The following is a 72,089-nucleotide window of genomic DNA, read 5'->3' on the forward strand; positions in this document are numbered from 1 at the left end:
AATACCACATATTGAAGTGTGGTGTTATTTAACAGTATAATTTTCTAAGATAGTATTTTAGTCCTGCAAAAATGTGGCCTCTTGCTGTGTAAACTGTGCTACACACAGTGAAAACAGTTACTGGCCAATTATTTGTATAACTTTTGGAATAAACCTTTTGCCCCCCCAATACCACAGATTGAAGCGGGGTGTTATCTGAGAATACTTTTACAAGTGTATTTGTGTCCTGCAGCAATATTGCCTCTTTTGCTGAGTTAAGTCTGGTACACACAGTGCTGAACTCACTGGCCAACTTTTTGAACTGGTGTGATAGACCAATGGCCCCCCAATACCACATATTGAAGTGGGGTGTTATCTGAGTAAACTTTTACAAGTGTATTTGTGTCCTGCAACAATATTGCCTCTTTTGCTGAGTAAAGTCTGGTACACACAGTGCCAAACTCACTGGCCAATTTTTTGAACTGGTGTTATAGACCAGTGGCCCTCCAATACCACATATTGAAGTGGGGTGTTATCTGAGTAAACTTTTACAATTGTATTTGTGTCCTGCAACAATATTGCCTCTTTTGCTGTGTTAAGTCTGATACACACACTGCCAAACTCACTGGCCAATTTTTTGAACAACTGGTGTGATAGACCAATGGCGCCTCAATACCACACATTGAAGTGGGGTGTTATCTGAGTAAACTTTTACAAGTGTATTTGTGTCCTGCAACAATATTGCCTCTTTTGCTGTGTTAAGTCTGGTACACACATTGCCAAACTCACTGGCCAATTTTTTGAACAACTGGTGTGATAGACCAGTGGCACCCCAATACCACATATTGAAGTGGGGTGTTATTTAATAGTATAATTTTCTAAGATTGTATTTCAGTCCTGCAAAAATGTGGCCTCTTTTGCTGTGTTAACTGTGCTACACACAGTGACAACAGTTCCTGGCCAATTATTTGTAGAACTGCTTTGATAAACCTGTTGCCCCCCAATACCACAGATTGAAGTGAGGTGTTATTTAACAGTATACTTTTATAAGATTGTATTTTAGTCCTGCAAAAATTTGGCCTCTTTTGCTGTGTTAACTGTGCTACACACAGTGACAACAGTTACTGGCCAATTATTTGTAGAACTGGCAGACTGACGGACCGACAGATAGGGAGGAGAGGCAGGCAGAACTTGCATTGCACAAGAGGTACAAAGCAGACTGCAAATGTATCAGGAGCGAGCCATCAACCATGTACAGTCACATCTGGCGCTCCCAGGAGACGCCGTCACATGGCTCCGCAGTGTGGGCTTTTTTTTAATGTGTCCGTTGCTGACAACAGTGTAGCCATCTGCAGCCTTTGCAGTCAATGCATAAGTCGCGGTAAGCCCAACACTCACCTAGGGACCACCACCTTAAGAAGGCACCTGAAATCCCATCACTGAGCCCAGTGGGAGCAACACCGTCAGAACCCACAAAGCCACACTCCAGGCTCTAACCATCCAGCCTCTTCTCCTTCTCCTGTCTCCTCACCGGTGTCCCCCACTCCACCTTCCACCATCACATTGTTCTGGAAAAAGGCAGGCTTCTGTGGCTCAAATGTTGGAGCGTATAAAAAGTTGTCTGACAGGTGTCAGACTACATCTGGTTACCGGCCGATGGGGACGCTCTGAGGAGTGATGAACCCCTGGACTACTGGGTGGGCAGGCTTGACCTCTGGCCAGAGCTTGCACAATTTGCAATGGAACTGTTGGCTTGCCCCCTGTCCGGTGTCCTGTCTGATAGGACGTTCAGCGCAGCAGGGGGGATCGTGACTGATAAGCGCACTAGCCTAGCTCATGACAGTGTAGACTACCTCATATTTATAAAAATGAATGAGGCATGGATCTCTGAGGAATTCAACACATGTGACCAGTAGACCATGTCTCTTTGAAATTCCTCATCACAGGACACAAATATCTGCCAGACCGCCATCCACCCACAACAATTCCTGGTCCTTGTTTTCGCTAAATACAGTGGCATAAAAGGCATTTCATGTCCATTGAATGGCTGATTTTTGGGGCCTATACAGGCCGACACTTACTTCTGTATACTGTGAATGCCTAATGTACCTCCAGCCATCAAATACACTACATTCTTTGCTGTCAGTTAAATCCATGTGAGCTAATTTTTGTAGCATATACATGCCCACACTTACTTCTGTATCCTGTGAATGCCTAATGTACCTCTAGCCATCAAATACACTACGTTCTTTGCTGTCAGTTAAACCCATGTGAGCTCATTTTTGCAGCCTATATAGGCTGACACTTACTTCTGTATACTGCGTGAATGCCTAATGTACCTCTAGCCATCAAATACAACGTTCTTTGCTGTCAGTTAAACCCATGTGAGCTCATTTTTGGGGCCTATACAGGCCGACACTTACTTTTGTATCCTGTGTGAATGCCTAATGTACCTCTAGCCATCAAATACACTACGTTCTTTGCTGTCAGTTAAACCCATGTGGGCTTATTTTTGGGGCCTATACAAGCCGACACTTACTTCTGTATCCTGTGAATGCCTAATGTACCTCTAGCCATCAAATACACTATGTTCTTTGCTGTCAGTTAAACCCATGTGAGCTAATTTTGCTGCCTATATAGGCTGACACTTACTTCTGTATACTGTGTGAATGCCTAATGTACCTCTAGCCATCAAATACTACATTCTTTGCTGTCAGTTAAACCCATGTGGGCTAATTTTTGGGGCCTATACAAGCCGACACTTACTTCTGTATCCTGTTAATGCCTAATGTACCTCTAGCCATCAAATACACTACGTTCTTTGCTGTCAGTTAAACCCATGTGGGCTAATTTTTGGGGCCTATACAGGTCGACACTTACTTCTGTATACTGTGAATGCCTAATGTACCTCCAGCCATCAAATACATTACGTTCTTAGCGGTCAGTTAAACCCATGTGAGCTAATTTTTGCAGCCTATACAGGCTGACACTTACTTCTGTATACTGTGTGAATGCCTAATGTACCTCTAGCCATCAAATACTACATTCTTTGCTGTCAGTTAAACCCATGTGGGCTAATTTTTGGGGCCTATACAAGCCGACACTTACTTCTGTATCCTGTTAATGCCTAATGTACCTCTAGCCATCAAATACACTACGTTCTTTGCTGTCAGTTAAACCCATGTGGGCTAATTTTTGGGGCCTATACAGGTCGACACTTACTTCTGTATACTGTGAATGCCTAATGTACCTCCAGCCATCAAATACATTACGTTCTTAGCGGTCAGTTAAACCCATGTGAGCTAATTTTTGCAGCCTATACAGGCTGACACTTACTTCTGTATACTGTGTGAATGCCTAATGTACCTCTAGCCATCAAATACACTATGTTCTTAGCTGTCAAGCTGTCAGGTAAACCCATGTGGGCTATTTTTGGGGCCAATACTGGCTGACACTTACTTCTGTATCCTGTGAATGCCTAATGTACCTTCAGCCACAGAATACTACGTTCTTAGCTGTCAGGTAAATGCATGTGGGCTAATTTTTGGGGCCTGGAATGGCCGACACTTACATCTTTATCCTGCGAATGCCTAATATTTCAGACTGGAATTGAAAATCAATGGGTCTGTAAAGGTTCCGCCAAATTGTGGAATGGATGCGGACCCATTTTACGGATGTGTGAATGGACCCTATATGTATTAGACATGTATTTACCGGCTGCTGTCAGTTCTGGCTGATTTATGAAAAAAAAAATAATAATATTTTTTGCTGTAAAAAAAAAATTTAGGGCAACTTTTTTAATTGCAATACTTCTGTTATGACATTGTCTGTGTGCTGGGACTATTTGTGCACAGCTAATACGTCTTTTGCTGCTGCAAATATGACCTAAAGGTTTTTAAAGTTTGCCTCCCATTAAAGTCAATGGGGCCCGCCACGAACTCACGGTTCGCGGACTTTTGAGAAAATTTGCGACTGACGTTTGCGCCCCGGCCGATGTTCATCCATCACTAATCAGGAGCTCATGGGCCCTTCTGATATGGAACGCCCTGTGAGTGGCCTTGGTCAACCACATGATTCTGATCAGCGGATTTCCATCTGATCAGCCCCAACTGGACCTTTTCTTTATGCTTTATTGGGTCTGGGCTGACCTCAGTCATTTTCCACTCCTCTTAGCATGCCTCTTTCCCTTTGTCTTGTGGTCTTCTTCGGGACCCCACCTCTATTTTTTTATTCTTTCCGTGTCTCTCTCCCCTAGTTTCTTTTCTTCTTCTTTCTATTACTTATGGGTGAATTATTTTGTCCTTTCAACATATGTAAACTGTTTCTATGTAAGACAGAGTGGGTTTTGACTTTATTGGGCCAGCTAGCTAAGGAGCCATGCCATACACATTTGGGAGTTTGCCTCCATTGTTTAGCGCCTTTGTTTAGTATAATTCATTCTTTGATCTTTGATCTCATGGCTTGTTATTGTTGCATACCCCCTCAGCTCTGTCTGAGTTGTCTAGAGCTGATTATACTCTGGAAATTGTGACTGTTAACCTTTGTCTTTCCTTAAAGTATAACTAAAGATAAACCTTTTTTTTTTTCAATTTTGGATGGAGTGGGGAAGGGTAAAACACCTGTCAGATTTATTGCTGTCTATGTTCCGGTAAGGGAGATTGACCCTCTCTATTTGACCTGTTTACCATTATCATTGAAAGTAAAAGAAAATGCCAATTTTCTGTGGGGAAATATTCCAATGGTGACACTAGTTCTGATGACCCGGGGGTTCCCAAGGAATTCCCTTAATTTTCAGGGATTTCCTCTCACTTTCTGTTTGGCTATGGGACAGGAAGTGAAGGGAAATCTCAGCAAAAGGAACAAAGATGGCAAAACTAAAATTTACAGGGGTTATAACCCTCCTTTCCTCTATCCAAAATGAAAAAAAAAAATTAGCATATAGTTATACTTTAACCACTAGCCGACCGCTCACATTGCTGCTACTGCAGCAGAGCGGCTCAGCTGGGTCCAGCGACGTAGACCTACGTCACTGGATTCCTCCCTCTCTCGGCGGTACGTGCGTGCCGCCAGAGGCTCGCTCCCGCTGTATTCAGATACAGCGGGAGTCGGGCCAGTGAAGGAGAGGTGGTAATTACCACTGCTCTTCCCTGATCGTCTGGGAAAGAGTGAATAAATCCGCCTGCTCATGTAAACAAAGCAGACGGATCTCCTCTGTGACAGGCAAGGACAGATCACAGGATTCAGCATAGTTGAACCTGCGATCTGTGTCTGTGTCACACAACCCCCTCCCCCCACACACATCAGAAAGCATGAGGCACACATTTAATCCCTTGATCACCAACAGTGTTAACCCATTCCCTGCCAGTGTCATTATTACAGTAACAGTGCATATTTATAGCACTGATTACTGTAGTAATGTCACTGGTCTCCCCAAAAGTGTCAAAAATGTCAGTTAAGGGTCCGATCTGTCCGCCGCAATGTCGCAGTCCCACAAAAAAATTGCAGATCACCGCCATTACTAGTAAACAAAAAAAAAATAATAGAAATGACAAATCTTTCCCACAGTTAGTAAACGTGATAACTTTTGCGCAAACCAATCAAAATACGCTTATTGTGATTTTTTTTTACCAAAAATTTGTAGCAGAAAACAAATTGTCCTAAAATGTTAAAAAAAAATTTGATTTGTACATTTTTTTGGGGGAAATGTTATACATCAGAATGTGAAAAATATTGCTTTTTTTTTTTTCAAAATTGTCGCTCTTTTTTTCAAAAATTAAAAATGGCACAGGTGATCAAATACCACCAAAAGAAATCTCTATTTGTGTTGAAAAAAAGGACATAAATTTAATTTGGGTACAGCGTCACACGACCACGCAATTGTCCTCTAAAGTAACGCAGTAACTCCGAATCGCAAAATATGGCCTGGTCAGGAAGGGGGTAAAATCTTCCAGTCTTAAAGTGGTTAAAAATACACTCAGTGAGAATTTTTTTTGTCAAAGACATGTAGCTAAATACATTTTGGCCTAAATATATGACAAAAATTGAATATATTGGACATTTTTTTAACTGTCAAAGTAGAAAATGTCAATTTTTTTGCAAAATTTTGCTTTTTTTTATTAATATCGCAAAAAATATAAAGCGCAGAGGTGGTCAAATACCACCAAAAGAAAGCTCTGTTTGTGGGAAAAAAAGGACGTAAATTTTGTTTGGGTACAAGGTTGCATGACCACCCAATTGTCAGTAAAATTTGCACAGTGCCAAGTTGAAAAAAGTGGCCTGGACGTTAAGCAGGAGATCCTCCGGGGCTAAAGTGGTTAAATAAAAAATTATAAAAAAAAAAAAAACAGTCCTTTAAAATGAAAAAAAAATGAAAATGGTACTAACACTGTTTACAAAAAAGTAAACTACACATAAGAATACCGTATATACTCGAGTATAAGTCGACCCGAATATAAGCCGAGGCCCCTAATTTTACCACAAAAAAGTGGGAAAAACTTATTGACTCGAGTATAAGCCTAGGGTGGGAAATACAGCAGCTACCGGTAAATTTTAAAAATAAAAATAGATACCAATAAAATTACACTGAAGCATCAGTAGGTTAAATGTTTACAGCACATCACACAGCACATTACAGAACATCACACAGCACATTACAGCACATCACACAGCACATTACAGAACATCACACAGCACATTACAGCACATCACACAGCACATTACAGAACATCACACAGCACAGCACACAGCACATTACAGAACATCACACAGCACATTACAGAACATCACACAGCACATTACAGAACATCACACAGCACAGCACATTACACAGTACATTAGGCCTCACCTCCAACCCCCCTCAACCCACATTAGGCCTTCATCTCCAAACCCCCCTCCCCCCCCAACCCAGGTCACCCATAAAGAGATATTAAATGAATAAAAATATATAATATATAAACCTTGAGATGCTGGAGTGCTCATGGTGGTCATGCTCGTCATGCAGAGGTTCGGGTTCCTTCAGTGTCTACTGCAGCCCGGGCAGCTCCCTTCAGCAGCGCAGCCGCCAGCACTGGCTCCTCCCCCCATGTGACGTGCACCGTGCAGACCGGCCAAGCTTATCCACTGACTCAATCTCCTCCGCTCTTCTGCCACAGAGGAGCCGAGCGGCGGGCATGTTATTCGGGCATAAACGGCGGCCGCGGCGGATGCGGGCGGGTGGGGGTCAGATTCCTAGTCATTCCCAATCATTCCTGGTCATTCCAAACATTTCCCCCATTTTCAATTTTTTTCTCACTCGAGTATAAGCCGAGGGGGTGCTTTTTCAGCAAAAAAAATGTGCTGAAAAAGTCGGCTTATACTCGAGTATATACGGTAAATAATAAATCACAATACTGATGTATAACTAGACTTTATTGGGTGTCTGCATTGTGTGGTCACAAACAAACCCAAACAATTTTAATATAGTTTTACTTTGTAGAAGATTAGGCATAGACATGCCAACATTGCCTAGAAATAACACAATGTTTGGACATCCAAATCAGTTACTTTTATACCTGCAACACAATGTTTTTGAGTTCCCAGCATACAGAGGAGGCACTTTGAATTTTGTAAATGACCTTTACAAGCACCACATACTTGTTAGCAATTCAAAATATATTAGTACTGGATTTTTTAAACACTTTAGCCCTTTTTAAGTGAAGACCTGCCCCTCACCTTGCAGATTTTTGACTAGTAAATGTGAAAATATGGACCAGTATGGTACCGTCATTACTCTTTACCAGCTGCTGACTGACAGAACCTACTGGGTGCTTTAATTTTAGTTTCTACACATAGTCTGTATTCCCTGTCCACCTCTGATCTTGGCAGGCTTTCTCTATTGCAGTGTTAAGCAAACACTGTGCAACACACTGTTATGGTGTTCACTGATCCACTTCGCTTGCAATGATCACTCATTCACAAAGTGTTGCAGCAACAATAAGTCTCCTTATGGAGCTGTCAGATTCAGCTGAATGCAGGTGAATGTTTTTGTGCTTGGATTCTGGCCACAACTACATAACGCTCCTTGTTGCTTAACAGGCAGGATTCCCATACCTCCAATGTCTAAGTTATCCTTCATTACCTCTGACTTTGGCTGTGCAGTATCTTTTGAACTCCCTCTGCTGAGATCGCAAAAGCATGTGCTGGAGCACAGTAATAAATAGGCCTGTTGCTGATCTGCTTTTAAACTTACAGGTACTTTCCTATAACTCCATAACAACAGTTAACACTGTTTATGCATCCAGACATTGCATACCATGATTTTACAGGTGTACATAAAGCATGGGTCTTTATTCTGTGTGCACCATCGTTGCAATCTTCATGCAATGCATGGACACAAAAAGTCTCTGCATCAGTTGCATGCAGAATGAATACCTAAACAACCAATCACATGGCAGTTTTCTAGAATTAAGTAACTTACAGATGATTTCTGATTAGTATGCAAGGACATTTTTCACAACATTTTTGCATCATTTTTGTGATCTAGGTGAACATTGCCCTAAAGCAGAACCCGAGGTAAGCATCTCAAATACATCTGAAAAACAAATGTTTGTTACTTTACCTATCAAAGGATTTGGAATTCTGTACAGTGTTGTGAATTAAACACCTCTATCACACTGCACATCCAGGCTGGCGCTGTACTAAATTCCTGGTTCAGCAATGCAGCTTCCTATCTCACCTCTCCACTTTCAGACTGCTTTTTGGATAATACTGTATATGATGATCACTTCTGCCCAATGAACAGGAAGTTGACTCCAAAGATAGCAATGCTAATAAAGGAAATAGCAAAGTGGTTGTTGTCCTGACTAGGTGAGGTGTATGTTTCACAAATAATGACAACCCAAACTGAAATGCTTTTTGGCAGTTAGAATAGCAAACATTTTGGCAGTTTGCTTTTTGCACGAGATTCCACTTTCATGAAAATTGCTCATTCCGTTTTCCAGTCTCAGCAAAACTCCAGAATTCTGCAATATGGAATTATCCAATATGCACTGTGCACATAATGTGTCACATTTGGTTTCCTTCAGTTACATAAAAATGTGATTCTTTGTTGGATTTTTGCTATGGGTTACCGCTTTTTTGTACAACAAAAATGCACTTTCATGGCTTTATTTGAAGAAAGAGTAGAAGTCTTCACAAATATGTTAGATTAAAAGTAAACCTGATGTGGTCCACAAAGTTCCTAATGTGACATTAGTGATAAAGTGAAAGCATCTTGTGATGTCTATCAGAACCTTTAGTAAAGGTTGTTAAATATGAAAATGCATCATTCCTTCATGTGCAATTAACTTTGAAATTATTTTGAGTGCTAAAATCCTTCTAAATTGCTTGTGACCTCTCTCTGAGTGACCTTGAGTTGATTTTTTATTCTTATTACCTTATATACAGAGAAAAGCAGTAATGATGCCAACATCTTTGTTTGCAAAATCACTCATTCTTAAAATTATGCCCTGTTTCTTTGTGGGACCCCTAGCATCCTGATCCCAGACTGATAACAGGACCTTGACTTCTCTGAATCCCAGCAAGCAGAAAAGCCTTAGGCATTACAATTTTTTGAATGCTGGACACAAGGATCACTGTCCATATAAACTTTGAGAGAAGTACAAGTCCCAGTGTAATGTCAAGATCTAGGATTTAAGTTGCTCCATAAGCACCCAAGAATTGGCCTTAGGACAAACACAAATATATGTGTTTTTTTTTTTTTTTTTTACCATGTGTGCTTTTTAAGCCAGGTGAGGTTAAATTTATGATGCCCAAATCCACCCTTACTACTCAAACGCTCCCCCCCCCAAAGTCATTGGCTCTTTGCTCTGCCCCTCCAGTGCTCACTGGAGCTCTGGGCTGTGGAGGGGGTGAGAATGGCTGTTTCAGACTCTCAGTGGTTCACTGAGAAGTTGAGCCAGCTGCCGGTTCAGGCGTGTGGTTGGATCTCAAGAGGTTGAGAATGATGTTCTCTATACACTAGTGCATAAAGAACAGGAGGAAGCATGGGATATCTGAAAATGTCTACATAGAACAGTCTCTGCTCCTCTTTCCAAATGTTCCTGATACCTATTCCACTGGACTACACTGACTGGACACCTAATTGTCTAGTGTGGTATTCAAGGCAGGACAGCATTGAAAGATTTCTGTGTTACTTTACACTCATTTTGTCACGCAACAATTCCATTATGGAGGACAGCTGCACTTTGCTTCTTCTAGACTCAACATTCACAGCAGCCAGTGTATTGAAGGGGTTTCTTCCAGTGGGGAGATTCTTGAAGATTTGCAGACCCCTGGGCCTAGAGGCTTGGCAACAAGATAGGTGTTACATTTCCACCTGTACAAGGCAAAACCCCAATGTTGAAAATCATATGCCAGGAAGCGGCTCAAATATTTAATAATTCTCCAAGCATGCTTTAGCAAACCCCAACGTCTTCTGATTGGCTAAGACATCATCCTTCCACGTATAATGGAAAATGCCACATCTAGCACACCCAGCTTGAGTAAGCTCAAACAAAATGTGGCAGAGAGGAATCACTCCATATTTACAGAATACAGAGAAGGACATGCAGACAAGCTGACTAAAGCTAAAACTCCTTCTTATAATATCACAAAAATACAGAAAAAGAGAGTTTGGAAAAATACTACAGCCCTACATTTTCCTTCTGCTTAAGGAACTTGGTTCCTGCAGTTGTCACTAAAATATAACTATGCTCTCAGTTTAGAAACAGATTTCATTTATATACACACAGAGGATAGGGAAGGAGTCTCAAGGGAAAAAGCAGTATTTGTTATATATTTTGTACTATAAAAATACAAAAAAATTAATATATTTCAATGCATCAAAATATATCAAACATCAATGTCACAAGCAAAAGCTTCTGTTTACTGCTAGATGCCCTATTTTTCTCTTTCTGGAAAAAACAGGCATCACATTACATAGTTCAAACAAGTATCAGTTCATCTTCCATTAAATATTTAAAACAATAAACAAACAACAGAGCAGCATCCTTATACCCATTAAAAGGCAATGGCGGGTCTAAGCTCTATCTATCCCCTGGCTAATACTATTAGCATTGCCTAGTAGCTAAACTTTTTATAGCAAAAGTTCATTCGAGTGTGGAGTTAGTTAGGTCCTCCTGATTGTAGGGTGCAGATCACCTGTCACAAAACAAAAAGAAAACAGCCAAATCAACTAGCTAACAATTTACAATAAATTTATTTGGGGCCTACTGCGTCTAGTCTATAAGACTCTGCAGATTAGAGATTAATGCAAAACCAAAAATAACACATCAACTAATCCACAACCAAAAGTATTCCAGTAGTAACGCCAAGAATCAATCAAATCTTCCCCATCACATACTAATTGTATCTTGAGTCCAGGAATTGTAACATTTTCCAGCTTGATCCAAGATGGTCATACTGTACTCAACATTTGGATGTCCAAGTTTCTTTACCTCAGCACAGTCTTTGTAGATATACTGACCAAAGCTCCTTGTCAACATACAGCTATGGGATTTATCTGCAAATACTGGTGACAGATCTTTGATCTATAGGGTTAGGGACACCAAAGTAGTCCTTTACCTCCTACCTCACTGGTAGTAAAGGCATTCTTATCAAAGATTACCCTCAGAACATATAGGAAATCCAGGCCACAGTCTCTGACAATCGTTTTTTTATTAATTAACTATTGGGTCCTTGAAAATGTAGAGATCCTCAAGGTGTTTTCTTAATCCTGGTAGCAAATAGAATTTCTAATTTGTGCATTATGTGTTTAACATAGGAATTCTATGACATCTTCTGTGCCAGCATGCAAATAACAGTATAAAAAGGCACCCAAGAAGAATTGTAAAGGCGAAAAGAAATTGTTATTATTGAGTCTTTCTCTGTATAATATCTATAGTATTGTTTTTTTTTTAAACTGCATGTTTATTTCTCAATAATGAATTGTGCATTCAATGTTCATCTGGATATTTTCAAATCAGTTTTTAGTATTTTTAAAACTCAATTTTAATGTTTACATGAAATAAATTAACTTTTGAACTGTTTAGAAAAGCCAAATGATAGAACCCCCTGCATCATTTGGCCCATGTGACTTGGCTGTGATCCAAGGAACACTGAAAATTGGCTTGCTTTCTGAAGATGTACTCTGGATGAGAGATATTTGGAGGGGGTGGCTGCGCAGATCCCATCACAGCTTGACCTCACATTGCTTGGACTTCACATCTGTTTTCCAGGCTCCCAGCTGTGTGTCTGAAGCAGTGAAGTAGCCAAATTCAGACAGATGTAGTATTTTCAACATTAAGTACACATGCCTTTATGGTAAAGCCATGTACCACATTAGAACAGAGGAAGCTCTGGTGTACACTAAATATTGCATTAACTTGTCTTGCCAGAAAGAGAGCAGATAGTCATCCAGGTGATTGTTGATGGCACTGCTCTCTATCTCTTTCCGTAACACTCACTTCTAATCTCCAAGTCAAATCAAATGATAAAATGATTTGCAGACAAAGCAGACTCAATGCATCTTCTGAAATATCATTTACTATTTAATCTCTGCTAGAGACAAATAGGATTCACATCTTGCTACCTTGTGTGCATTTCCAGGACGGATATAGAATAATTAAAATTTCACCATGTTATATAGTACTGGAAGCACTATACTACATCTGCAAAACTCATTTTACTTAACATGTTTTACTGTTGCTCAAGAATCCATATGAATATTCCTTATCAAAAATCTTTATTATGCTATTTGCTTCAAAATCCTTTAGATAATTATTGCTGTTGGCTTTATATTTCTAAACACTATGCACATTAGAATCAAGGGGGCACAGCATACCTGTGTCTATTTATCTTTCCTCTTTGCATTTAATTTATTTACATCTTCCAAATAGCCCTGAATTGCAGGCTATAGAAAATACAAGCCAATGTCTCTATTGGTTAATTGGCAACATGCATTCAGTGTCATTTCTAGGCCCTGCCTGCAGGCTCTCCTCTTAAACTTGCACACCATCATACTGCCCTTACAACTATGCATTTTCCACTCATTTTTCACCACTTACCCTGTGTGTACCCCAAACTTCTCTCAACATTCACTGCAAGGAGCCTAATGTGGGCACATTGTGATGCAAAAATGTTGGAACAAATCACTAAAGAATTTGTATACGATGTGTATGGTGGTTGTTCCCACCCATTCAGATCCCAGCCACTGTAAAGTGTTCCTGGGGTTCTTCCTTGGCCTCAAGAAGAGTCTCAGGTAAGAGTTCCAAAAAAGGTGCACACAAGGCTTGAACTTGCGGCAACAGAAAAAAAAGTGACTGCCAGGTCGGCTGCACAGGGCTCTATGTTTTCTAATGGTGTCTCTGAGGAAGAGGCTAAGCCTCAAAACGCGTCAGCCATCATCTCAACAGGACTATGGACAAATACATGGACTATTCCTGACACTCAAGCTATTGAGTTTGATATGATCATTTTTAACTTCTGTTTGTGAGTAGCCATTTTTATGTTTTATTAATAAAGCCATATTATTGAGGATAATGCGCTAGGTCATGCGCCCTTCTTTGTTTTCTTCTGTTTTCTAATGGTGACCCTGCCTATTGGACACCGTGTAAAGTTCAAGATCCTGTACAAGCATGATGGAACAAAATAAATAATGAGTATTATCCAGAAAGCGAATTATTTTTCTTGCCTGATTTAGAAGTTAGCCATAAAGTTATAAACCTTAGTGTAAATGACAAGTTGGAATCAGAGCACTCATGAGCTTTTATGGTAACTTGCAGGTAGACTGTTATTAGATCTATCTTTTATTAGATTAGATGCAGATTTGATTGACTGCTGTATGCTTTGGAATTAGTTTGGAAGAAATATAATGATGTCAGCATGTAACATGTCATAGTAATCAGTCAAATTCAGCTGCAGATGAATGGTACAAGGAATGAGATCCTTTGGGTATTATAGGTTCATTTAACTGCAGTAATGTTAGAACTACATGGATATGTAATTAAAGCAGTTTGTGATTAATATAAATCATAGAAATGCATTTCATCATAGAGCACGACTAAAAGATTGTGCTTGCGATGTTCTATCTGGAGACCAACAGAGCATTGCAGAATGGCTGAATGCTAAGGGTATTGAAGTCATTTGCAAGTACTCTACTACTGGAGGGAGCAGGGCCATTTAAAAGGAGAGCTATCATAATAAAAACACAGGGGTTGCCATTGTAGACTTACTGTTGAAAATGCTAGTTTCCTGGCTATCTCTGCCTTTTGGAAGCACAAACTTCCTTGCTGTGTGGCTTTAAGACTTAAATGCAAAGCTCATCTTGGTTCTAGACCCCACTCCTGATGATCAGATCAATGTAATCCAATGATTACATTTGGGGAGTGGGTGGGATAATCCTCTGATAATGTCAAAATGCTAAGAGGCTTCTGGTATTCGTAAAAAAAAGTAAGGCACCTAGCCACTATCCATAATGAGGAAGTGTTCTGCTGCTTCTCTATGCTAAATTATAAAAATGGAGACTGCGGTCTTTATAATAAGGGGTCATTCCACTTTTGAGAACAACAAAGCGGGTGCAGCTTACCTAAACCATAATTATACCGCCAACTATCCCTGTCCAAGTAAACAGATAAAACTGTACTTTGGAGCCTACTCCGTAGAATTCCACTGTACTTTAGGTTCTTTCACACCACAAAATATAATAAATTAGTTTGAAAAAGAATCGGTAATGTGCAGCAAAACTTTGGAGGGGAGGGCTACTTACAATAGCCAATTTACATATTTGTTTGCCCTCCTCCTCTAACACATGCAAGTTGTATTGTCCCAGAACCTGGCTCCATTCTTTCTAAGATGTTGACAGTGGACTCGGAGTGTATGCTGTACAGTCTCTTCTACCAAAAAAAACTCTACCTCCCACTTCAGGTATGCTTTCAGCACAACAATGTACTTTCTCCTTTTTTGTACTTTGTCACCCTCAACCTACTGCAGATGCCCAAAGAAGTCTAACAGTAAAAAAAAAAAAAACACTTTAATAAAAACAAAACTCTAAAAAAGTTTCAAAAGGATTTTCTATCTTCTTCATCTGGACCACAGAGTATTGAATTAAAACACATCTATAGATACATTTGAGGAGATCTTTCTCCTGATGGGTTTATAGAGGTTTATTGCAATAGCAAGAGATTACTATACACTAGTTGCCATGCTCTTATTGCCTAATTGATGTTTGCTTAGATAGGAATAACTGTAATAGGGATTGTTATTATGGTAGGCAGGCTTTGAAAAGTGCTTGAGTTAATTTTTGTAAAGAAACTAAAGAAGAAAGATGTGCCAGCTGCCTGATACTAGATGGCAGGAAATAAAGGTAGTATAATTCTCTCACAACAGGGAGCAAAAAAAACATTATGGACATGTGGAGAAAATATCTCCAATTGGGTACTAGAAATAAAAAAAAAACCTGACAGAAATGTAGCCACTTACTCACTCTATCCTCAACATTTGGTTGAAGTTAGGCTTTAAAGAAATATGTGAATACCTACAGGAGTCTATTTTTGATAAAGTTATGATTACTTAGTAGCTGGAAGACAGCATGTATTATCAGCATGAGTTCAGGCAGTAGACAGGACAGCAACTCTGAGACTTTTTGTTGCCATTCACCTCTGGCTTTTACCCCAGAAATCATCTTTAGACCAACTAAGTAGCTTTAAAGTGGAAGAAAAGCCTAAAGCCCTGTACACATGATCAGAAGATCGTACAAAAAATACTGATTTAGATGTGATCGTATAATAATCTAATCATTAGTACACAGCTTTGGTTCGAAATTTTCCAAAGGGACAAACAAAAAAGTTTCTAGTACAACACCACATCGTACAATATTAGTTTAATCATTACAGTTTTGATACAAAAATACAATACAAATACATTACATCACTTCCAAATTTTTATTCAGTCGTACGAGAATTTTCGTACTTTAGTAACCTATTAATTTTCGATATGGAGTCCAGCATGCAAAAAAAAAAAAAAAAACAGAAACAGACGATTATTCGTCCGATAACCTCATCATGTGTACTAGGCTTAACACTCACTATTCTTAAAAAAATTGTTCTCCCCCTACCTGTCCTGTGTAAGAAAAGATCTGCATGCTTTGCTGGGGTTTTGTGCCTTCCTCTGGATAAACTATGGGTATAGGAGTGTGTATATAGGGATTGTAGGTATGTAACTATGTAACTACATAACTTTTTTTAATCCAATCCAAACTGGTCACATCATCCTGCAGCTCTGGCTACCCTGTGTCAGTGAGAAGCTGCTGCATGTGAAAGGAGGGAGTTCCGACAATAACTGGGCCATGGCTGACTATGGATGACATCTATGAGCCTGGAATTAACAGCTGTCATCAAATGCTCCCTTACAAGGGATCACATGACCTGACCAGACTAAAGAAAGGTAAGTATAACTTTTTTTTTTTTTTTTTTTAAGCAGGGTATGGAGAATTGGTAGGAGGAGGGGAGAGGGACATTTTTTCTACTTTAAATATATTAGATAAGCCTAGGGAGGGATAGTAATTGAAGAAATTCATTTTTACATAAATCCAATTTTGACTGGATCTCATTAAAAAAAAAAAAGCTAGATGGGCACCCCAATACAGTTTTATGAGGATACAGCAAATGTTCTAAATAGTGAACCAGCAGGATCTCTGCATTATGTTAAATTCTGAAGTGACTGGCACATTTCCCACGCTCTATGAATTGTTTACAAACCAAATACACAGTTTATGTTAATCTATTTTTTGGTTTTGTTTTGTTTCATAACCCCTTTTATAATTTTATTACATTCTCTCCAGGGAAGACAAGAGGACAGCGCTCCATGCTTTTGCTCACCATCTGCAAGAGACTGGGAAAGGAGCCAACACTTCTGAATACTTCTAGGGTCGGTGGGTCAGCAAAGAGCTGGCTGGTTCTGATTTTTTCATGTTCCCAAAGGGAAAGCTGCTCACCTCATCACACTGCAGAATACAGACCCACAATTCCTTGTGCCTTCTGTGATCACTGACGTCTAATAGGAGTTAATTGAATGCTAAATTGTATTCCATTCCTTGCCAGATTACCATGGCACACATCAAAGACAGACTTATTGTGGCATTCCTGGGAAAGCAACAGGTATTTAGGGGAAAAGCCCCTTTACCTATACCATGATTAAGTGAAACAGAATGCTCTTTTTTACCTTTGGTTTTTAAGCACATTTACAGAGGCCATGGTAACATTTTCCACACACACAGTAATGAAATACCCTTTTGTATTTATTTTATTAATTTAAATGTTGTGGTGTGAATATATTTTACAGTTGTATGAATAGAATATTGATCACGGCATGACAGTTCTTGGTTTGAAGTCCAGAGACAATGGTGTCTGTAGTATTTAGGTGGCACTTGTCCAACCCTTTGGGGGGAAGATTTTGTTGGAATTGTAATGTTTCTCCATTTGAATGAATTGCACTAAAGGTATCTGCCAGTGACATACACATAAACACTTATATGATGAACATACATTTAAGAAGTCTGTGTGGATGGTAGACTCCCCAAGTGGGCCATGTAGAAAGAAAGTAAATCCAAATGGTATCATCATAAAAACAAATGATTGATCACTATGATGGTGTTGTCTATCTGTTTTCAGAATCAATAAATATCTATTGTAATGACGATACCATTTGGATTTACTTTCTTTCCACATGGGCACCTCTGCTGTCCACACTTTTGGTTCCTTTTTTGGGGCCCTACCCTTTAATTCCAATGTTTGCCACCAGCACAGGATCAACAAGAAAACCCTGAAAAGTACAGAGTGCAGCCATCCACCTTATTCTGCTTGGAAGCAGCTATATTCTCCACAAGCTTATCGAAAGGATGCTCGACCCATGTTAAGGTACGGTATCTAGCAACTCCACAAATGTGGAGTACACATGAGTAGTGAGTAGGGCCTTTTTTTATAACTTCTTTCAGTTTTTCGTTAACTTATGCATCTACATATGATATACATCTTGTTTTCCCTCCCTACACTCTATTCCATGACTATTGTTCCAGCTTTTCCTTTTTTATTCTGCTTGTCTGGAGTAATTGTATATCATGTATTAAAAAAAATAGCAGTTATAGGCAATTAACAGGGCCCAATATGGTTTTCTGCACATAGGCCCTAAATTAAATGGTAAATATGTGAGGCAAATTCAAGCGCAATCAAGATATGACCATTCATATAAATTATGATGCTTGAGACAGCCCTTTAAAAACAGCCCCCTGACTCTTCTCACTAAGGTTATGCTTCTCTCGCTGAGGTTTAGTTATGACAATTTATACATAGTTACATTGGTCCACTTTAGACCAATGTGAATATGTAAGTGTCATACATATGGAATCCCTGTAGAAGCTAGAAATCACTGTAGTAGGCACCCCTACTCCAGTGATATGCTTTAGCTTTTGGATCCAATGCGGAGTGGCTGCCCTGCTACATTGTGAAAACAAGAGATTGCTTGTTTGTCACATATACTATTCAAAGAACACTTTACATGTTTTCAATGGATACAAACTGTTCTTCGATTGGATTATGTGGAGATCATGACTTCACTGCCTTACCTCCATCTTTTCGTCCAATCAGAGAATGCTTTGCATTCATTAAGAAAATGCAATGTGCTCCATAAACTGAGCCCCTACAGAGAAGGCAATCTCCTGTAAAGACTATGAAGCAGGGAATCTGCTTGGCTCAGGACCTGAAAGTTAATGGAGAAGACCCCACAGGGGAGGCAGGTAGATACTTACATTGGTCCAAGCTGGACCAATGCAACTATGGTAAGTAAATATTGCCATACTGTAATAGTGTGAGCCCTGTCACAGTGTGAGCTTAAAATGAAGGCACAAATGACACAGGGTTTGCATTAAAGTGATTGTAAGCAATCACCTTGTAAACAAGCCATTCCGTTTAAAATGTAAATGAAAGGCAAAGCATTTTTGTATAGATTTAAAAAAAAAAAATAATTATAAATACCCTTTTTTCCCTCTTTTTTTTTTAAGTGATCACCTTCCCTCTGTTCTAAGCTGCAAAAAAGCTGGGGGAGGAGAAGCAGCAGCAGCACACTGAGTTTGCCAGTGAATGGCTATGCAGCAGGTGCATGTCAGGACAAGCCTGATTATTGGAGGAGAGCTCACTGAGTTCCCAGCACAGCTAGAGAACTGACCACCATGGGCTCTATTGCTTAGTGTGGTCAGTTGTTCAATAGGAAAGCAGAGGGACTACCAGGCACACCAGAGATTTCACATAAAGGAAGCAATACAAAGAGAACATGATACTTTTTCATACAAGTACATAGTACAGCAGGCACATATCAGTAATATGAAGTGTTGGGGTAACAAATTCTTTAAGGCTCAGTGCAAAGTTCTAGACTATTGTTTCTGTGGTTAGAGGACTATGGTTTCAGTTTTCTTTGTAATTTCAGATCAGGGCTTGAGTTTGAAGGCTTCAAAGAGATTTGGGTGGGATAGACCCTTCAATCCTGTGTCCAGGTTTTGCTAGAGGCCTGCAGCCTGTGTGAAAATACTGGCATTCAGGATAATTATAAGCCAAACCTGATCATCATAGCTCAGGGATCCTATTTTGGAGACAAAGTATCTCAGGAGAGCAGTGTGTTCCTGCCAGAGACTGCACCCATGTTGGAGGGATCCCTTGTAAAAGCCAAGGGAATTAGCAGAAAACTAAGACCGCTTGGGCAACTATCAGGTCCAGGGGGCTGGAGGGGGTCTGTAGTCCTCCAGAGTATGAGAGAGCTTGGGCTGATGGGTAAACTCTATCTGGAGACCAGGAGTGAGTCCATGCTGTGAAGGGCTGCAACAAAAGGCTGAGCGAACCAAGAGAGGCAGGGAGCTGTGCCTGATGTAACTTAACAAGAGCAGCGGTGCTGCTAAAGTGTAGCAAGGTCGCTAACATTTTTCCAGTTGCCAGTTTTCTAAAGCAATCCCCTGCATGGGCAATAATTGTGCTGTAAACTTTTAGTTTTGTTTATCAAAAAAAGTGGGCTTCCATGTTCTAAAGTACAGTCAGGACTGGCATAGACTTAAGTGGGCTGCCATGTTCTAAAGTACAGTTTGGACTGGCATGGACTTAAGTGGGCTGCCATGTTCTAAAGTGCAGTTTGGACTGGCATGGACTTAAGTGGGCTGCCATGTTCTAAAGTGCAGTTTGGACTGGCATGGACTTAAGTGGGTTGCCATGTTCTAATTGCAGTTCGGACTGGCATGGACTTAATATAAATGAACCTACCACATGAGCTAAGGATTTTCCAGATCACAATACCTAAACGTCAGCTTTAACTTCACACGTGCCTGCATATTACCTGTCATTTTTAAAAATCAGGGAGCAGTATAAATGGTTTTATCCACCCCCAAAACATTTTTTTTTCTTCAGATATTAAAATGAATAGGGCTTTGCTTGTTAAATGCACTGCTGAAACTATTTCACTACACATGCAATGGCACTCTTGCTACCATTAGTCAAGTGGCTCTCTATGCTTTGTTTTAGCTCATTCTTCCTCTGTATACAAGTGAGTGTGATTTGTACTTTTCTGAGTAACAAAATATTACTGCAGGAAGCACTATGAATCATATTTGTTTTTGAGCTGAGCGGTCTGCAATTGTTGGTGTTGGCTGAGTATGTTACCCTGTTCATGATCTGCTTGGAGCGGAATCCATTAACATGTGTAAACATTCATCTGTGATCATCCAGTATTTGTATATCGAGTGGGAAATATGGACTTTTAAAAATCTAATACTAAAAAAATATAAATTCCATTATTAATAGTATACATAAAAACGCATGTATACATTAATAAAATTACAATATGAACAACAGAAAAAAAAATATTATTTAACCAGCTCTGACCATCGGTTTAGGGCCAGTGAGATAGGAAAACCTGGTAGTATCCCGTCGCAGAGTTGGAATGCAGTGTATAGTGGCTAAAAGCTCAACATGTTTCACAATTTTTCGCATCTTCAGGAGCTTACTTTCTTTTGCATATTCCAGATCAGTGTACTCGGAAATACAAGAACTGGTAGTTAGTCAGAATAGGAAACAGGTATGCTTGTCAAACTTTCAACACTTACACGATTCAAGATATCCTCTTAACCAACAAATAATACTGTTCTGAGTCAAAGCAATAGCAAAATAGTTGATGATTTGCTGCACCTCAGAGAGACCAAATGGTATTCATCATATAGCAAAAGGCTTGTCACTGGTTGTTTTGGAGGTCCCATACAAAGTAATCTATACTCTATGAGGCTTGAATTCACATGGGCTAATAATCTGTATATTGCTGACAAACAGACCTTAGTCCAGCCAGATGGTGAAAGCAGCTGATGGTGGAGGCATCTGACTAATAATGTAATGGTGTGATGATGTAATTTTCAATTTCTATTATCTGTGATCGTCCATCGACTTTGGCTGTTGTCTTCATGTTAATTTGACTTTTGGAATGAGGAACAAACAGGGAGGTAAGAGCACACCTTTGCCTCCTTCCATAAGGCTAGTCTCTTGGGCGGGTGGTTGAGGCCAAAGGCATTGATGGAAAGTAGTTTAAGAGGCATGTGGTTGGTAAGAGGGAAAGATGTGAAAGGTGATGTACCATTTCCGGGTGTGAAAGTGCAGCAGAAATGACCGGTAGTCAAAGGGCATTCTCACATGCCGAGGTGGGCGGTTCTTCGTGAGTACAGGATGAATGGTACTGAGGACATAAGTTGTGGTTTTCCAGTAAGTCCAATAAAGCTGTGTTCTCCTTGGTATGTTGGACAGGGTAAATAGAATATCTTTGTCAGTTGTATTAGAGCCTTGCAAAGGGGTAAGAGATGAAGCAAAAGGATGCAGAAAAAGAGCAGGAGAAGAAGTAAAAAAAGTTCAAAGTCTTGAACCATTAGTGCAGGGTAACTGCTAGGAATTTCTGGGGGTACAAAAATTGATTTGGATAGGATGGAAACAGGCATTGCTGTTCCAGGGAAAACAGCCTTCAAAGTGGGGTTAATTTTAAAGAGGATCTACAGCTCATCTTCATTTGTGATGGTTTCTGCGTCTGTCCAGGGTGAGATTTCTTTCTCTTTGTGGGCGAGCTCCTGGATGTTGTGAGGCCGCCACAGGTGGGTCAGCTGGGATGATATTCCAGTTGTTTAACATCCAGAGGCCCTCAGCTAGAGAGGTTACTACGGAGGTCGACCCTTCTCTTGCAATTTTGAGTGTCGCTGGATACTTCCATTGATATCTAATATTGTGGTTTCTCAGGGCTTTGGTCACTGAGAGTAGATTTTTGTGTAAAATTTGTGTAAGCAGAAAGATCAGGCAGAACCTGCAGGGAGGAAGTGTGTTCAGGGAGCTGGTCTTTGTTCCTGAATGCAGTCAGAATGGTTTCTTCTGCTTGGTAGTAATGTAGTTTCATAAGGATGTCCCTAGGGATCTCTTGTGGGAGAAAAGCAGGCTTAGGGATCCTGTGGATCCTGTCGATTATGAAGTCACTCGGGCTAAGCGCAGAAGCCAATGCATGGAACAGTTCTTTAACATAATGAGGGAGTTTCGTGGCGTGCACCGACTCCGGGATACCCCTTAATTTCAAGTTGTTACGCCTTGATTGATCCTTGAGGTCTGCGACTTTGGATTTCAGCCGTGCTATCTCCTCTGAGTGGGAATCATGAGTGTTCACCACATTGTTGTATGCGTTCATACATAAGCTCATTGATTCTTCGAAATCATCAACTCTGTGGCCGAGCTCCTGTATGTCAGCATTGCAGGAGAGCATGTCTGCTTGCAGGAAGGATCGGAGAGAGAGAAGCCTGTCTTTCATTAAAACATCAGACATAGGTTGTCCTACCATAGGGAAGGATGCAATGGGATCTTCTTTTGTAGCTGTGTCTTGTGGGCTATTCGTCTCTATGCAGGGTTCTGAGGCATATTCCTGCCGAGACTCTTTCCTTGGCCTAGATTTAACAGGGCTGCTTGTGCTGGGAGAGGACGGTGAGGAGTCCCCTCCATTTTCCCTGAGTTCCAGGTCGTCTGCAGCTGCGTTATTGAATACAAAGGTCGGCGCTGCTAGAGGACCGCTTCCTTGTGGCACCGGGTGTCTCCAGCCGCCATCTTGGTGAAACCCTCTGCAGACGGGGGTTAAGAAACCTGATCATTTTTGTAGTTTCTGGTCTTTTCTCATGCGGTGAGACATGGTGGTTGTGCGGAGGAGGTATAAGTCTCTATGGCTGCTCGTTTAGGTGAGGGTACAGGCCATGGATCAGGCCGTTTTCCCCAGAACTGCGGGGAGCTACAGCAGCATGCGGCTTGCTATGTCATCAGTCGCCATGCCCCCTGTAAGAGCACACCTAATGAAGATTGGTGGAGGTTTTTTACCACTGCAATATGTTTCCAGATGGAGTGTGGAGTTATCACAGTTTAATATAGACTTTTTTATCACTTTTCTTACATACATTTATGGTACTATTATCTCATTGTATATTGATTTTTAGTGATTATTTTTCTAAGAGTGCAAAACTTCACACAATTTTGCATTCCATCACACTTCTTGTACTACCAGCCTAGTTATCACTGTTTGTAGTGCATATTTTTTGTTTCACAAATAACACTGCTATGCTTTAGAAAGTAGGATTTTTTTCTTTGAAAAGCAGCAGTATGCCCATGGTAAGGCCATACTGCTCTTACTTAAATCGAACCTAGGGGAACTAAATTTAAAAAGTGTGGTGAAAAAAAAAAATACTTATTGAAATTGAAAATAAAATAAGGAACTTAGAGGTTGCTATGGGTGACGAAAAACGTTCTGGTACAAGCAGCCATCGACAATATGTGTGATTGGGTGAAAAGTTTGCCTAATACTTGCTTAAAGTCTGAAACAGAATAACAGGTACCTTGTATGTCTATGGCTAGCACAGGGCTAGTATGAATGCTTTATGTATTGCATTTATAAGAGGTATGAAAAAATACATAACATACAGTAGCTCAGTATGGAAATTTTCATTTGTAAAAGAAGACTAAAGTCAAAACTCAGCATCAGCAATTGGTCAAAAGCAGCTCATGTTAAATGTCACAGAACAAATTTAGTTTAGTTTCATACCACAAAAAAGAAATCTGTGGGAAAGTCTGATTCATCTTTTGACCTAAGGACCTGTTTGTGACTTAAAGCCAGCAAAATCAACCAAGGGACATGGCGATTTTTTGGTTCAGCTGACGGATGTCAGCTTAGTGTCGGCTTTACGGCTCCCGTATTAAGACATCAGAAATACCGTAGCCTCAAGTCAACATAATTTTGTGGTTCTGTTTGTACTGAGAAAAAGCACATTTTGTTCATTGTCTGATTTTTACAGCCATAAAACAGTTTTTTTGCAATCCCTAAATTGCTTATTCATGGTGTAAATGATATGCATTCATTAGACAATGTTACAAGTCTTGTAAAAATTGTACATAAGACTGAAAATATTTGCTTAACAAAATAAACATGAATTGTAAAATGCACTGTATACTAATCAAGCATGGCCAGTGTCACATAACATTTTTATGTCACAATTTGTTTTTCTTAAACAAGTGTTTTTCTGCGCTGAAGTGTAATGGGTTAACAAAGAGCTGCATCTATATATCACCCAAATACCAAGAAATTAAATACTAAAAATCTATAAATAAACAATTAAACAGTGAATTGAATAGTCCATAAGGTTCAATTTGGAAATAATGTGCCAATAGCAATGAAAGCAAATAATGGAATGAAGGTTTATCTAATTCTTCTCACAATAATAATATATCCCACTGGGTGGCAAAACATGTGAATTGTTAAGGAATTCCACCACACACACATGCCTTTCACCGTAATCAAGCCTCTTACCAAATGGTTGTGATCCCCAATTACAGAGATCAAACACACATGAAAAAAATGGACCCCTCCGGGTGTCTCTAAATGTGATCAATATGGTCCACTGGGTTTCAACATATACTATATTGTCAAAAGTATTGGGACACCGGCCTTTACACTCACATAAACTTCAATGGCATCCCAGTCTTCATCCGTAGGGTTCAGTACTGAGTTGTCCCACCCTTTGCAGCTATAACAGCTTCAACTCTTCTGGGAAGGCTGTACACAAGGTTTAGGAGTGTGTTTATGGGAATGTTTGACCATTATTGCAGAAGCGCATTTGTGAGGTCAGGCACTGATGTTGGACAAGAGGCCTGGCTCACTCTGTCTCTGCTAAAAATTCATCCCAAAGGTGTCTGTCGGGTTAAGGTCTGTGCAGAACAGTCAAGTTTCTCCACCCCAAACTCACTCATCCATGTCTTTGTGAACCTTGCTTTGTGCACTGGTCCAAATCATATAGTGGAGGGGGGAAATATGGTGTGGGGTTGTCTTTCAGGGGTTGGGCTTGGCCCCATAGTTCCAGTGAAGGGAACTCATAAGATATTTTGAACTTAAGGCGTCAGCATACCAAGATATTTTAGACAATTTCATGCTCCCTACTTTGTAGGAACAGCTTGGGAATGGCCCCTTCCTGTTCCAACATGACTGCGCACCAGTGTACAAACAAGGTCCATGGATAAGCAAGTTTGGGGTGGAGGAACATGACTGGCCTGCATGCAGTCTTGACCTCATCCTGATAGAACACCTTCAGGATGAATTTGAGCGGAGAGCCAGGCCTTCCTGTCCACATCATGATTTGGACCAGTGCACAAAGCAAGGTTCATAAAGACATGGATGAGAGAGTTTGGGGCGGAGAAACTTGACTGTTCTGCACAGACCTTAACCCGACAGACGCCTTTGGGATGCATTTTTAGCAGAGACAGAGTGAGCCAGGCCTCTTGTCCAACATCAGTGCCTGACCTCACAAATGCGCTTCTGGAAGAATGGTCAAACATTCCCACAGATACACTCCTAAACCTCGTGGACAGCCTTCCCAGAAGAGTTGAAGCTGTTATAGCTGCAAATGCTGGGCCAACTCAATATTGAACCTTACAGACTAAGACTGGGATGCCATTAAAGTTCACGTGCTTGTAAAGGCAGGCATCCCAATACTTTTTGAAATATAATGTATGATATTCCCCAATACCAATGCCACAACTTTGGATCCAATACTGCTAGTACATGTTTATTGTTAAAAACACCACAAGGTATACTCACACGATTTAGGACAATAAAAAGCATTCAAAATGTATGGAGCCTCACTGACAGCCAGCATCAGCCGGTGTGAAAGATGTCACACGTTCATGGCCCTGCCCAACTAGTTTTGCATCACAGCATGTTGTCAGGGGAACAGGATGCCGTAACATACCAAGGTTAATTGTAAGGCGAGTTCTGTGAACTTCACTGAAGTTCAGGTGCTAAATCTGATGTCAATTGGAGCAATTTTTCATTTTTTTTTTTATTTTAATGGTACAAGACAGATACAATAAAATGTAGCTTCACATAACATATAATCAGTATAAGGTAGTATATTCTCAGTAAGTGTATAGGTACATTGTGTCAAAAATAAGATATCTGAAGACAGTAATAAAAAGTTTAGACTACATGTAGACAAGTAGCAACATAAAAAATGTAGCAAATGTATCAAGGTTTGGGGACCCTTATGATCTGACCATGTGAACATTAACTTGGTTTTAGGGGAGGGTTCCTTAAACATCGATGTAAATATGCTGGTACATGAGGAAAAGTTTGGTGTGGGGTGTCAAACTAGGGTCTGAGCATACCAGTTTTTAAGGAGAGGGTATAAAAGAAAAAAAAAAGGAAAGAAGAGTGAAAGTGATGGGAAGAGAAAGAGGGGGAGGGATTGGGAATAGGAGGAAGAAAAAAAAAGGGTGAAGGGGGTAGTAAGGGAGATTGGTGGGAAAGGGGAATCCCTCTCAGGGAGCAGAGAGCATTGGTGTGAAGCAAGCATCACAATTCTCCATTACATGGCAAGGGCTATGCACATTGGAGGAATTCATCAGAGAAGCGAAAAAGGTCCCAGTAGAACCACCTGGTCTTTTGTTCTCCTGATTTGTCCCAAAGAGCCGCAATCAGGTCCTCCATCTGTTCAATGTCATTTAGTCTCGCAATCCTTTGGGCAACCGTGGGTGCCGACTGTTGTTTCCACTGGCATTGTACACATGCCCAAGCAGCTTTAACCACATTTTGACCAAAATCTATACCGCTACATATCTTTGGTACAAATAACCCAAAAAAGTGTATATTATTTGGTCTTTGTGAAAGTTATAGTGTCTACAAGCTATGGTGCCAGTCATTGAACATTAATCACACCTGATCACACCTGATAAACTGAAGGCCTATCTCATTTCTTGGGACACTAACAAGCCAGGAAAGCATGAATACCCCCCAAATGACACCTTTTTGGAAAGTAGACATTTCAAGGTATTTAGTAAGTTGTATGGTGAGTCTTTGAAGTAGTAATTTTTCCCCACAATTCTTTTCAAAATGAAGATTTTTTTTTTTTTTACAAAATTGTCATATTTACAGGTTATTTCTCTCACACAGCATATGCATACTTGCAACTACACCCCAAAATACATTCTGTTACTCCTCCTGAGTATGAGGATAACACATGTGTGAGACTTTTTCACAGCCTAGCCCAGTGATGGTGAACCTTGACACCCCAGACGTTTTAGAACTACATTTCCCATGATGCTCAACCACACTGGAGAGTGCATGAGAATCATGGCAAATGTAGTTCCAAAACATCTGGGGTGCCAAGGTTCGCCATCAGTGGTCTAGCCACATACAGAGGCCCAACATGCAGGGAGCACCATCAGGTGTTCTAGGGACATTAATTACACATCTAATGTCATGTGACCTATCACACTTTTGTAGGCCCTGGAGCACCAGGACAATGGAAACGCCCACAAAATGACCCCATGTCACCCCAATGTATAATCTTCGAGGCATAATGAGTCTTTTGAACATGTAATTTTTTCCCACAAAATTTTGCATAATGTGGAAAGAAAATGAAAGTTCATTTTTTTTACACAAAGTTGTCCATTTACACAATATTTTTAACACAATGCATGTACATAGCAAATATTGCACCCCCAAATACATTCTGATACTCCTCCTGAATATGGCAATACCATGTGTGAGACATTTACACAGCCTAGCCACGTACATATGCCCAACATCCAAGTAGCACCGTCAGGCGTTCTAGGAGCATAAATTACACATCTAATTTCCTGACAACCTATAATTTTTGCAGGCCCTTCATGTTTCTAACACATAGCATGTACATACCAAGAATTACACTCCAAAGTACATTTTATTGAGGAAAGGGTAAATAAAAGTATTACCTGTGGTTTTAGTAGTGCAATTGTCCACAGAGGAAAGTATCGGTCTAGGCAGCAGGTAGGGACATGCTTAGCAACAACAATAGTAATTATCCAGGCAGCAGGCAGGAATATTGTCTACAGTCAGTACTGGGATATTGTCAGCACAGCCAAAGCATTTGTCCAAAGGAATTGTCCAGGCAGAGACACGGTCAGCATAGCCATACTATTGGTCCTGGTACACTGTTACCTGCAGACACTCATTATTGTACCGCTTTCCAGCCCTTCATAAACTGCCTCTTGCTACAGCTAATTATTCCCATAGTACAGGTAGCAGGCAGAGGTGTAGTGAGTTCATGCGGCAGGCAGAGACATGATGGCAGTAAGTCAGCAGCAGAGTGAGGGCCTCAGTCAGGTAAGACCTGGGCACAGGAGTAGAGGCTTCTCCCACCCAAATCTCTTTGAAGTCTCCGGACTCCAGACCCTAATGTGAAAATTACAAAACCCACTGAGAACCAAAAAAGAGTTTTCTCCATCTGGAAAAACAATTCTGGAGCCCCTCACATATATGAGACCCCTGTGTATTACAGTAGCAGGGCAACAGATCAGTCCAAGCAGGCAGAAGCATAGTTGATAAAACAGGCCAGGTTCAGTTCACGTGCCAGCAGTCCAAGCAGTAGACAGAAGCGTGGTTGATAAAACAGGACAGGGTCAGGTCAAGTGGAAGCAGTCCAAATGGTACGCAGAAGCATAATCGATAAAACAGGCCAAGGGCAGTTAACATGGAAGCAGTCGAAACGGTAGGCAGAAGCATAATCGATAAAACAGGCCACGGTCAGTTCATGTAAAAGCAGTCCAAAAGGTAGGCAGAGGCATAGTCGAAAAATAGGTCAGGGTCAGTTTACGTTGAAGGCAGTTGCATGGTTATTTGAAGAAATGTGAAAAATGGTCAGCACAGATGATGAAAATGGGGAAATGATTGAAAACATGGGCTAATCTTTAAGGAATGTGTGATAAAGTCAGGAGCATTCTCCAATACACAGGCCGGGTTTGGAAGGACTCTGGGGACAATGGTAGCTGGTATCTCTTTGAAATCCTCTTTTTCTGCATAAGCAACATCTTTTTTGGCATCTTCGGTCTGCTTCAGGTGGTGAAATTTTGCACAGGAAATGGCGCTAATGAAGTCGGCTAACAGCATCAGATCAAACCTTTTCTGGGGGGGGGGGGGGGTTTGGTGTAGATAATATATGCATTATAAATGGCAAAATTAATTAAATAAAACTCTACTTTCTTGTACCAGAAACAGGACCTCCTTGTTGCCAAATAGGACTGAAACATGTGGTCATTGAAATCCACCCCCCCCCCCCATGTAAAGATTATATTCTTGCACACATTTTTGCTTTTGAATGGGACCTCGTATTCTTTGAACCTTAACTGTGGTGTCATTATCAATGGTGGACATCATATATACATTCCTGCTATCCTTCCACCTCAAGGTCAAGGTATTGCTACTCAAAGCTGCTTTATCCCCCCTTTGCATTTTTATGTTGGCCAAAGATTGTGGAAAGCCCTTCCTGTTCTTTCTGGTGGTTAAGCAGGCCAGGGTTTTTGCAGGGTGCAGGTGTTTGAAAAGGGGCAAGCAGGTATAGTAGTTATTCAGGCATATGAAAACCTTTGTTCAGCAGTGGGTATGCTAGGTCCCATACAATTTTTACAGTTGTGCCCATGTAGGCTGGTGCTGGGAATCTCTTCCTTCTTGCAGATATCCCATGGCTCTTTCACATAATTTGTAAATTTTGACCACATATTTGGCCTTTTTGCTAGGAATTTATTGTTTTATTCCAAGCTGGCCTGTAAAGTGTACCAGGGACTCATCCACACATATGTTCTGATCAGGGACATAAAGTTCTGCAAATCTTTGGGAAAAAAAAATTATGAGTGGGCGAATTTTACATAATTTGTCATAATTTGCATGGTTTAGGGGAGGGCACTGGGTGTTGTCGCTGAAGTGAAGGAAGTGCATAATCCTCTCATATCAGGACCTGAACATTACGGCAGAACAAATGGGCATGTGGTGGATGGGGTAGTGGACCAATAGGCATGTCCTTCATTTTTTTTTTGTAAGCTCCATGTTTATAGAGAGGCCCATAAACAATTTGAACGCCTCCAAAGTCAAGTTTCTCCACTTAAACGGACAGGCATAGGATGATTGGGGGTTGTTTGCTGCAATTTATTGTGAACCAGACTGATCTCTATGCCCAACAAAATATTGCAAAGCGTTGGGCAAAAAAAAAAAAAGAAATTCTCATGATTGGCCTCTTCACCTGGATGCACAATGAAAGGGGGAATGCTTTCTGATCCCGAGTTGGAAGCCAGCCATTTCGGGTTGGTAAGAGCATCTGGGAAGTATGTAGTGGCCCTGACTCTTGGGAGATGTAACACTCCAGTGCTGGTAGTTGGGGGTTTGAAATTCCTGTGCTGGTACTTGGGGGTGATACTGCAGCGCTGGTGCTGGGCCTGGGCCTGGGCATTTAATCCTGGGGTGTATCGCTGGTGGCAGGGCTGGTACTGGGCCTGGGCATTTGATCCTAGGGTCTATCGCTGGTGGCAGTGTGGGTACTGGGCCTGGGCATTTGATCCTGGGGGTCTATCTCTGGTGGCAGTGCTGGTACTGGGCCTGGGCATTTGATCCTGGCGTCTATTGGTGGCAGCTGCCTGGTTTTCAGAGCTCCGGGCCCTTTTAGGGGGACCCAATCTTCCTTTGATTCCATAGCTGATCCACTGCTATTATTTGGTTAAAATTATTAATTTGATTCGGTATCAGAGTTGGAATCGGATGAGAACTCCCCGCTGCTCTCATCAGTCATGAAGAAGATCTGAAACCCCTCCTCACTGCTGTACACTTTTTTTGGACATGCAGCTGATGGTGGCTGTGTGACGGGTACTTTGGTGATGGGCTTGCAATAACTGTCACTGATGGTCACTGATGGGTGGCAGGTGGCGGTGACTGATAAGTGACAGGTGATGGTTACTGATGGGTGAATGAAGGGTGACAGGTGACGGTCACTAATGGGTGACAGGTGACGATCCCTGATGCGTGACAGGTGACGGCCACTGATGGGTGACAGGTGATGATCACTGATGGGTGACAGGTGACCGTCACTGATGGGTGACAGGTGATGATCACTGATGGGTGACAGGTGACCGTCACTTATGGGTGACAGGCAATGGCACTGATGGGTGATAGGTGACAGGCGATGGTCACTGATAGGTGACAGGTGCACCGCTGACGGTACTGATGGCAGTCTCTGATGGTGACAGGTGCACTTTATGGGCACTGATGGGTAAGAGTTGCATTATATGGGCACTGATGTGGTGACTGTTGGTATGACAGGTGCAATGTGGGGGGGGGGGGGGCTGAAGACTGCTTGTGCAATACACTGACAGAACACAGATCGGTAACTCACTGCTCCTGACTCTTCTCTCCTCACACTGGAAACGGTGTGTGAGGAGAAAAGAACTGGTAACAGCTAGTTACCGCTCTATGTTTATATTTGTAATCAGCTGTGAATGGATCATGGCCGATCACATGGTAAACAGCCATTGTCATTGGCTGTTAACCACTGTCGGTGACGAGCTGTGTTCCTGAGAACATGCTGTCACCAACATGAATGCGCAGAGTGCTCCTAATGTGCAGGGCAGAGCCATATGATTGGCTGTGAATGGATCATCTGGTAAACAGTCATGCTCATTGGCTGTTTATCCCCTGACGGTGACGAGCTGTGTCTCAGGGACATGCTGCCACCGACATGCGCGCACTCGGTCGCTTGCATGCCCTGTTTAAATGGGCTGATGTCTTATGACTTCGGTCCAGAATGAGACCTGCTCAGCTGTCATTTGATGGTGGGTGGGCGGCTATTGGTTAAAGAGGTGTTTGAGAAGAGATTTGTGATATTGTTTCCTTGATAAAGGAGTAAGGTTAGGTAGGACTGCAGCTGGATCATCATGTAGAGAAATGTTTGTAAATTTGTAAATGAGCTGAAGTACTGGTAGCCAGAAAGATTGAAGTTTGGGGCATTCCCAAAAGATATGTAAAATAAAGTCAATTGGAAGTGAATGTTAAAAACTAGTAATGGTCATTATCTAGATAAATAGACAAGGAATTGTCAAATAAATAGCATTGAGGCTGGGCACTGCCCTGAGGAACATGGAGCTAAGCAAAAAAAAAAAAAAAAAAAATTAAACATTCTGCTTGACAGGGAGCAGCAATTTTAATATTGCTTTAACTGAGATATTAAAAATGAAAAATTATTTAAAAACAACATGCCTGAGGGATGCCTTGAACCTGCTTTTAAAGTGGCACATCTCTCAAAGAAAAGAAAAAAATGTAGTTTACATTGCTGGTAAATGCCAGTTTCGGGCACTTTGTGTGTAAACAAAGCAGCTGGGTATTCCCTAATATATACCAGGTCCTTATCTTGGATGAGGGTCCAGTATAGATGTAAATGGCTGACCTTACACAAAAAAAAAGTGTGCCCCACCCAAAAACTCCATACCAGGCCCTTACTAAGTATGCAGCCTGGTAGGCCAGAAAAGGAGAGCAATGGTCCAAACCAAAACACATGCCCTTGACATGGGAGAGTGCCTTACAGGGAGGGACCCATGTTGATGAGGACAAGGGCATATTTCTCACAACCCTGATCTAATCATTGTGAGGGTCTGTGAGTGGAAGGGTCTTATTGAAATTGGGAAGTCCTATTTAAACATAAGCGGGCCCCAAGGTATTGCACCCACCTATGTGAATGAGTAAGGGGTACATAGAACCCCTACTCATTTATAAAAAAAAAAACGTAAATAGTAAATAAAGATATCACACTTGACAAGTCTTTTATTAAAAAATGAAATCCTCAAAAATGTCCCACAATGTACATCCATTGTCGATCATGTTATCCAGCGATGCAGATCCTCATCAATCACTTTGAACAATGCCTGCTGCTGATATGCCAAAAGAAAAAAATGGCTGACCAACTCACATGTCTAATCCCTGTGCTACGCTCAATTAGTGATGTCGCAAACCTAAAATTTGCCGTTTACGAACGGCGAACGCGAACCTCCGCGAATGTTCGCGAACCAGCGAACCAGGCGAACCGCCATAGACTTCAATAGGCAGGCGAATTTTAAAAACCACAGGGACTCTTTCTGGCCTCAATAGTGATGGAAAAGTTGTTTCAAGGGGACTAACACCTGGACTGTGGCATGCCGGAGGGGGATCCATGGCAAAACTCCCATGGAAAAATACGTAGTTGACGCAGAGTCGGGTTTTAATCCATAAAGGGCATAAATCACCTAACATTCCTAAATTGTTTACAATAACGTGCTTTAAAACATCCAGTGTGTGTATACGATCAGGTATGATGTTGTATCAATCAGGTAGTGTAAGGGTTACGCCCGCTTCACAGTGACAGACCAAACTCCCCGTTTAACAGTCAGTCAGTCAGTCCATTTGCACTACCGCAAACTCCCCATTTGCACAAGGTTGGATACCAAGCTAGCCATGTCCCGTTCCTTGTCCTCACTGACATCATTAAAGGTCTCTTCCTCCACCCAGCCACGTACAACACCAAGGGTCCCCTAAAGGTGACAACAAGCCCGCCTGGGACGCCTGCTGTGGTTGGTCTTCCACCTCCTCAAAGCCACCTTCCTCCTCTGACTTCTCTTCTTCAGACTCCTCTCTCTGCGTTGCCACAGGTCCAGCAAATGACAATGACAAGGCTGCTTCTGGTGCTGATGGGGACCACAACTCTTCCTCTTCATGCTCATCTACGGCATAATCCAGCACTCTTCGCAGGGCACGCTCCAGAAACAACGCATATGGGATGAGGTCGATGATGTTGCCTTGGGTTTGACTGACCAGGTTTGTCACCTCAGCAAAAGGACGCATGAGCCTACAGCCATTGTGCATGAGCATTCAGTAACGCGGCCAAAAAATACCCAGCTCCGCAGAGGCTGTCCTCTTTTTTTTAAATGAAAGAAAATGAATGTTTTTTCTATGAAAAATTATCCCGCGGATCGCTTTTGGTCTGTTCACAATGAAGCAACGACCTTATCATCTGGGGTGTGCTAACATTGCCAACACACTCCTAGAAGTGATCGCTTCATTGTGATATGCAAGCCCCTTCACCACAACAAGGTAAAGATCACGAAGGGGAATTGACACATGTATGATCCTTTTTTTTGTTTTTTGTTTTTTGCAGCCACAGTGTAGCACCAGAGGCCAGAAAAATTAGGCATGTACACATGCCTGAAAAAGTAGGTATTGTTGCATTGTATTGCTACAGCAGCGGCTGGAAAAATTTAGGTTTTCCAGGCAGAAAGTGCACTAAAACATTGCGGCTTGAACCGTAGTTGGTGGCGGAGAAGTCACGTAAGTCATCCGGCATGCAGAGATTAAATACAGCAGCGTGTGGACCATTTTTAGCCCAAGGCATCTCATCAGGCCTTTTTTAGTCAAATGCATCCCCCACTGTCAGTCCCTTCGGGATCCATGTCTCATTCATCTTAATAAAGGTGAGGTAATCTAGACTTTTTTGACCTAGGCGACTTCTCTTCTCAGTGACAATACCTCCTGCTGCGCTGAAGGTCCTTTCTGACAGGACACTTTAAGCGGGGCAGGCCAGAAGTTCTATGGCAAATTGGGATAGCTCTGGCCACAGGTCAAGCCTGCACACCCAGTAGTCAAGGGGTTCATCGCTCCTCAGAGTGTCGATATCTGCAGTTAAGGCAAGGTAGTCTGCTACCTGTCGGTCGAGTCGTTCTCTGAGGGTGGACCCCGAAGGGCTGTGGCGATGCGTAGGACTAAAAAAGCTCTGCATGTCCTCCATCAACAAGACGTCTGTAAAGCGTCCTGTCCTTGCCGGCGTGGTTGTGGTAGGAGGAGGATTACTTTCACCTCTTCCCCTGTTGGATTCCCGTTGCTGTGGCATCACCCTTATACGCTGTTTTAAGCATACTTTTTAACTTGTTTTGTAACTGCTGCATCCTTTGCGAGCGTGGCCACCCAGTAAAGGTCGTTCTCCTTCAGCCTTTTTATACGAGGGTCCCTCAACAGGTATGACGGCACGAAAGACCCCATTTGCAGAAGGTTGGATGCCGAGCTACTCATGTCCAATTCCTCGTCCTCACTGATGTCATTGAAGGTGTGTTCTTCCCCCCAGCCACGTACAACACCACGGGTACCAGATAGGTGACAACAAGCACCCTGGAATGCCTGCTGTGGTTGGTGTTCCTCCTCCTCAAAGCCACATTCCTCCTCTGACTCCTCTTCCAGCGTTGCCGCAGGTCCAGCAAGCGATGGTAAGGCTGTTTCTGGTGGTTATGGTGACCACAATTCTTCCTCTTCCTCTTCACGCTCATCTACGGCCTAATCCAGCACTCTTCGCAGGGCACTCTCCACGAAGAAAACATATGGGATGATGTCGCTGATGGTGCCTTCGGTGCGACTGACTAGGTTTGTCACCTCCTCAAAAGGACACATGAGCCTACAGGCATTGCGCATGAGCGTCCAGTAACGTGGCAAAAAAATACCCAGCTACACAGAGGCTGTCCTAGCACCCCGGTCATACAAATACTGGTGGCTTTTTCTTGTTGGAGCAGGCGGTCGAACATTAGAAGTGTTGAATTCCAAAGTGTCGGGCTGTCGCAAATCAAGCACCTCACTGGCATGTTGTTTCGCCGCTGAATATCTGAAAAGTGCGCCATGGTCGTGTAGGAACGCCTGAAATGGCCACACACCTTCCTGGCCTGCTTGAGGACGTCCTGTAAGCCTGGGTACTTCTGCACAAAGCGTTGTACAATCAGATTCAACACATGTGCCATGCACGGCACATGTGTCAACTTGCCCAAATTCAATGCCGCCAACAAATTGCTTCCGTTGTCACATACCACTTTGCCGATCTCCAGTTGGTGCGGGGTCAGCCACTGATTCAACTGTGAGTTCAGGGCGGACAGTAGTGCTGGTCCGGTGTGACTCTCTGTTTTCAGGCAAGTCAATCCCAAGACAGCGTGACACCGTCGTATCCGGCATGTGGAATAGCCCCTGGGGAGCTGGGGGGTGCAGTTGGTGTGGAGCAAGACGCAAAAGCAGAAGAGGACTCAGCCGAGGAGGTTAGCAAAGAGGAGGGAGTAGGAGGAGTAGAGGAGGTGGCAGCAGGCCTGCCTGCAGGTCGTGGCAGTGTCACCAACTCCTCTGCAGCAGAGCCACGCATTCCATGCTTGGCAGCCGCCAGAAGGTTTACCCAATGCGCAGTGTAAGTGATATACCTGCCCTGACCGTGCTTTGCAGACCAGCTATCAGTGGTCATATGGACCCTTGCCCCAACACTGTGTGCCAGACATGACATGACTTCCTTTTCCACAATAGAGTACAGGTTGGGGATTGCCTTTTGTGATAAAAAATTTCGGCCGGGTACCTTCCACTGCGGTGTCCCAATAGCGACAAATTTTTTGAAGGCCTCAGACTCCACCAGCTTGTATGGTAAAAGCTGGCGGGCTAAGAGTTCCGACAAGCCAGCTGGGGGTGACTCTGTGACATTGGCTTCTTACGCTCAAACATTTCCTTGACAGACACCTGACTGTGGGCAGATGAGCAGGAACTGCTGAATGTGAGAGGCGGAGGGGCGGGTTGTTGATAGGGGGCAAGGAGGACAGCAGTGGTTGACGTGGCTGAAGATGCTGGACCAGGAGGAGGATGGTGGCTTTGAGTTTGTGTGCTGCTTTTACTCATGTGTTGATCCCATAGGCGTTTGTGATGTGAGATCATGTGCCTTTGCAAAGCAGTTGTACCTAGGTGGGTGTTGGACTTCCCACGACTCAGTTTCTTTTAGCACAGGTTGCAAATGGCATCGCTGCTATCAGAGGCAGACACACAAAAAAAATGCCACACTGCTGAGCTTTGCAATGACGGCATTCTGGTGGTGGCAACAGCTTGCGTTGATTGGCGTGCTGTCTGGCTGACCCCGGGTGCCGATACATGCTGTCTGACTGTGCCACTAGCTCCTTGCGATGACCTCCCCCTGCTTCCAACTCATCTCCTCCTCCTCTCTGTCTCCCCATCTGAACTTTCCCCCTCTTCTTCGGCTCTTCGAGCAGGCACCCAGGTGACATCCACGGACACATCGTCATCATCAGCCGCTTCATTTGACAACTCAGCAAAGGCAGCAGCAGCAGGTACAACATCATCATCATCATCATCACAATGTACGTCCATGTGTATAATGCTGCCTGACTGAGACATATCCCGTTATCTACATCCTCTGGCACTAATGGTTGCGCATCACTTATTTCTTACAACTGATGTGTAAATAACTCCTCTGACAGATCAAGTGAAGCGGCTGTGGTGCTAGTGTTGGTGGTAGTGCCGGCGGGCAGGCGACTGGTAAATTGAGAGGTGCCCAAAGCTGAGCTGGGGGAGGATGGTGCATTAAGGTTCCGAGCGGAAGATGTAGAAGATTGGGTGTCCTGTGTAAGCCAGTCAACTATGTCCTCAGAATTTTTTGAGTTCATGGTACGTGGCTTCTAAACACTGGGCATTATTCTAGGGCCAAAGGAAATCACAGCATCACGACCACGACGGTCCCTGCGGGGTGGCCTGCCTCTGCCTGTCATTTTTTTTAGATTTGTGGTACTATGAGTGCAAGGTGCTGTGCCACCCTATAGAAGTGTTGGGCAGTGGGTACAGTACAGTATGTGGACCTGACACTCACTGACAGGCCAGGCAACTGCAATTATAAAAAATATATTTTTTTTTAATTTGCAAGCTGCTGTGCCACCGTATATATGAGTGGTGGGCACTGCAGTGGGCACAGTACACTCTGTGGACCTGACAGTCACTGGCAGGCCAGGCAACTGCAATTATAAAAAAATATATATATTTTTAATTTGCAAGCTGCTGTGCCACCGTATATATGAGTGGTGGGCACTGCAGTGGGCACAGTACACTCTGTGGACCTGACAGTCACTGGCAGGCCAGGCAACTGCAATTATAAAAAAAATATATATATTTTTAATTTGCAAGCTGCTGTGCCACTGTATATATCAGTTGTGGACACTGCAGTGGGCACAGTACACTCTGTGGACCTAACAGTCACTGGCAGGCCAGGCAACTGCAATTATAAAAAAATATATATATATATTTTTAATTTGCAACTGCAAGCTGCTGTGCCACCGTATATATGAGTGGTGGGCACTGCAGTGGGCACAGTACACTCTGTGGACCTGACAGTCACTGGCAGGCCAGGCAACTGCAATTATAAAAAAATATATATATTTTTAACATGCAAGCTGCTGTGCCACCGTATATATGAGTGGTGGGCACTGCAGTGGGCACAGTACACTCTGTGGACCTGACAGTCACTGGCAGGCCAGGCAACTGCAATTATAAAAAAATATATATATTTTTAATTTGCAAGCTGCTGTGCCACCGTATATATGAGTGATGGGCACTGCAGTGGGCACAGTACACTCTGTGGACCTGACAGTCACTGGCAGGCCAGGCAACTGCAATTATAAAAAATATATTTTTTTTCAATTTGCAAGCTGCTGTGCCACCGTATATATATCAGTGGTGGGCACTGCAGTGGGCACAGTACACTGCAAGGTACTGTGCCTGTGCCACCCGAAATGAGTGTGGTGTGCACACAGTACAGTCTGTGGTGGGTCTGTGGCCTCTCACACACGGCGGGCAGGCAACTGCACAATAGATATATATATATATATATTGATATTTTATATATATATATATATATATATATATATATATATAAAAATTACTCAAATACCAACCCTAAAAAGGGCTTTTTGGGGACAATATATATATATATATATATATAAAAATACTCATATACCAGCCCTAAAAAGGGCTTTTTGGTGTGCTGTCAGGATGCTGTCCTTACAGCAGGAGTGGACCGAGAACACTGACTAACAAGACCGAGAACACTGACTAACAACTGTCCCTATTAACAGCAGCAGCAGCAGCACTCTCCCGCTCTCACTAACACACTGCTTCAGAATGATCTAAGATGGATGCTGCCCTTGCTTTTTTATAGGAGGTGGGAGGGTGTGGGAGGGAGGGTATGCTGATTGACTGGAATGTGTCTGCTGACTGTGAGGTACAGGGTCAAAGTTTGCCTCAATGATGAAGTATAGGGGGCGGACCGAACATCGCATATGTTCGCCCGCATCGGCGGACGCGAACAATCGGTGTTTTCGGGACATCTCTACGCTCAATACAAATTACAGCCCTTGTCCAAGCCTCTAAATTTAAACAAAGCGGTGAGGTATACCTAGTGATGGTATCGAACAAATATGGCCATATTTGGGCAATGATGTCAGCCACTATCCTTGCCACTTTTTTTACATGAACAAGGATTCCCAGTCAGCAAATAAATGGGGAAGGGTAACAGCATTGGTTGCTAAGAGTGAAGCGTGTGGAAGCACTGAACATTTTGCTCATCCCCAGTTACTATACATAAAACACATACACAAATCTTTTTTTTTACCAAAACCTTTGTAGCAGATTTTCCATGCATTGGGCCTGATGTGGGTCTGGGATGGTTATCGGAAACGCCAGCAGCCCCTTTAAGCTGAATACCCAAGTGCGAGATTTGAGTCAAAGACCAGTCCAGCATCTTTGGTCTGTTCTGTTTATTTTATATTGGGGATGGGAGAAGGGAATGAGTGGGATACTCCCCTGGCTTAACTAGGTACAAAATGGGACACTTGAAGAAAAATGCCTTTCAGAGCTATCTTGACCCCGGCTGGGGCCCGACCAATGCTTGCTGGCGCATCAAAAACACTGACTTGCTGTACTGTACTTGAAACTTGACTTCTGACACTCTGGTTAACTCAAAAGTCCTGGACTGTACTGAGAACTGACTTCTGACACTCTGGTTAGCTCAAAAGTCCTTAACACTGCTCCCTCCAGTCCTCCCTGACTGAAGTAGCTTCTGTAAGCTGCTTCCGCTGCTGCAACTCTCAACACTGTAAACTGCACGCTGTACACTGAACACTTCAGGGCCCAACTGCTGGCACCCCCTCTACACTTCAGGGTCCACACACTGGCACCCCCTTTACTCTTCAGGGTCCACACACTGGCACCCCCTTGTACACTTCAGGGCCCAAACTCTGGCACCCTCATTACACTTCAGGGTCAACATTGGCACCCCCTTTACACTTGCTTCCTGCATCGGCTAGCTAGCTCCCGGATCCCTCTGACCTTCTCCGTAGTGGTCCCCTCTCACTAGGCAGACCCCCAGGGGCAGTTTGCAGTACTCACGAACTGGGAATGCTTTCCTGAAACTCGACCCCTCTCACCTCCGCTGGTCCTCGGCACACCGGATCCTCTCTGCAGCTCAGACAAGCCGCCTGGGACACCCGATTCCTCTGACAGGAGGGGAGACAGCCGTACTCTCCCTCCTGGGACTCTGCTTCCCACCAAAGACCTGTGCCATGTGCTCCCCTCAAACTTATACCCACTCCCAGAATGCTGTGCGGCAGAATATGCCTTGTTGTGGTAGATAAAGGCCTGAGTGCACCATTGGCTGGGTTTCCTTTACTTCCCAATAAGAACCCTCTCATTAAGTACAGTGGGGAGACTCCCCAGTCTCAACAGCCACACCTGGGAGACATGACAGCCCAGCTGAAAATCATGGCCCTGCCGTTAAGCAGACAAGGCCCACTATACTTTACCTAGCACCTACCTTGTAGGGTGCTACTTCTTGATAAGAGTGGGTTTTTACTTGACCCCTGAAATGCATTGGCTTTTTTTTTTGTATAAACTAATCAATGAATCTAGAAGCCTTTTTTTTTAAAGTGGAACTATAGGTAAAATGTTTTTTTCTTCATTTTGGATAGAGTAAAGGAGGATTATAACCCCTGTCAGGTTTTTTTGCCATCTGTGTCTTATTGAGGAGACTTGCCTATGCTTCCTATCCCATTGCAAAACAGGAAGTGAGAGGATATCACTGCAAATTATGGAAATCCCTTTTTTGTATTTTTTTTTGGTAACTTGGATGGGAGAAGGGATGAGTGGGATACTCCTGAAACTAAACTAGGCACATTCGGTGGAGCCACTTGAATATCGCTGTTTGGCGCTGACTTGACACTGGCTGAATGCCTATCAATGCTGACTTGATGCTGGTTAACGCTTACCGGATGCCTGTTAATGCTGAATTGACTTGCCACTGCTTTCCTGACTAAAAGAGTCTTCTTCAAGCACCCCTAAGCACTCCTGCTGAGGTAGCTGCTTGAATACACTGCTGCACTGCTGAACACTTCAGGGCCCGCACCGGCGCCCCCTTTCTCTCTCTAATCTTCGGGGCTTAGATACTGGCACCCCCTTTCTAAGCCACCACTACAGGCTAGCTGGCTCCCGGATCCCTTTGACCTTCTGGAGTGGTCCCCTCTCTCAGGCAGACCCCTGGGCAGTTTTGAGTACTCACAACACTGTTTTTCCAGGAAACTTCTGCTCAGCAGCTCCACTCGGTCCACAGCACTCTGGATCCTTTCCATAGCCCAGCTCAGCCTCCAGTCCTCTAGGCCGACTGCCCAGGACACCCTCGCTCTCTCTGACAGGAGGAAAGACAGCCGTCAGCCTCCTCCTGGGACTCTGCTTCCCGCAAAAGACCACCTGTCACATGCTCCCCTCAGACTTATATCTGATCCCAGGGTGCTTTGTGGCAACCTCCGCCCACTGAGACAGCTATAAACCCGGGTGCACTATTGGCCAGGTTTCCTCCACTGTTTAACAAGAGCCCTCATTGGATACAGTGGGGAGACTCCCCAGACTCAACAGACCACACCTGAAGCACATGACAGCCTAACTAAATGATCAGCCTCCCCCCCGATAAGCAGACAGGGCAACATATATACTTTTCCTAGCACCTACCTAGGAGGGTGCTACATTAAAAAAAAAAAAGTTTTGCCTTTAGTTATTTAATTTATTCCAGGTACTTATATAATGCCATAAATTTACAAAGAGGTTTACATATACTGTATATTGCACATTCACATCAGTCCCTGCCCCCAGGGAGCTTACAATCTAAGGTCCTGAACTCACATTCATACAAACACATACTAGGGCCAATTTAGACAGGAGCCAATTAACCTATCAGCATGTCTTTGGAGTATGGGAGGAAACCAGAGTACCTGGAGGAAACCCATGAAGGCACAGGGAGAACATGGAAACTCCAGACAGGTAGTTATACTTTAAACAAAAAAATGTGTGTCCCAGCCAGAGTTTAAATTCTTTTCTTGCCATTAAAGTTTGACTCTAGGCAACATTTTATTAATTTGTTTTTTTCTTTTTTTTTGTATAGAGCAGGGAAAGCTTTTTAACACTGTCTGTCTTAAAGAGAGTTTATATAATTTCCTTTCCATCAGAAACCCCCTGTTTCTGAAATGAGGAAATGAGGGGAAATCTATTCACTGACAATGCATAAAGCACTGAAAGTCTGTAGCTGGAATTAGACTTTTACATTGTTGGCATAAAGAAAATGCAGCTTTTTGTGGGTGATAATATATTGAGTAACATATCAAATAATTAATTTGTGAGCTTTTTAATAAACCCATCCAGAAATTTTAGTTATGACAGTGGAAATCCCTTAGGATAAAAGGGGGTCTTTTATCTCATAGTGAGAATTCATCTTCATTATTAGAACATTTGATGAATAAATGCATAACTCTGGGTAGCTAAATTCAGTCATGTAATGTTAATCCAGAGTCAGGCCTCATCTGTATGATGGCTGTGAAAGAGAGTGTCTGCCTTCCAGACTGTTCCTATCGGAAGTTTAAATGAGGATTTTGTGCTACATGTCCCATTGATGATACTCACTTTGACTGTGAGAGAAATACTGTGCTTAGTTACTCTAGCATCAGCTTCCAGTGACAGACACCACAAGGAGCACGGTGAAGTGATTTATATGGGCTTGTATATTTTCTTGTTGACATTTTGGAGAAAAAAGTGTCCTAATTAGATACTGACAGTCCTGTTGGATGGAGCATGTGGTAATCTACAACAGTACATATGGGACTTTCAGAAGTTGTGATAGAAGTTAAAAACTGAGAATATTTTAGAAAATACTTGTCCAGAGGCAGCATGATAGAAGGGTTCACCTCCCTTACCCACTTGGCTTTTTCTGTTTAAATCAGCATTTTTTTGCTAGAAATTTACTTAGAACCCCCAAATAGTATAAATATATATATATATATATATATATTTTTTTTTTTTTAACAGAGACCCTAAAGAATAAAATGGCAGCCGTTGCAATATTTTATTTCACACTGTATTTGTGCAGCGGTCTGTCAAACACAATTTTAAAAAAAAAATAACAAAATGCATGAAACAAAAAAAGAAAACAGTAAACTGGGCCCATTTTTTCACATAATGTGAAAGATGATGTTATGCTGAGTAAATAGATACCTAACGTTTCATGCTTTAAAATTGTGCACGCTGGTGGAATGGCGACAAACTATGGTACTTAAAAATCTCAATAGGCGATGATTTAAACATTTTTACAGGTTATGTGAATATGGGAAAAAGCTGCGCTAAGTGACATAGATCATAGGTGATATGATCAAAAAATAATAATAATGAAAGTCCCAAAAAAAGTCCCAAAATATTGAGTGATGGGTAAACAGCTGAAGTCCAATCCAACAAATCACAAATGCAATCAGTATGTATAGATACTGCTTACCAGATGTAGCAGTAAGATGAACATTATTGTGTAAAGAAGCCAAGCCAAATGGAAATCTGCAGGGGACTCCTCCCAGACGATAACCAGCTCAGAGATGTGGATCGGTGAATAATGTAATAAAAAATGAAATAAACATAGCGTGATACTGTATAAAAACTAATAATATCTCCCGTGTGAATCAAGGAAATGATAGTGTGCACCACCACCAACACAGGCTGCTTACCAGAGGTAAGAAAAAAAGTGAGCAAAACAGATCATATTGGACAAATTGAATAAAAGAACCACCACCGTGCTCCCAATCAAATTACCAGAGAACTGCAGGCAAATCGTGTGGTATTGATCGCTCAAATAGACAGGACCCTCACCAGAAATCCCTGCTTACCAGATGACGGCAACAAATTTGCATGTATCCAGTCAGGGTAATGCTGATGTATGGCAGTCCGCTAGTATATGGAATAAACGCTCCCTTTAACAGTGAGGCTGGTCCACACAAATACTTCGGTGTTACCTCTTTTTTTTGTCTTCTTTGGTTTACATGGTTCAATACAAGTCACCCAATATCTGATCCCTGAGGAGATGACAACATTTACATCATCACTTTGCAGGTGCAAAATTCAACAGGAAAATTGGCACCGCATTTGGAAGCAGCTAATGTGGGAGAGAGAGATTTGGAGCTGCGTCATTGGGGGGCTGGCTGCAAAAAGAGACATCAAGATTCTGCCTACATGTCAGTTCTCAACTGTTCAAGCCTTCAGATGGCTGATGTCATAGATGGTCACATGTACAGCACCATGCAGATCTAAAAAGAGGCTACAATGGTGACTTTTTTGATTGACAGTAGGGATGGGTAACGAACAGTGAAAAATGACAAGGGCATGGAGTCCTTCAGTCAAGCTTGTTAAATATGTTGCACAGGCTGGGACGTTAGAACAGAAATTGCTACTAACTCTACAGGTTACCTGTTTAGAGTTACAGAGGAGGTCTTGCACTGGAGTTATTTCTCTCACTCTAACAACCGCGGCAATACCTCATATGTGTGGTTTAAACACTGTTTACATATGTGGGCACGACTTACGTGGGCACGACTTACGTATGCGTTCACTTCTGCTTGTGAAGTTTTTATTTTTACACTGTCCCTTTTTTTTGTTGGCACTTTTATTCCTTTTATTCCTATTACAAGGAATGTGAACATCCCTTGTAATAGGAATAGATATGATAGGTCCTCTTTATTGAGAGGTCTTGGGTCAAAAAGACCCCAGATCTCTTATTTACCTTTAAAAGCTTTTTTGTCATTTTGATTTTAGGAAAAACAAAAAAAAAAGTTCACAGCTGAGAAATGAAAGTGATGTCATGGTCGCTCTGGTCCTCCAAGAGCATAGAGCCAAGTGAGGGCCATCTTGCCTTGACTTTCCTACCCAGTCAATAATTGGACCGGATAGCTCCTGAGTTTACGAATGGCTCTGGTAAACCCAGGAAACGACCGGCAAGTGGCTGGAGGTGTGCATCTCTCCTGCCACCTATAAAACCTATCCCATGGTGAATCTGCCGATGGGATCACTTTTATCGGAAAGTCAGCTGCCTGCTGTAAAAAAGACACTGGGGTTATGGCAGCTAGCTGCTGCCATCCCCCCGGTATTTAACATCAATTTCTGTCTTTCCCATAGACACAACAGGAAGTGAGTGAAAATCTCTCCAAAGCGAAGAAAATCCAGTTGTCACTGGAACACTTTTACACCTTAGAACATTGCCCTCTCTCAGTCTTAGTGAAGATGGTTGACAGGACAAATAATCTGGTGAATATCTCAAGCTGAGACAGAGACAGCAATGAAATCTTGACAGATGATCTAACACTTCCCTACTGTAGTCAAAATGAGAAAAGTGTTTGGACTTTAGATTAACTTTAAGTTTTAAGAGTACATTTTTTGTATTGGATTAAGGTTAGGGTATGGAAACAGTTAGGTTTTAGAGTTTCTTTACAGCAGGAGTCTCCAAACTTTCTAAATAAAGGGCCAGTTTACTCTCCTTCAGGTTTTAAGGGGGCCACACTGTTGCCATTGGGAGTAGATAATGCCTCAGACTTGGTGGTCAGTGGGAGTAAAAATAATACGTAGCACCCCTGCAGTCAGTAGGAGGACTTATAGTGCTGCATCATTGGTATTAGCAGGTGGAATAGTGGCCCTGTTCTTGGTGTCAGTGGGAGGAATAGCACCCCATCATTGGTGTCAGTGGGAGGAATAGCACTCTATCGTTGGTGTCAGTGGGAAGAATTGCACTCCATCGTTGGTGTCAGTAGAAGGTATAGCACCCCATTGTTGGTGTCAGTGGGAGAAATTGTGCTCCATCATTTGTGTCAGAGAGAGGAACATTGCCCCATCATTTTTGTCAGAAGGAGGAGCTGTTGATGTCAGTATGGGGAATACTGCATCATATCAGTGGAAGAAATAGTGTCCCAAAGGCAAGCAAAGGGCCACATCCAGCCCGCGGGCCACAATTTGGAGACCACTGGTTTAAAGCATGGACAAAAAATCATAAAGACCAGTTAATAGCATATCTTAAATTAAAAAAAAGCAAATTCACCCGACCCCAGTGATGTCCCTCATAGACTCACTGAGCAGAATTATTAAAAACAAATGTTCAAATGTTCTCTCACCTTTATCTCAGCTGGTGTGCACCCGATCAGCTTTTAAAATTTTCATTTTTTAAGCTGTGTGAAAAAAATGAAAGATAGACACTGAGATCTGAATATAAGTTGGATGTTTTGCCATTTTTTTTTCCATACAATGTTAAGATGTTATCCACAGTGTCACTATTGTTCAGTTCAATAACAACATTTAACGTAGAAAGAAATTATGCAGATTCATTTAAATATTTCCTGTCCTGCTTATGTTAAAAAATGTTATTTTTGTGTTAGGTTTTTCAAAGATAAACTGTGTTCCAATTATACTATCTTATGCCCCTGCATAAACCACCACTTCCATACAAAAAAGTAATAAACCTTGAAATTATTCATCTGTTTGCCCCAATTAATGGAAGATAAATGGAGTCTGTTGGAACTGAAACTGGAACTGCAACATTTTTCAGTTGTTAAGCCTGTGAGTTTTGCAGCACTGCTCCTCCCAGGCATTAACACACAATCCGTTTTTATACATGACTGCTCATTTTTTAAAGGAACTGTTACTTTAGGGAGTTCATAATGAAAGATATATTCTTTGTTCGGCTCAAGTCATACCCATTTGGCTTAATTATTTTTATAATACCGAAATAATTATGGAACACAGTGATGCCACTGCTTAGTGCAAGACACAGATCATTTCACCAACTTCCATTTTGTCACATGAAAAGGGAAAAAAAAAAAAACTGACTTTGCCTAGAGAAAAAAAAAATAACTAATTAAAAATCTGATAAAACTTTAGCTATTGCTGTGTGTCATGACTTGACTACTATTCAGGGATGATCAGAGTGAAATTGTGTTTTTTCTTGTAAGACTCAGGGGAACCTTATAATTTAATTCATCTTACACAGAAATAACTGGCCAGAAGCACTCCTTTTAGCTGTTTTATCCCACTCAGTTGGGAAAGATGGTTCTGTTTTAAGAGCTGGCACGGAAACAAGATTTAATACTTAAAGGAAACTATAATCCGTCCCATACTAGAGAGTTACAGGCAAATCTGGATGGCTTCCAAAACAAATATATTTAGAACATTTGAGTTATCGAAAATTATTGTTTTTTATACTCTTTAGAAATGTCAAAATGATGCGCTTGTCGGAACATAACAAAATATTTATCACTGTTGATTTGTTTGGATAGTAAACACATTATGTATGGAAATGCTGTGGCATTAAAGGAGGCCATCTGAAGCATTCTTCAGTCAAATTTTTAGACAAACGGTAGATAAGTATTATAATTATCTATATGACACAGAGGAGAGAATGTATGCAGTGCTGTACTCTTACACATCTGTTAAAAAAAAGTTGTGTGACTATTTTCATATCTAAGAGTTCAGAGATTAAAAACGAGATACTTAATGCAAAACTACATTGTAAACCTTTCCAATCCACAGCACATGTGTCAAACACAAGGCCTGTGGACCGAATCTGGCCTTCCAGGCCATTGTATGTGGCCCTCCCACCTCTTCTGCAGCTGTGGCACCCTCCTCATCTCCCCTCCTCCACCTTGTCTCAGCAATTGGCAGCAGAGAAGAGGACAGAACTCCTCCATCAAATCCTGCACTTCCCCGTTCAGCCACATAGAGTCTCCTTTATGCTCCCCCCCCCCATCTCAGCAGCTGAGAGGAGGTCAGAATGTCTCCTACAGATCCTGGGCCCCAGCCATTCGATAACTTGACAGTTCGGACAAGATCCAATAAAGCACACTAGTAACTGTTACAGTTATTATTCAGGGCATGCCTTGAATTTAATTGTTTTGGGAAACTATTAAATAGGTGGGATCAAAGAGGTTCACTTGATTCTGCACTCCTGTGACCCGTATTCAGCAGATCCAGGCTCTTAAGAGATCCAGACTTTAATGTCGGGATCCACCCAGATGCCTGACTAGCAGCTGGCTAAGCCTCTCAGCATGTTGCTGAGAACCTAGGCCATTCATACTCACCCACTCCACAGCCTGGCCTTCCAGTGAGCACTGGAAGGGAAGAGCAGAGAGCGGGTGACTGATAGTCACCCGCTCTCTGCTCACTGAAGACCAAGAACTGAGTAATCAGTGGTCTTTGATTGCTCAATACTAGGTGTAGAGGTGGCAGGGGACAGATGTAGCATCAAACCAATGTTTGTTTTTTTTTCAAATCCCAAAAATCTTAGCCAGACTAAACCAAACATGTCACTTTGTTTTTGTAATATTTATAAAGGTGTCATCGCTTTGCACAAAATAAAGATCTGTCATTAAGTCAAAGCAAAGATTGACGATGATGTTTACAATGAAATGACCTACAACCAACATCAGTCACAGTTTTAGCGAAAGATGTGTTCTGATTAAGTTATGTGGATCACTGCCCTTTTTGAATAGGCATTCCCCCACCTCTTTAAATAAGCCAGAATGATTTCATCCTATGGATAAAGCATTATTCTAGTTTCATGCATTGCATGCCATGTCCAGGGGTCTCTGTGGACCACCAGGTACTCTTATGGGCAACTTTAGGAAAAAATGCCCCAGGGTAAAAGTCAATGTCTACTTTGTAAAACAAGTTAACAAAAAAACTCCAGTAAACAACTACTGTTGTGGGACTACAAAGGATACTTAATCTAATTCTATCAAAAAGGAAAAATATATGTGGAACTTACAAGAGATAGCTATTTGATACAAACAATTTACAAATTAGATAAAAAATTAGATACACATTTGATACAAATTAGATAAAACTACACTAACACAGGAATGTCTTTTACATCGAAAAAAGCATATTGATAACACATTTTATTTTAAGATGAAAAAGGTATAGCAGTATCTGTGTGGCTTTTATCTATTTTGTATCAATAAATGTTTTGTATCAAACAGCTGGCTGCTGTATGCTCTATATATAATTTTGTTTCTGATATAAGGCTCGTTTTTTATATAATTATATTGCGTATCTGTTGTAGCCCAACAACTGTAGTTGTTTACTGGAGTGGATTTGTATACTAGTTTTTCTACTGGGGGCTCCGGGAAGTAGAGATGGCTTAGAGGTACTATTTACTCCTTAGTGGTGTAAAACAAGTTAAACTTTACATTTCAAACAATCCACCCTACCTAGGTACATTTATATTACTTTGTTTCAACAGTTTCTTAAGGAATATAAAGAAAAACTAACATGCGAACAGCGCAATCAAATAATATGAAATTATAATTTACAGGTATAGGAAAATTATTACCATAAACTGGTCAAGAAAAGTAACAAGGTAAAGGTAATCTATATAGAAACATAAAAACTGAGGACAGAAAAAGATCAGGAAGGCAATCGAATCTGCCCCTTTTTGTTTGCACAATGTTTTATACATTCTTGCCTGGGGATAGAGCTATGTTGAACCCAAGAATGTTTAAACAGTAATTCTGGGCTGCATGATACCTCCCCTCCCCGCACCCCACCCCCATATCCACACCCCACCCCCTCCTAGCTTTATTTTATGCTTATTTCACTTACCTTTTTCTGACTTCTGTTCTGACTGGTCATATGTCTTTTATGTCCTTATTCTTTTTCCAGCAATGGATAATCCTGGAGGATGCAGAATGCAGTGCTGAAATCAGGACCACTCTTAGCATAAATACACTGTGCAGATAATTCTTAAAATGCAAATAGTCTATTCACATTGAAAGGGAAGTTGCACATTGCAAGGGAAAATTCCCTTGCAAAGTGCAACTTCTCTTGCATAGTGAACAGTATATTTGCTTTTAGAAAATCAACGCTGTTGAGTACAGGACACTGTGCTTAGGTGCTGAGGGTCATAGTTTTCTGGAGTCATTCTTTCTTTTGTCTTCTGATTTGAATTACGCTTGCTGTTGTTTAACTTCAAAGACTGAGAACATCTGGTTGTGAAGAACTACTGTGGGAAACCACACAGACTGAAGGTGACAATTGCAGCCAGAGCTGCTTCTTTAACCACTTCAGCCCTGGAAGGTTTTACCCCCTAATGACCAGGCCATTTTTTGTGATTCGGCACTGCGTTACTTTAACAGAAAATTGCGCGGTCATGCAAAGCTGTACCCAAATACAATTGATGTCCTTTTTCCCCACAAATAGAGCTTTCTTTTGGTGGTATTTGATCACCTCTGTGGTTTTTAGATTTTGCGCTACAAACAAAAAAAGAGCGACAATTTTGAAAAAAACGCCACATTTTTTATTTTCTGCTATAAAACATTACCAATAAAAAATTAGAATTTTTTTTTTTTTTTATTAGTGTAGGCCAATTTGTATTCTGCTACATATATTTGGTAAAAAATAATCCCAAAAAGCGTATTTTAATTGGTTTGGGCAAAAGTTAAAGCGTTTAAAAAACCACAGGATAGATTTTTGGACTTTTTATTTATTTATTTTTTTTTTAATAGTAATGGCAGCGATCTGCAATTTTTAGCATGACTGCGACATTGCAGCGGACAGATCGGACCCCTAACTGACATTTTTGACACTTTTTGGGGACTAGTGACACTAATACAGTAATCAGTGCTAAATAATATGCACTGTTACTGTATAAATGACACTGGCAGGGAATGGGTTAATGCTGGGGGTGATCAAAGAGGTTAAATGTATGCCTAATATGCTTACTGACTGTGTGGGGGGATGGTTCTGTGACAAGCACAGACAGATTGCAGTTTCAAATTAGCTGAAACTGCTGATCTGTCCCTGTCTGTCTGACAGAAGATCCGCCTGCTTTGTTTACATAAGCAGGCGGGTCTTCTCTCGGTCTCTCAGACGATCGTGGGAGGGCAGTGGCAATCACCGACGTTCCTCCCGCGGCCCGCCTCCCGCTGTGTCTAAACACAACCACATGCACTCCAGTCATGTAGTACTACATGACTGGACGCAGCCGAGCTGCCCTGCCTCGGCAAGTGGTTAACCACTTAAGGACGGCCTGCCGCAGTTTTACTGCAGCAGGCAGCCTCTCCTGTGCAAACCGACGTCGGTTGCGCGATCTATATAGGATCACAGGTCTCTGTGATCATTTCAAAAGCCCAACTGCCATACAGTTAGAAACACACTTCTAGGCTTATATTTAACCCCTTGAACACCCACTGTGTTAACCCCTTCCCTGCCAATGGCATTATTACAGTAACAGTGCATATTTTTAGCACTGATTACTGTAGTAATGTCACTGGTCCCCCCCAAAAGTGTAAAAAATGTTAGTTAGGGGTCCGATCTGTCCGCTGCAATGTCACAGTCCCACTAAAAATTGCAGATAGCTGCCATTACTGGTAAAAAAAAAAAAAAACAATAACAATTACATAAATCTTTTCCCTAGTTTGTAGACAAGATAACTTTTGTGCAAACCAATCAAAATATGCTTATTGCAATTTTTTTTACCAAAAATATGTAGCAGAAAACAAATTGGCCTAAAACGATGAAAAAAATGATTTTTACATTTTTTGGGGGGGGGAATGTTATATAGCAGAAAATAAAAAAAAATATTTTTTTTTTTTCAGAATTGTCACTCTTTTTTTGTTTATAGCACAAAAAATAAAAATCGCACAAGTGATCAAATACCACCAAAAGAAATCTCTATTTGTGGGAAAATAAGGACATCAATTTTATTTGGGTACAGCGTCGCATAACCACGCAATTTTCCGTTAAATGAACGCAGTGCCGAATCACAAAAAATGGCCTGGTCATTAAGGGTGCAGTCCAGATGTGGTTAAAAACAATCTTTCGGTATGAGATTAAAAACAAAACAAATCATCCAGATTTCAGCTTTAGGCTCCGTTCACATCTAGGCGTTTTTGGGCGTTTTTGGGGAGTTTTTCTGCTCTAGGATCAGCTCTCAAAACGCCCAACAAGACAAATCCTATTCATTTCAATGGCCCCTGTTCACATCTGAGCGTTTTGACGCTGTAAGCAAAACGCCCAACGCTCAAAAAAGTGCATGAGCTTCTTTTTGGGCAGATTACAGGCGTTTTCCATTGGTTTCTATTCAATCTAAAAACGCCTGCACAAAAAACGCCTGTAAAAACGCCTGTAAATCGCGGTAAAAATCGTGGTAAAAAACGCTACGCTCAGGTGTGAATGTAGCCTTAAATTCACCTACTGTAGACTGACTCACTACCACTGCTGGAAGTCTGTTTCAAGCATCCCCTACTCTGCACTTCAGTATCAAATATAATGCATCATTGACAAACTACCCAAAACAAACACATCTAACATTTAAATTTCCTAAAGAAAAAAATCAAGGTTCTATTAACATTTACTGTAACAAAGGCTAGTCTTTAACTTAATGTGTAGAACTGGGCCAATTCCGATTAACATCTTCTACTGTATAATTTAATTTGATGGACATATATCATAACATTGATATAAATTGAAATCCTGCTTTTTAAATGGATTATTTGGCTTCCTTGAGCACTGGGGGGCTGAAAAGTGAGAAGTGCATACCTTTACAGCCTTACAAGCCAAGCTCTATAATTTCTTTGCCTCTTGATGGGCCTAAGCAAATGTCTTTTTATTAGAACAGCTCTAGGTAGACATTATACAGGATGGCATATTAACCTCACCTTGCTAAAACAAATATTCTCTCACTTAGTATTTTTTCAAAGCAAGAATAAATTTTAGAAAATAAAGAGTTGGCACTTTAGAGAATTCCAGCCAAAGTCAAAAAAGTACATTTGGGCATAGAGTTTCTATTTTAAAAGGGTTTCAGGATACACTCTAAAGAAGCAAGGTAGTTCTACGTCCTCTCACACCTTCTTCATAAGTAACTTTTTAAGCAGTAATTCCATCCAGAACTCTTAGTTTGGTTATGGATAAAGTGCAAAGAAGTAAATCATCCACATTTGTTTTATTTGTTGGTGACTCCTGTGATTGAATCTCCTTGTCTGTTCCCAATACTGCCACTCTATGCCAAAGTCTTACTCCCCCAGCTGTATACTCTAACTTGTAAAATATAACAGTATGTGAAATAATATGCAATTCTCAACAAGAAGTGTGAAACTGTCATGTCATTTCCATGGCAGGTGATTGGAGCTAAGAAACACAAGAGGTCAGATAATGACTCAATACACTGACAAGTTCCCAAACCAAAAGATCAGGCTTAGATGGACCGATCCTCTAAACAGTTGCCTTTTCCGTGCACAATCTTTAAGGCTGTTCATCTTTGACTATAAACTGGTAAAGAGATATAAAGTCTTCGGTTCTCCAGTTTATGCCTGCATAATATTTTTGGCAGTGTTCAACGGTTTCTGCATTATATTTTAATAATATTTTTAGGGTAAAATATTTTTCCTTTAACCACCTTTATATCCCAGGACTGGAAGTGAGGAAAGACTGTGTGATTCCAAGTAAAAACTCATTTTTCATACCATCATGACATTTAATATATTCATTTGCTAACTTTGGTACTAGCTCTGTCATCTCATGTATTCATCTTGCCAACCTTTTGCGTGATTGAAAAGCATTAGCTCTTCACTGGTTATTGGAAGAACCCCACATATTATGGCTCAGTGTGCATTACACACTGTTTCCATTCATTATATATGATATGATGAATGCAGCTTTGACATTCATATAACTTATTGAAAGCAGTTACACATTTGCAACTTTTATTAACATACAAAATGTATATATTTAACAGTAGTTATACCCAGAGTTAGAAGTATTTAAGCAACTAATTTCCCTCTATAGGATACAATATATGAAAGTGCATATTTATTAAGCTCAAGATTTTTGTCAATCATGTTTGTCATAATTTATTAATCACTTAAGGACCAGGCCTATTTCTGACTCTTGTTGTTTACAAGTTGAAATCAGTATTTTTTGCTAGAAAATTACTTAGAACCCCCAAACATTATATATTTTTTCTTTAGCAGAGACCCTAGAGAATAAAATGGAGATCATTGCAATATAATATGTCACACCGTATTTGCGCAATTTTTTTTGAAAAAAATACACTTTTTTAAATTCAAAAATAAGAAAAAAGTAAAGTTAGCCCAATTTAGTTAAGAGCATGGCAAGTGCTCTGCAAACAAATGTGGATAGGGAAATAACTTAAAACAACAAAAAAAAAACAGAAAAATAAAACAATTTTCTTCATTTGTGAAGGACGAGGCCCATATGGAGTAGGAGAGAGGTTGAGGTGGTGGTGGATGTGGCGGTGTAGGTGGAAGCGGCGGTGGAGGAGGACGAGGTAGCCAACACTGCTTTTTTTCAGTCATTTTAAATGAGGGTACACCCCAAAAGAGTGAGAAAGATGAAAAATAGAACAATGGCTGGGTAAGGTCGGTATCCATTTCTATTCTGCACAAGGTACGGAAAAGTCCTGTGGGATCCATGTCTGGTTCATTTTAATGAATGTGAGCTTGTCCACATTGTCTCTGGACAGGCGGCTGCGCTTGTCTGTGATAACGCCCCCAGCCATGCTAAATACACGTTCAGATAATACACTGGCTGCAGGGCACGCCAGCACCTCCAAGGCGTAAAGGGCAAGCTCAGGCCATGTGTCCAATTTGGAGACCCAAAAGTTTAAGGGGGCAGACCCGTCATTCACTACATGTAGGCGTGTGCACACATACTGCTCCACCATGTTGGTGAAATGCTGCCTCCTGCTAAGACGTTCCATATGATCTGCTGGTGCTGCTGTTTGTTGTGGCGTGCTGACAAAGCTTTTCCACATTTCGGCCATGCTAACCCTGCCTTCTGAGGTGCTGGCAGTGCCCTGGTTGCGTTGGCGACCTCTTCCTCCTCCTCCTCTGCCTTGGCCTTGTGCTTCCACTGTGGCCCCGCTGTCAGGTGGGAATGCCAGCAGCATCGCGTCTACCAGCGTGCGCTTGTACTCGCGCATCTTGCGATCGCGCTCCAGTGAGTGAATTAAGGACGGTACGTTGTCCTTGTAACGGGGATCCAGCAGCGTGGCCACCCAGTAATCAGCGCAAGTTAGAATGTGGGCAACTCGGCGGTCGTTGTGGAGACACTGCAGCATGTAATCGCTCATGTGTGCCAGGCTGCCCAGAGGCAACGAAAGACTGTCCTCTGTGGGAGGTGTATCGTCTGTGTCCTCTGTATCCCCCCAGCCACGCACCAGTGATGGCCATGAGCTGGCCTGGGTGCCACCCTGCTGTGAACATGGTTCCATCTCCTCCTCCATCTCCTACTCCTCATCCTCCTCATCCTCCAGAACTGTGCCCCTGCTGGACAATTGTGTCCCTGGCGTTTGTGGGTGCAGGAACCCACCCTCGGAGCCACTTGCGAATGACTGCCCTGAAAGCCTTGGAAATGTTACCTCTTCATCCTCCTCCTCCTCATCCTGTGCCACATCCTCTTCCATCATCGCCCGAATCGTTTTTTGAAGGAGGCATAGAAGTGGGATAGTTAAGCTGACAACGGTGTCATTGGCACTGGCCATGTTGGTAGAGTACTCAAAACAGCGCAACAAGGCACACAGGTCTCGCATGGAGGCCCAGTTATTGGTGGTAAAGTGGTGCTGTTCCGCAGAGCGACTCACGCGTGCGTGCTGCAGCTGAAACTCCACTATGGTCTGCTGCTGCTCGCACAGTCTTTCCAGCATGTGCAAGGTGGAGTTCCACCTTGTGGGCACATCACATATGAGGCGGTGAGCGGGAAGGCTGAAGTTATGCTGCATCGCTGACAGGCGAGCAGCAGCAGGGTGAGAACGCCAAAAGTGCGCACAGACGGCCCGCACTTTCTGCAGCAGCTCTGACATATCGGTGTAATTTTTAAGGAACCTCTGCACCACCAAATTCAGCACATGCGCCAGGCAAGGGATGTGCGTCAAACCGGCTAGGCCCAGAGCTGCTATGAGATTTCGCCCGTTATCGCACACCACCAGGCCGGGCTTGAGGATCGCTGGCAGCAACCACTCATTTGTCTGCTGTTCCATGCTCCTCAACAACTCCTGCACGGTGTGTGGTTTTTCCCCCAAACAGGCAAGTTTTAAAACTGCCTGCTGTCGTTTACCCCTGGCTGTGCTGAAGTTGGTGGTGAAGGTGTTACGCTGACCGGATGAGGAGGCGGTAGAGGATGAGGAAGCAGAGTAGGAGGAGTTAGGAACAGGAGGCAAACTGAAACGCCCTGCAATCCTCAGTGGTGGAAGGACATGCGCCAAATTGCTATCCGCCTCAGGCCCATCCGCCACTGCATTTACCCAGTGTGCCGTTAGGGAGATATAACGCCCCTGACCATGCTTACTGGTCCACGTATTGGTAGTTAGGTGGACCTTGGCACAGATGGCGTTGCGCAGTGCACACCTGATTTTTTTTTCCCCACTTGGTTGTGCAGGGAAGGGATGGCTTGCCTGGAAATGTAGTGGCGGCTGGGCACGACGTACTGTGGGACAGCCACCGACATAAGGCTTTTAAAACTGTGTGTCTCCACCAGACGGAATGACAGCATTTCAAAGGCCAAGAATTTTGAAATGCTGGCATTCAGGGCCAGGGATCGCGGGTGGGTAGGGGGGTACTTCCACTTCCTCTGAAGTGTTTGGGAGATGGAAAGCTGAATGCTTCCACGGGACATTGTGGAGATGGTTGGTGACCCAGGTGGTGGTGTTGCTGACAGATCGTCTGTTTGCGGGGTGGCAGGTGCCGGTATCACTACAGATGTGGATGGAGAGGCCGAGACTGCAGCAGAAGAGGAAGCAGGAGGAGCCAGAGACCTTTCTTGGTTTTGAAGGTGTCTACTCCACTGCAGCTCGTGCTTTGCACTTAGATGCCTGATCATGCAGGTTGTGCTCAGGTTGAGAAGGTTTATGCCTCGCTCCAGGCTCTGATTGCACAGGGTGCAAACCACTCGTGTCCTGTCATCAGCACATTTTCTGAAGAACTTCCACAATAGAGAACTCCTTTGAGCTGGCTTTGGTGTGCTTGGTCCCTTGCTGTGTTGGGCAGTAGCAGGCGTAGTGTCTAGGGCACGGCCGCTCCGCTTCTGCACCCTGCTCCCTCTTCTGCTGTGCTGGTGGCTCTGTGCGACCACCGCCTCTTCCTCCAAACTACTCAGGTCACCTGCATGACCTTCATTCCATGTGGGGTCGAGGACCTCATCGTCCTCCACATCATCTTCCACCCAGTCTTCACCCCTGCCCTCCTTGTCGGTCTCCACAAGTCTGAGTGCCGCAGCAGTTGGCACCTGCGTTTCGTCATCATCGGAGACGTGCTGCGATGGTCCTTCCATGTACTCATCTTGAGAAATAAGTGGTTGGGCATCGCTGCACTCAATCTCTTCCACTTCTGGGGCAGGGCTAGGTGGATGGTCCTGGGAAACCCTGCTGACAGAGTCATCAAAAAGAAGAAGAGACTGCTGCATGACTTGGGGCTCACACTGCTTGCCTGATTTGCAAGGGGGTGAGGTGAAAGACGGTTGGACATTGGCTGCAGGTGCCAACTCTGACCTTTCTGCAGTAGACTGGGTGGGAGACAATGTGAAGGAACTGGAGGCACTGTCAGCAACCCAATCTACTATCGCCTGTACTTCTTCTGGCCTCATCACTTCTAGAGGCGCATGATGCCCTACCAAATACTGCTGCAGGTTCTGTCGCCTACTCACACTTGAGGAAGGTGTTTCACTTGTGCGTGTAGCTGGCACAGATCGACCACGTCCTCTCCTTGCAACAGGAGCTCTACCAGCAGCACCACGACCCAGGCCAGGGTCCCTATTTGACAGTCTCCTCATATTTCTGTAATTTATGATCTTGCCCTAGAAAGGTGTTTATTGAATAGCGGAACAAAACAACAACAGTATCGCATGGGTGTATCTCACAGTCAAATATGCAAAGTATGCCGCAATTTAATTTTTTTTACCCCAAAAGGGTGTTTATTAAATAGCGGAATAGAAAAAAGGATATAAAACGTTGTATCTCACACGTACAAACACAGACTAGGCCCCGATTACATTTTTTTGTACCCTAAAGGGAGGATGAGGATGAGGAAGAGGAGTAGGAGGAGTTCGAAACAGGAGGCTAACTAAAGCGCCCTGCAATCCTCGGCGGTGGAAGGAGATGCCCCAAACAAATTTAAAAGGTGTATCTCACATGTACCGATACAGACTATGCCGTAATTTAATTTTTTACACTCCAAAAGGGTGTATATTGAATAGCGGAATAGAAAAAATTTATAAAACGGTGTATCTCACACGTACAAACACAGACTAGGCCCCAATATCAGTTTTATGTACCCTAAAGGCAGGATGAGGATGAGGAAGAGGAGTAGAAGGAGTTCGGAACAGGAGGCAAACTGAAGCGCCCTGCAATCCTCGGCGGTGGAAGGCGATGCGCCAAACAAATTTAAAAGGTGTATCTCACACGTACCGATACAGACTATGCCGTAATTTAATTTTTTACACTCCAAAAGGGTGTATATTGAATAGCGGAATAGAAAAAAAATTATAAAACGGTGTATCTCACACTTACAAACACAGACTATTCCCCGATTACAATTTTATGTACCCTAAAGGCAGGATGGGGATGAGGAAGAGGAGTAGGAGGAGTTCGGAACAGGAGGCAAACTGAAGCGCCCTGCAATCCTCGGCGGTGGAAGGAGATGCGCCAAACAAATTTAAAAAGGTGTATCTCACATGTACCGATACAGACTATGCCGTAATTTAATTTTTTACACTCAAAAAGGGTGTATATTGAATAGCGGAATAGAAAAAAAATTATAAAACGGTGTATCTCTCACATACAAACACAGACTAGGCCCCGATTACAATTTTTTGTACCCTAAAGGCAGGAGGAGTAGGAGGAGTTCGGAACAGGCAGGAGGCAAACTGAAGCACCCTGCAATCCTCGGTGGTGGAAGATGCGCCCCAAAAGATTGGAAGGTGTATCTCACACGTACCGATACAGACTATGCCGCAATTTAATTCTTTTTACCCCAAAGGGTGTAGATTGAATAGCGGAATAGAAACATTTTTATAAAACAGTGTATCTCACACGTACAAACACAGACTAGGCCCCGATTACAATTTTTTGTACCCTAAAGGCAGGATGAGGAGTAGGAGGAGTTCGGAACAGGCAGGAGGCAAACTGAAGCACCCTGCAATCCTCAGCAGTGGAAGATGCGCCCCAAAAGATTGGAAGGTGTATCTCACACGTACCGATACGGACTATGCCACAATTTAATTATTTTTACCCCAAAGGGTGTAGATTGAATAGCGGAATAGAAAATATGATATCAAAAGGTGTATCTATCTCACACGTACAGACCCAGACTAGGCCCCGATTACTATTTTATGTACCCCAAAGGCAGGATGAGTAGTAGGAGGAGTTCGGAACAGGCAGGAGGCAAACTGAAGCACCCTGCAATCCTCGGCGGTGTAAGATGCGCCCCAAAAATTGGAAAGGTGTATCTCACACGTACCGATACAGACTATGCCACAATTTAATTATTTTTACCCCAAGGGTGTAGATTGAATAGCGTAATAGAAAATATGATATCAAAATGTGTATCTATCTCACACGTACAGACCCAGACTAGGCCCCGATTACTATTTTTTGTACCCCAAAGGCAGGATGAGGAGTAGGAGGAGTTTGGAACAGGCAGGAGGCAAGCTGAAGCACCCTGCAATCCTCGGCGGTGTAAGATGCGCCCCAAAAATTGGAAAGGTGTATCTCACACGTACCGATACAGAATATGATGCAATTTAATTCTTTTTACCCCAAGGGTGTAGATTGAATAGCGGAATAGAAAATATGATATCAAAAGGTGTATCTATCTCACACGTACAGACCCAGACTAGGCCCCGATTACTTTTTTTTGTACCCCAAAGGCAGGATGAGGAGTAGGAGGAGTTCGGAACAGGCAGGAGGCAAACTGAAGCACCCTGCAATCCTCGGCGGTGTAGGATGCGCCCCAAAAATTGGAAAGGTGTATCTCACACGTACCGATACAGACTATCCCGCAATTTAATTCTTTTTACCCCAAAGGGTGTAGATTGAATAGCGGAATACAAAATAAGATATAAAATTGGTGATTTTTCAATAGCACATGTGAACACAGCAGTCTCTTATGTCAGTCAGCTCTGCTGCAGGCTATGAAGGGAAAAAAAAAAGAAAATTCCCCTTTAAGTTTGTAATTTTTAAATAGATTAGTACAGACTATGCCACAATTTAATTTTTTTTAACCCAAAAGGGTGTATATTGAATAGTGGAATAGAAAAATTTGAAATCACTCAATAGCACATGTGAACACAGCAGTGTCTTATCACAGTCAGCACTGAAGCAAAAAGGCTATGGGGGAAAAAAAAAACCCCTTTAACTTGTAGTAAAATAGATCTAAGATGAACGCTGCACACAACTGACTGATAAAAATAGATTTTTTTCTCCCTCCTCCTCCTCCTCCTCAGTGGGCTCAAGTGAGAGCAAAAAGAATGTGTTCACTGCACCACCCCCCACACAGCAAAATCAATGTAGAACACTGACCCTGCCTCATCTCCAGCCTCGCCCTAATATGCTCGATAAGATCGTTCCCTGCACAACCCCCCACACAGCAAAATCGATGTAGAACACTGACCCTGCCTAATCTCCAGCCTCGCCCTAATATGCTCAATAAGATCGTTCACTGCACAACCCCCCACACAGCAAAATCGATGTAGAACACTGACCCTGCCTAATCTCCAGCCTTGCCCTAAAATGCTCTAATAACTCTCCCTGCCTGCACTCCGACCTGACCCTGCATTCTTTTCGGACACAATTTTTCACAGAATCACTGTCTGTCCCTAATTAGCAGCCAGCACGTATGATGTGTGCTCTCTCCCTAATCTACAGCAGAATGACGCAGCGCGCTGGGGCTCTCGAACTTATAAAAACATGGTCACATGCTTCAGATGGCCAATCACAGCTACTAATACATTAGTAGGCATGGCTGGGATGGCTTAAGGCACACCAGTTAAACGCTTGTTGATTGGCTGTTGAAAGCCTGCCATTAAAAGCGCGCCATTACATACAAAACAGGAAATAAAATTACCGAACACGGATTTTAAACCCGAACATACAGTAAAGTTTTCGGGTCCGTGTTTGGGTAACAAAAATCCAATTATTCAGTACGAACCCGAATAATACAGTCCGTGTTCGCTCAACACTACTAGTGAGTCCAAAAGTAAATTATGTCCCTGTCAGGAGTCTTGCGCCCCGGGGGATTGAGGTTTCGGGTCCTACCTCTTCGGAGGGAAGACCATTCGATTTCGCACACCCTGTGCTTTTTTGTGTTCTCACCTTGTGTGTGTGCACTTTTTTATGCACCGGGTGGAGTCTTTTGAGTGTGTTGCACACGCTACGGGCTAAAAAAAAAAAAAAAAAAAAATTAGTAGGCATGGCTGGGATGGCTTAAGGCACACCAGTTAAACGCTTGTTGATTGGCTGTTGAAAGCCCGCCATTAAAAGCGCGCCATTACATACAAAACAGGAAATAAAATGACCGAACACGGATTTTAAACTCGAACATACAGTAAAGTTTTCGGGTCCGTGTTCGGGTAACAAAAATCCAATTATTCGGTACGAACACGAATAACACTAGTCCTCATCTTTGCAAAATTTGCTCTCTTAGACTAGATTTATACCGATGCATGTTGCTTGTGCATGTTTCTGTAGTGCTTTTTGCTGTGCTTTACACATTTTTTCTGTGATTTTGCCTCAATTTTGCCACAATTTTACAGTGATTTGCATTTTTATTGCTTTTTTGGGGGGAAATTTGTTGTTGGACAGATTTAAAAACACAAATTGCGGCAAAATCACAGTAAAATTGCAGTAAAAACTCACTACTGCTTTTCTGCAGCTTCTCAATTGAAGTCTATTGAACCAAAAAAGCAAAAAAAAGCTCTGTTTTGTGTTTAAAAAAGTCCCTAACCCTTTCCAAAAATGCAGAGGCACGAAAATGCATTGATGGGAACGTGTTCTATAGGAACCCATGTTAAAAAAATGTCCTGCATTTCTGCAAAAACTAAAAAGCATGAAAAAACACATTGGTGTGAATGGAACCTTAAAATTAAGTGTTTTTAACTTTCCTGTATGTGTTTGTTGCTTACAGCTAACATTAAATTAAATCATGTTATGGTCACTGCTACTCAGATGTTCTTTTATATGAACACTATTAACCACTTTACGTCTGCTCACTGTGCTGCTACTGCGGCACAGTGGCTCGTTATCGTTTGGCGACGTAGACCTACGTCACCAGACATTCCCCTCTCTCTGCGGCACGCGCGCACCGCCGGAGGCTCGCTCCCGCTGTATTCAGTTACAGCGGGAGTCGGGCCAGGGGAGGAGCGGCGGTGATCACCGCTGCTCTTCCCCGATCGTCGGGAATCGAGTGTGAAAATCCGCCCGCTTGTGTAAACAAAGCGGGTGGATCTCCTAAGTGACAGGCAGGGTCAGATTGCAGGGTTCAGAATAGCTGAACCTGCGATCTGTCCCTGTGTCACCTCCCCCCACACATGTCAGTAAGCACCAGGCACACATTAACCCCTCCCTCTCCGATAAAAATGAACCCCTTCCCTGCCAGTGTAATTTTTACAGTAACAGTGCATATGTATAGCACTGATTACTGTAGTAATGTCACTGGTACCCCCAAAAGTGTCAAAAATGTCAGTCAAGGGTCTGATCTGTCTGCCGCAATGTCGCAGTACAGCAAAAAAAATCGCAGATCGCCGCCATTACTCGTTAAAAAAAAAAACACCAAAAATGACATAAATCTTTCCCTTAGTTAGTAAACACAATAACTTTTACGCAAACCAATCAAAATACACTTATTGTGATTTTTTTTTACCAAAAATATGTAGCAGAAAACAAATTAACCTAAAATGTTAGAAATTTTTGATTTTTACATTTTTTCGGGGGGGGGGGGGGGGATTTCATATAAAAAAATGTGAAAAATATTGTTATTTTTTCAAAATTGTCGCTCTTTTTTTGTTTCTAGCGCAAAAAGTAAAAATCGCACAGGTGATCAAATACCACCAAAAGAAAGCTCTATTTGTGGGGGGAAAAAAGGACATCAATTTAATTTGAGTACAGCGTCGCATGACCGCGCAATTGTCCGTTAATTTAACGCAGTGCCGAATCGCAAAATATGGCCTGGTCAGGAATGGGGTAAAATCTTCCGGTCTTAAAGCGCTTAAAAATACGCTCATTTAGAATTTTTTTGTCAAAGACATGTAGCTAAATACATTTTGGCCTAAATATATGGCAAAAATTGAATATGTTGGATATTTTTTAACCTCCCTGGCGGTATGATTCTTTTGGATTTTAGGTGCTGAAAGCGGTACCATTATTTTGCATGTAATTCTTGTGAATGAGCAGCCCGAACCAAGTGTATACATTTATTATATATATATATATATATATATATATATATATATATATATATGTATGTATACATATATTATGTATACATATATTATATATATATATATATATATATATATATATATATATATATATATATATATATATGCATATATATATATATACGTATATATATATATATCTATATATATATATACAGTATATATATATATATAATGTATACAGTTGGTTTGGGCTGTTCATTCACAAGAATTATGTATATACATATATATACATGTATGTATATATATATATATATATATATATATATATATATATATATATTTACATAAAAAGTACAGTAAAACTGCAGGAAAGGCCACTGGGGGGCAATGTAATGTGATTTTTTTAAATTTTGAATGGTTACAAAAAAAAATTAAATCGAGAAAGATGGGGCTTTGCGGGCCAGTGGGAGTAGGAGGATAACACACAAAACCAACTTGTATAAAATAATTTACATTTTATTGGATTAAAGATAAAAAAAAATAAAAAAAAAATAAAAAAACATGGGCAAACATGCACATGTTCACAAGGACAAATCACATAAGAAAATTACTATAAAATCAATCAATTAGAGTCATTTAAACATAGAAATACATCCAGTAAGGGAGAAAGAACCAAGAGCCTGTGTGGGATGGAAGATAGGTCTCAGAGTGGAATACGGTCAATGTAGGTCCCCAGCAAGCCGATGTGTTTCGCTCAAGGCTTCCTCAGAGCCTGAGAGACCATGACAGACCAGTATTTCTACAAATGATATGAGATATGACAAAATAGCAGTTAGTAACTTATAAGTCCATCAGTGAATCATTGTTGATACGTGTATGATCATAAATAGTGGTGGTTTTTTAATTTTGAATGGTATCAGTGTGTTTGGTGTGTTTTACATTTGAATTTGCCGCCGGTTCCACCCCCCTGCGAACGTCACGTCGCTGGAGACGGAAGCCGGGGCTCGCAGACGATCGGGAGGAAGCTCCGCCGCCGCATACCGCTCGCATACTTCGCTGGATCCCGGAGAAAAGGTAAGTAAAACCTCTACCAGGATCCAGCGATCTTCCTAGCGCTACCCCGAGTGTGGCTCGGGGTTACCGCTTTTGGCTCTAAAATCTAACCCCGAGTCACGCTCAGGAATACCGCTAGGAAGGTTAACTGTCAAAGTAGAAAAATATTGTTATTTTTTCAAAATTGTCGCATTTTTTTATTAATATCGCAAAAAATAAAAATCGCAGAGATGATCAAATACCACCAAAAGAAAGCTCTGCTTGTGGAGAAAAAAGTACGTAAATTTCGTTTGGGTGCGGCGTTGCATGACCGCGCAATTGTCAGTTAAATTCGCAAAGTGCCGAATCGCAAAAAGTGGCCCAGACGTAAGACAGCAAAATCCTCCGGTGGTAAAGTGGTTAATAAGCTCTGCATGGTTTGAGATTACTAGGTCCAACAGAGCATCATTCCTAGTTGGGGCCTCTATGAACTGTACCATAAAATTGTCTTGTAATAAGTTTATACATTTTAACGCTTTAACTGTTCCAGCATTACTCCAGTCAATATTAGGGTAGTTAAAATCCCTAGTGAGGTTGGTTTCAGAGTAAGTTAACTGTAATAGATGTGGCCACACGTGCTTATAAATAAATCCAAATAATATGTGTGTGATTGCCCCACTTGCTTAATATCTAAATTGTACAAAGATCAAGTAAAAAATGCACGGGCAGATGTAGTTCCCATGTATCAGGTCTTCATACTACTGGGGCTAAAAAAAATGTGCCATTTCTTTATGAAGACCGCTGGGTCTAAAAATGCCATTCTTGGTCAATTAGTATGTCATCCATAGCCATTTCCCTGTGCAAAAACCTCTTCTTATCACAGGAATAGGAAGGGTTAAATGATTGATTCAACTGCAAACTGATTTTCTGTTTTAGGAACACAAATTTCAGCACAAGTTTTTCAGACATAAATAAGCAAGGACAGCATTTTGGCTACAGTATAGATGACTCCTCTATTCAGTCTGTGGATATTCTCACTGGATTCCCATCCAGCCAGCTACATCTGCTTGCTTACTCACAATGCATATATAATCCACCCTTCTCCAGCAGCAGACAGAGCAGCACACACAATCCTGATGTATAAACCATTAGGGGAAATAAGCAGTGAACAGGGCCAGTTATGTCCTCAATCCTTTGGTATTTGAGAACTTCAAACATCTTGCCGGCACTTTGTGGTTAACAGCCATTCTTCTTGAGACCAAACCCTCATTCTTGCATAGGCTCATATGCACACAGCAAAACAATAAATAATGTTAAATAATCCCCCAGATAACATTAAAAATAGGAGAATCTAAAGGTAGAGAAATAAATAATATCCATTGGAAAACGAATAAAAGAGCGGATTGAAGAACCACGTCTATAAACAGTGGGGAAGCTATGTTGTTCAGTGACTAGGGTCCATTAGTCTGGACAATGTCCTTTAGCGCCCACCTCTTATGATGTGCAAAGACTTTTTGTGTATGCAGAAGGATTTCATTATTAGAGGTGTGATGATGTCATTCCTGAAACAGTGCCTATTAAGTACTTGGCCCATGAAAGATCAGGTATATTTGTACCCATAAGTCCTACATTTCCACTTTCTACCTTTGTTTTTAAGTTCACCTTCACCTAAAGGCTCTAATGCCAGGCATGATAGCATACACTGTAATACAGAGAGAAAACCATAATGATTTTATAACATTGTTCATGACATTCCACAGATTAGATGGATCAATGTGCTGAATAATGTGATGCTGGATGGCAGAAGGGCCCCACAGTGTGCTACATTCTAGTTTCCCACCTGCTGAGCTTCTGCAACACTTTTTGAACTGTTTTTTTACACTTGTTATATTAGGACAGAATTCTTGCTGCAGGTTGTAAAGTCTAATCATATAACCAGCTTAATGTGTTAATGAAACCAGTGAATGCTTTTACAGTGGCAGTGGCTGTAATCGCTGGGGCCCAAATGCTGTAATTTAGGCACAAGTCAGTCAGCTTTATATATTATACAGTATATAAATATATGCAAATGAGGACATAACTATGTAACTATAAGTGCAGTGAAAGCAAGCAATTGCTAAGGGGCCCTAGAGCACAGGGGGCCCAGAGATGTCTGGCTACACCATGATTTATGCAGATTTAAATTGCAATTAATATATGAGGTGTCTTCAAAACGTTTCCACACTTTTTTTTTATAAGTTTTGCATCCATCCTCACCACAGCATGACAACTATTATATTAAATTGCAAGGTCAGCCAGCTTGCAAGAAAAACTAGTCACATGACACTCTCAGACATGACCAATTACTACTACTCCCACCCTCATATTTCCAGCTAAAATAAAAAAAATGCAGAAACTTTTTGAAGACCCCCTCGTACATATAAATGTTGATGTATACAATGTTAAGGAACAAATGCTATAGAACAATTAGTATTTTGTATCACTAGAGATAAAGAGCTCCATTCACAAAGTGGTATCTTACCGCATTCCATTCCATCCCAGTTGACAGCTGATAATCAGTTATTAAGGACGCGGCGGCTGTCCGCTTCTTAACAACCAGGTTGATTTTTGTTGTGAATTGACTTTCACTCCTGTTTTATGTGGTATTTACTGAGCATTTTTGCTTTATGTGGTATATACTGCATAAAGCAGTAGTGAATTGACGTTTTCAGTATCCCATGCGGTATTTGGGAAAACACCTAAATACCGCATGCGATCTGGTTCTGTGAATGGAACCCACTGTCCTTAAAATGGGCATTAGAAAGACAGGGGGCCACCTAAAGTTTTCATAAAGCCAAAATGTTATTAGTTTAATTTGCATGGAATGTTGAAGACATTTTTTGCTGTCTGCGCTCACAATGAGCTGACTCACACTCTTTATAAAGTGCGTCCTGTAAATCCATTTTTTTTATCTGTCACTGGAACAGAAGATGATGGGATATTTTCCTATGGGAAAACCTGCTCTGACAACAATTATCTAAAGGGGGATACCCCAGCAATTCTTAGAGATCTCTTCTTACTCTCTGCTGTGTTTCTGGAGCAGGAAAGTTCTACCAACGGAATGCAAACAGAAAAAAAAATACATAAAAAGGGTCTTTACCATGGTATAGCGGTGGCCCTTGGATTGCTCAACTATTATTTAAGCCAAACATGGTGTCTGCATGCTGTGGACTAAGCTCAAGGGAATACATGGTCAGACTGGGGAACACTCTCTTCTCTGCATATAAGTGCAGTAAGCTTGGGCCCAAGACCCTTTAACTTGAAGGTTTGCCTTCCTTCAGTCTTTTAAGGTACTATTTGCATCATCTTTTGTACTTGAAGGTGAAGGCTGGAAGTTGTAAAAGCTCCTATTGGATCCAAGCTGTGTGACCCCTATTTTCCATCATTGAAGTGGCCTGTACATGTATAGGCATACCTGATATGTAATAAATACTGGACTTATGTTACTACCTTACTTGGTAAGAGAGTATGTTTATTTACATAGTTTGTAAAAACCAAGGCTTTTTGTCAGCAGGAATGCAGGGGAAAGCAGTTCCGGCACCTCCAGCACTGAATGTATGTAATATCATAATTACATTAATTTATATAATGTACATGGAAGTGGGGCGTCCTGCAACACGCTTAGACCACATGTGAAATAATTGAGTAACTTACAAAATGAATACGTTTTGAACTGTTGAAAGTTTTTTTTTATTCTCTACATACTTTCAAAAATGTTTTAAATGGTTGTTTTTATTACATGATATCGTAAAGATGTTGTACTTTTTTACATCAGTGTTTGAGAGTGGTTCTCATGGGCATAAACAAAGTCCCTTTATCTTCCTAAACGTTAGTTACATGAGCACAGGAGACATAGGAGACAGCAGCATTGTCAGTCTGGGGGAGGGGGGGTAGGTAGTGATAAATGTATTAGCAGACTTAGATACACTAACAAGTTGAAGCAAAACTAAAGGTTTTGCATGAATAAATAAAAGGTGATCATTTTAATCACCCCTTCCAATGTTAAGTGTTTTTTCCCATCCATACAACTGATGTATTCTGCAGCAAAGCTTGTGCTTTAAAAAAAAAAAATAACCAGATGAAAATAGAAGAAGGAAAGCCTAAAAAGGAAAACAAATACAGTCATCACATCTAAGAATTGGTAAGCTGCAATATAATAAATGTTTACTTTTGAGTTTAATACTGCTTTAATTGTAAACTGTTTGTAAACTAAACTGTTTGTGAACTAGTCAAATTATATCGCTAACAGTGCTAAGTAAAAGGGGATTTTGTATTATGTTCATAATACTAGTAGTTATTGAGGACTTTGTGCTGTAGTTTAGCTTTAGGTCATAGATACTATGAGTCATTCATTTTGTATACTGTTTCAATGTAATCTATGTACTGTTTATCATTATGGATACATATAACAAAGGGGAAAAAAGGTTATATTATTGTTCTAAACATCATTCAGGATGAATTGACAAAGCCTCTTTAAAGCCCAATCCACTTATACTCACCCTGACCATGCTCCCCCCATTGCTCCATTGCACTGTCAAAGTCATTGGTGAACCCAGGAACGGAGGAACATGTGACTTACACTTTCAGCCACTCCCTGCACAGAGATTTTCAAGCTTATGGGATAAAAATGTAAGCACTAGCAGCCTGAAAGTGATTATCACTGGGAAAAGTTAGCTGAGCAGTTAACCATGTACACACACACACAGTAGCTACCCCAATGTTTTTTAATAGAACTTTTTTTCAAATATGAAGTTTATAGATATACACAAAAAAGGGATAACAACATGTTACACATGAAATAACCACAGTAGACAAACTTCTCGCAATGCATGGTAGAATGCCAAAAGAGGCAGTATCATCAAGAAGGCAAGTGCACAACTGAGACTTTCATAGGCATAAGAAGACAAAAGAAGAAAAAACGTCCAAAGTGGGTCCCACTACGGTGGGCCAGTCAACTTAAACAACCGACAACAGTCAATACAGTGAAGGGTATGATACTCCTTAGCCAGTAAAGTCATATGCAAGTGGCACCATATAGGGAGAGGATAAACCCCCATGGACGGTGCACATAAGGCGCCACTTGATGGTTAGAGGAGACATAATGAGAGATAGAGAAGCCGTACGGCATGTTAGCGAGAAGATAGGGGAGGGCAGAGAAGAAGGAGAGGGAGGGGGGAGGTGATAAAGAAATACAGAAAAAAAAAAGAACAAGTGGAAAAGGAAAGAGAGGGAAGAAAGGAGGGGAGGAATGGACGGGGAGGGGGTAGGGAGATGGTGGGCGCTGCCCTGGGACAGGCCCCCCCAGGCACGGGCGTCAACTCGGCGGAGTCTCAAGGGCACATCAGAGTTTAATATAACTTTTGATAGTTTTGATGGTAATGATGGTTTTGATGAGAGCTCCAGCTGCCAGATGTAATAGCTTTTTTCTAGCTTGACCCTGGAGAGGGTGTTACAGAACTAATTTCATCAACTCTGAGGGTCTGAGGGGTGTTTTGTACTGCTAAAATGTTATAATATGCCCAGTGGATATAACTTTAATGCAAACTATCCTGAGTGCATTCATATTTCCTTATGACAAGATTTCACAAACCGTATAACATCATAATATTTAGCAAAGTGAAATTGCAATTTGCTACATACCAACTATGATATACGAGGTGTGTCTAAAAAGTTTGGTGACTGGTATCAGAAAACAAACAAAATAGAAGATACAAAACAAATTACATTTATTGGCCTTCAAAAATAATCACCATCCTTCACAACACACTTTTGATAACGCTCATAAAGCGTCTGGAAACTGTCAACAAAGGCCTCTTTAGGAATCGATCGCAGAACCGCTGTCACACATTCTTAGATGATGCAATCATTGACAAAGAAGGCAATCAACATTGAACTTTCACAGGTGACTTTTTTGGGTATGGGGAAGATGGTAAATGCCATTCCATTGCTTACCGCTTGGATTCTGGATCGAACTGGTAGCACCAAGTCGTATCCCCTGTGACGATGGTTCGCAGTAAGGATGGATCCTGGTCACACATGGTAATGAAATCTCCAGAGGTTTCTATCCAATTTGCTTTCTGTTCATCAGCGTTTGTCGATGGCCTACCCGAACATGGCTCATCCTCAATCATCAATTTCCTTCCTATCACGAAAGTGTTTGAACCAGTCGTAAACACATTTTCTGCGCACAGCTTTTGTCCCGTACACATGCACCAACATTTATTGCTTCTTCATTGCTGTTTTCCCCAATTTGTAGCAGAACTTAATGTTCATTCATTGCTCCATTGCACTGAGACCCTACATTTCACACTGACTACTGTTGACTGCCCGCAGCAGGTTTACCCTGACGGTTAGGTGTACTCCACGCTAGGTGGCGCTTCTCGATGTATCTCTGGATAGCCAAGTGAATGTTGAGATATCGGACCATTCACCAAACTATTTAGTCCCACCTGGTAGGTGTGATATATGTTTCTCTTAGGTGGTCTAATGTGTCATAACCTTCCGGACCTTGGAAAGTAAATTAGGTTCCTTTGGTGTCTTGTATGTATGTATAAGAAGTGATATCTTCTTATACATATGTGTAGCCACTTTTAGGAGGTAATTCCATTTACACAGGAGTGTAAAATAAATTTTAGGTGGCAGGGACCCACCATCAATTCACACTCTTTCTAATCACCACAACAGCCAAGCAGACCATATCAAAAGCCTGGACATCTCCCTCTCTAAGTATCTTGGTGATGAAACACAGAATCATTCAAGAAATGGTTCATGCCAAGATTGAGGCATTCATTCTGGACAAAGTTCACTCCTATGAAAAACTTTGCAGACCATGGATCACTCACTTCCTACCCCCTGACTTTGATGACTCACTCCTCCCACCATGACCTATAGGTTCTATAAGATGTATAAGTCATGGTCCTCTCTGGGGTCCCCTATTCCTTTTGACCCCCAAACTCCTTTTCCCTTCTCTTCTCTTCTTTCTCTTCCCTACTTTATTCAGTTCCTTCTGTTTTCAACCCCCCCTTCACTCCCCTTCCTCCATCCTGCTAAGCAAC

The sequence above is a fragment of the Pelophylax lessonae genome (genome assembly GCF_965119305.1).
Source record: "Pelophylax lessonae genome assembly, chromosome: 3".
Taxonomy (NCBI): Eukaryota; Metazoa; Chordata; class Amphibia; order Anura; family Ranidae; genus Pelophylax; species Pelophylax lessonae.